The following is a 72,089-nucleotide window of genomic DNA, read 5'->3' on the forward strand; positions in this document are numbered from 1 at the left end:
CTCTTCTTCCTCCACCTCGTCCAGGAGAGGTCCCTGAGCAGACAATGGCTGAATGTCATCAAGGATTCCCTCCTCCTCTTCCTCCTCATCAACATTGGCTGCAGACGCCTGCTCCTTAAAATGCGTCAAAGTTTGCATGAGCAGACGCATAAGTGGGATGCTCATGCTTAGGATGGCGTCGTCTGCGCTTACCAGCCGTGTGCATTCCTCAAAACACTGAAGGACTTTACAGAGGTCTTTCAGCTTCGACCACTGCACACCTGTCAACTCCATGTCTGCTCTCAAAGTGCCTGGCCGTGTATCCTCCCACAAATGCATTATGGCCTGCCTCTGCTCGCACAGCCGCTCCACCATGTGCAGGGTGGAGTTCCACCTTGTTGCAATGTCGATAATGAGGTGGTGGTTGGGAAGGTGGAGCAATCGCTGCAGCTTCTGCATACGAACGGAGTGTACAGGCGACCGGCGGATGTGCGCGCACAGTCTTCGCACCTTCTGGAGCAGGGCTGTTAACTCCGGATAATTTTTGAGGAAGCACTGCACCACCAGGTTCAAGGTGTGAGCCAAGCAAGGTATGTGGCTGAGTTTTGAAAGGGCTATGGCTGCCACAAAATTACGGCCGTTATCACTAACTACCTTGCCTGCCTCAAGATGTACACTGCCCAGCCATGACTCAGTTTGTCGCTTCAAGTACTCGGCCAGCACCTCGGCGGTGTGTCTGTCGCCCAAACACATCATCTGCAACACAGCCTGCTGACGCTTTCCACTAGCTGCTCGATAGGGGGACACATCGTGTGCAACAGTGGCAGCTGCAGATGGAGTGCTTGTACGACTGTGCTCTGTGGACGAGCTTTCGCTTCTGGAGGAGGAGGAGGAGGGTCGAACGCCTACAGCCAACTGTTTCCTATACCGTGGGCTAGGCAGCACTGTCCCACCACCGCTGTCCCCTGTGGACCCTGCATCCACCACATTAACCCAGTGCGCAGTGATGGACACGTAACGGCCCTGGCCATGCCGACTGGACCATGCATCAGTTGTGAGGTGCACCTTTCCGCTCACTGACTGCTTGAGTGCATGGACAATGCGGTCTTTCACATGATGGTGGAGGGCTGGGATGGCTTTGCGAGAGAAGAAGTGGCGACTGGGTAGGTCATAGCGTGGTACTGCATAGGCCATGAGTTCGCGGAAAGCTGTGCTTTCCACCAACCGAAAGGGCATCATCTCAAACGAGATTAGTTTGGTAATGTGGGCGTTCAAACCCAGTGTACGCTGATGAGAGACTGAGTACTTTCTTGACCTACTCATAGTGTCTGGGAGGGTGAGCTGGACTTGAGAGCTGCATATGGTGGAAGTAGCGGTGGACAGGGCGGGCTGAGAGAGGGTTGATGATGGTGATGGAGTTGGTGTTCTTTCTGATGGCCTAGAATCAGTCTTTCGTTGATATAACAGTGGGATTCCCTGACTGCTGTGGCCTTGCAACGACACCTCAACATTTGCTGCTGTGCTAACCGGTGGGCTTACAGTGGGGGAAACAATGTAGCGTTGCTGACTACCTTCGTTGTGATCAGTTGCACATGTGGCACTTGAGGTTTGGTGTTGTGTCCACGCTTGCAAGTGCATGCTGGTTAAATGTCTAAGCATGCAACTGGTATTCAAATTTTTCAGATTTTTCCCTCGGCTAAAGGTCTTTGCGCACTTCTTACAGATAACCTTGGCCTGATCATGAGGATTTTGTTCAAAAAAGTGCCACACTGCACTCTTCCTACTTTGGCAGACATTTTGCGGCCTAGCACGCTGTGATCTTTTGACCCTCTGGACAAGCTGTCCAGCAACTCTTTTGATGTTTGGAACCTGTCTTTGGAGTGCTCCGGGCCTGCCAGATAACAGCTGTTGCGATGTCGATGTCTGCTGTGGATGCTCCTCATCTGAGCTATTGGAAGCAGCACCCTCTTCCCCCAATGGATGCCAATCTGGGTCAACAACTGGGTCATCCATCACCTCCTCTTCTATGTCATGTGCACCTTCCTCTGTGTCACCGTGTATGGTGGTATAGTGTGCGGGAAGGGGCACCTGAGTCTCATCAGGGTCAGAATCTGGCTCTGTACACTGCGAAGACAATGTAGTGCTCTGAGTGAATGTACCAGCAGAATCATCCATCAGCGGCTGTGCATCAGTGCACTCCATGTCAGATTCATCTTGGCCTGGGTAATTCACCATTTGACTTGATAATCCAGGCATGGTATGTGAAAACAGCTCCATGGAGTAATCAGTAGTATGGCCTGCGTCATCCTTCAATCTTGGTTGGGGTGAAGGACACAAGGAAAGGTGTGGTTCATGAACATGAGCCTCCAATGATGACTCAGTGCTTTTACTTTTTACAACTGAAGAAGAGGAGGCGATAGAGCTGGAGGCTGAGTCAGCAATGTAAGACAAAACTTTTTCCTGATGCTCTGGCTTTAAAAGCGGTTTGCCAACTCCTAGAAAACTAAGCGTTCGAGGCCTTATGTAGCCAGACGATGACGCAGGCTCAACACCTCCTGCATTCGGTCCTATTTTGCTCTTGCCACTACCATCAGATCCACCACCAACACCATCATTACCAGCTGCCAACCCCCGCCCAATTCCACGGCCTCTTCCACCAGCCTTCCTCATTTTTGGTAGAAATGTAGACAAAATCCAACAAACTATATAGTAATGTAAAACACGGTACAAGGTGTCTATAGGACAGGGGAGATTTTGAATTTCTGCAGACACTTGTGGACACTGGACACTTTTGGATTGTGTGAGGCCCACTGATATCTGAGCGCTATGTCACAGGCTCGATGGCACAGCTGTGACCAAAGTGACTAGAGGATAAGGGAGATTTTGAATCTCTGCACACACTTTTGGACACTGGACACTTTTGGATTGTGTGAGGCCCAATGAATATCTGAGCGCTATGTGACAGGCTCGATGGCACAGCTGCTGTGACCAAAGTGACTAGAGGATAAGGGAGATTTTGAATCTCTGCACACACTTTTGGACACTGGACACTTTTGGATTGTGTGAGGCCCAATGAATATCTGAGCGCTATGTGACAGGCTCGATGGCACAGCTGTGACCAAAGTGACTAGAGGATAAGGGAGATTTTGAATCTCTGCACACACTTTTGGACACTGGACACTTTTGGATTGTGTGAGGCCCAATGAATATCTGAGCGCTATGTGACAGGCTCGATGGCACAGCTATGACCAAAGTGACTAGAGGATAAGGGAGATTTTGAATCTCTGCACACACTTTTGGACACTGGACACTTTTGGATTGTGTGAGGCCCACTGATATCTGAGCGCTATGTCACAGGCTCGATGGCACAGCTGTGACCAAAGTGACTAGAGGATAAGGGAGATTTTGAATCTCTGCACACACTTTTAGACACTGGACACTTTTGGATTGTGTGAGGCCCAATGAATATCTGAGCGCTATGTGACAGGCTCGATGGCACAGCTGTGACCAAAGTGACTAGAGGATAAGGGAGATTTTGAATCTCTGCACACACTTTTGGACACTGGACACTTTTGGATTGTGTGAGGCCCTCTGATATCTGAGCGCTATGTCACAGGCTCGATGGCACAGCTGTGACCAAAGTGACTAGAGGATAAGGGAGATTTTGAATCTCTGCACACACTTTTAGACACTGGACACTTTTGGATTGTGTGAGGCCCAATGAATATCTGAGCGCTATGTGACAGGCTCGATGGCACAGCTGTGACCAAAGTGACTAGAGGATAAGGGAGATTTTGAATCTCTGCACACACTTTTGGACTCTGGACACTTTTGGATTGTGTGAGGCCCACTGATATCTGAGCGCTATGTGACAGGCTCGATGGCACAGCTGTGACCAAAGTGACTAGAGGATAAGGGAGATTTTGAATCTCTGCACACACTTTTAGACACTGGACACTTTTGGATTGTGTGAGGCCCAATGAATATCTGAGCGCTATGTGACAGGCTCGATGGCACAGCTGCTGTGACCAAAGTGACTAGAGGATAAGGGAGATTTTGAATCTCTGCACACACTTTTAGACACTGGACACTTTTGGATTGTGTGAGGCCCAATGAATATCTGAGCGCTATGTGACAGGCTCGATGGCACAGCTGTGACCATAGTGACTAGAGGATAAGGGAAATTTTGAATCTCTGCACACACTTTTGGACACTGGACACTTTTGGATTGTGTGAGGCCCTCTGATATCTGAGCGCTATGGCACAGGCTCGATGGCACAGCTGTGACCAAAGTGACTAGAGGATAAGGGAGATTTTGAATCTCTGCACACACTTTTAGACACTGGACACTTTTGGATTGTGTGAGGCCCAATGAATATTTGAGCGCTATGTGACAGGCTCGATGGCACAGCTGCTGTGACCAAAGTGACTAGAGGATAAGGGAGATTTTGAATCTCTGCACACACTTTTGGACACTGGACACTTTTGGATTGTGTGAGGCCCAATGAATATCTGAGCGCTATGTGACAGGCTCGATGGCACAGCTGTGACAAAAGTGACTAGAGGATAAGGGAGATTTTGAATCTCTGCACACACTTTTGGACACTGGACACTTTTGGATTGTGTGAGGCCCAATGAATATCTGAGCGCTATGTGACAGGCTCGATGGCACAGCTGTGACAAAAGTGACTAGAGGATAAGGGAGATTGGATTGCTTTTAAAAAAGCAGTTTGCGGAGCAGTGGGTAAACAGCAATGCCAGCCTGTTAGGAAGCCTTAAAAGGCAGCCCAACAACCAACACCACTGATACACCACAATATAGCCTCCCCTTGCACTGCACACACAGTGACTGATGTGTTGTGCAGGCCAAATTGCTAGCAGCAGAAGCAGTTTTTTTTTCTTCTCAGCAGGACAAAAAAAAAATTGGGATTGCTTTTAAAAAAGCAGTTTGCGGAGCAGTGGGTAAACAGCAATGCAGGATTGTCAGGAAGCCTTAGAAGGCAGCCCAACAACCAACACCACTGATACACCACTATATAGCCTCCCCTTGCACTGCACACACAGTGACTGGTGTGTTGTGCAGGCCAAATCGCTAGCAGCAGAAGCAGTTTTTTTGTCTTCTTCCCTGCCTAACGCTCTCCCTACAGAATCAGCAGCAACCTCTCCCTATACTGAGATCGGCAGAAGTAAGATGGCGGTCGGCGTGCACGCCCTTTTATACCCCCTGTGACGCCCACCAAAGCAAGCCAATCACTTGCATGCCCTTCTGAAAGATGGTGGTGACCCCTGCCTATGTCATCACGTTGCCCACAGTGTCCGTGGATCCTGATTGGCTGAAAAAGAGCGCAAAACAAACTTTTGAAACGCGACTTTGGTGCGTAAGTCGCCGACCTCGTGGCTGACCTCATCCTAGGGTCGGGTTTCGTTTCATGAAACCCGACTTTGCCAAAAGTCGGCGACTTTTGAAATTTTTCGACCCGTTTCGCTCAACTCTAATTACGAGTACACCCCGAGGATCCTTGGGAGGTAACAATACGAACCTTACAGGCCCACGAAGTCTCGACACAAGAGAAGGGTCGAAATATTTTGGAGCAGATGCGGGCCGAGCTTTCTGGACTAACTGCGGCCCAACTTTCACAAGTAAAAGCATTGCTGGGACAGTACCACGAAGTATTTGCTAGCCATGAGGACGACTTTGGGTGTACCACCGCCATCACTCATGAGATTCCCACAGCAGGAGCGGCCCCTATCCGAGAACGATATCGACAGATCCCGCCACAACTCTATCAAGAGGTGAAAACTTTGCTGGCTCAGATGCTGCAAAAAGGAGTGATACGGGAAAGTCAAAGCCCTTGGGCGGCCCCCATCGTGTTGGTCCGGAAGAAAGATGGTACACTACGATTCTGTGTGGATTATCGTAAATTGAATGCTTGCACTATTAAAGACTCATACCCACTGCCCCGCATAGAAGAATCTCTGTCTACATTGGGCAAAGCAACATATTTTTCGACCCTGGACTTGGCCAGTGGGTACTGGCAGGTGCCCATGTCAGAAGAGGACAGAGCTAAGATGGCGTTCTTAATGCCCATGGGACTGTTTGAGTTTAATCATATGCCATTCGGGCTGGCCAACGCCCCCGGGACCTTTCAGCGATTGATGGAGCGATGTTTAGGAGATCTCAATTTTGAGGCCACGTTGATCTACCTGGACGACATCATTGTCTATGCCGCCTCCTTCGAGGACCACCTGAAGCGGTTGGGACAGGTACTCAGCCGGCTGCAAAAGTACGGGTTGAAGGTGAAGCCTCAGAAATGCCACCTATTTCGCTCTCAGATTGAGTATCTGGGTCATGTCGTTTCGGCAGAGGGTGTGAGTCCGTCCCGGGAGAAGGTTGCTGCTATCCAGGAATGGCCTACCCCCGAGACGGTGAAAGACGTGCGGGCTTTTCTGGGGTTAGCCGGATATTACCGTCGTTTCGTAAAGAATTTTGCATGTCGAGCTCGGGCCCTGCATGACCTGCTGAAGGGGGCTTCCGCTGGGGCCAATGGGCGAAAAATCCAGTGGCAACACCCTCAGGAAGAGGCCTTCCGAGATCTCAAGGCTGCACTCTCGGATGCCCCAGTGTTGGCTTATGCGGATTTCTCTCAGCCGTTCATCCTGCACACTGACGGGAGTCTTCACGGGCTAGGGGCTGTGTTGTCACAGGTTCAGGATGGCAGGGAGAGTGTGATCGCTTATGGAAGCCGTTCACTCCATGACTCCGAGCGTAACCCTGACAATTACAGCTCTTTTAAGCTCGAGCTCATCGCAGTGGTGTGGGCTATGACGGAGAGATTTGCAGAGTACCTAGCGGGCTCCGAGGTGGTAGTGCGAACTGACAACAACCCACTGGCTCATTTGGAAAACGCCAAGTTGGGGGCTTAGGAGCAGCGATGGGTGGCCCGAATGGCGAAGTACAATTACAAGATTATTTACAAAAGAGGGGCCGAGAATGTTCATGCAGATGCTCTCTCCAGGATTCGACATACAACTCCCGGACAGAATCGAGATGAAGAATTAGAAGGAGAGGAAATACTGTTCGCTCTTACCGCTGCCGTGCTCACCAATGTTGATGCAAAAGTATCTTCCCCAGAGGCCCACAGGGGCATCCTGGAACAATCTTGGGATAAGTGGATACAACAGCAACAAGAAAATGAAGAATTTGGACTTCTCCGGACATGGGTCGCCGCTGGTCAATTACCCACTGATACTCATCGACAAACTTTGACCCAAGACCTGTCGCTGATGCTGCGACAATGGGAGAGACTGATTATCCGAAAGGGACTACTGTACCGTAAAATCACTTTGCAAACAACCTCAGCGACTGTTTGGCAGGTGGTTACACCCGGAGCTCAACTACACGAGCTGGCTCAAGAGGCTCACGAAAAAGGGCCCACTTTGGAGTCAAAAAGACTTTGCAATGGTTACAACAGAAAGTTTATCACCCACGCTTGTCGGCTGTTGTGGAAGAAGTTTGCCGTACCTGTCGCTTATGTGAATTGGCCAAACCGCCTGCTCAGAGGGCCGCAACACAGATGATTGTGACTTCAGCACCCTTTGAGCTCCTGACGGTGGATTATCTGCACATTGGTCCCGCATTCCAGGGATACGAACACTGCCTCGTCATGGTGGATCATTTCACCAAGTTCGCTGTGGTCACCCCTACTCGAGACCAGACCGCGGAGTCAGCCGCCTCCGCAATTTGCAGAAACTTTATACAAGTGTACGGCTGTCCTCAACTTATACATTCCGACCAGGGAGCATGTTTTTTGGGGAAAGATATGGAGGAACTACATCATCTTTATGGGATTGATAAATCCCGGACCACACCATATCACCCGCAAGGGAATGGGGCTTGTGAGCGATTTAATCGGACATTGATTCAAATGCTACGCACTCTGGAGAGTGACAAGAAAGCTCGTTGGCCTGAATATGTTTCTGAATTAGTATGGGTTTATAATAATCGGGTACATCGAGTTACGGGCTATACTCCTTATTTCCTGCTGTTCGGACGAGAGGGTAAAGGGATCACGGAGGTAGAGTTGGACCCCGAAGAGCCTCGGCCCTGGACCGGAGTGTCGTCTTGGGTCCGAAATCATCGCCACAGGCTGCAAACTCTTCACCGAATTGTACATACCAAACTTCAAGACTGGGAACACCCAGGGAAGAATACAACCTCCCCTCCCCATCTCCAAAGCGGGGACCGTGTGCTTGTACTAGATCAATGCCCCCAGAATAAACTGGAGTCACGTTGGGAAGAGAGTCCTTATCGGGTACTATGCCGTATCCATACGGCCCGAGCAGGATGAAACACTGCCCACCCGCATTGTGCATCGTAATATGTTACGCCCATGTATTTCCACCGACCCGAAGCAGCTGGAACCTGTCCCGAAGACATCCGAACCGGAGTCCATATGCTGGGACTCGGAAGATGAGGATTTCCCTCCAGTTCCCAAGGGCCCTCCACCCAATAATGAGCCAGTTGACACAATTAACCCACCAGCACCATGCAACCCACCGACGTCCACCACCCCAGAAGATTCCACTCCAGTCGAACTTAGACGCTCCGAGCGGTCAACAGCCGGCAAACCCCCCGAACGGTATGAACAAGATCAGTTCGTATGGCAACGAATAATAACACCTTTACAGGCCAATCTTAATAGACTAACTCCCTCGCCCGAGGACTGGCGAGCTTACAGGGTGGGTGAATGTGGGGAGGAGGACCAACATATAGTGTTTGGGCCGGAACCAAGGGGACCGCCATCAGAGTTATTGAAGGAAGCACAACAGGGGAATTACAAAGGGAGACATGCGACTGAGGTTGTCAGGGCAACAGGGGGAGGGGCTAGGGTAAAAGGAGCAGGGGACGCGCTGAAGTGGCAGTTGGGGAAGAGAGGGAGTGAAGGCAGGACGCAGGGTGACTTGCAGGGGCACCGAGAGGAGCCTGCGAGGAGAAAGCTGCCGATTTACCGACAAGAGAGACGTGAGAGACTGTGCTCAGAGACTGCTCCCCGCTCCCGTTCTGAGAGAATAATCCCCGCTAACCCCCGCCTTAGAGAGAGAGGAACTATACCTCAGGTTGTGGCCGTGAGTACCGGTAACCAGGCCACAGAGACCTGGGCCCTTCCCCCCAGCCTTCCCCCATCATGCCGACCCGGCCATCATCGGCCTCAAGATACACCACCTTGTCACAGGTGGGGAAAAAGGCTTGCTACCCTGGCTTAGGAAGAGACTCCTTGGTAAAGGACGGCTACAGGCCTTCTGGGGAACTGCATCATCACCGCGCGCCACCTCCATCATTTTCTTCAGGGCCTGTTGAGCCCCAACGGCATTGCTTTCTTCAGGGCCTGTTGCGCCCCAGCGGCAGAGTTTTCTTCAGGGTCTGTTGCGCCCCAGCGGCAGCACTTTCTTCAGGGCCTGTTGTGCCCCAACGGCATTGCTTTCTTCAGGGCCTGTTGCGCCCCAGCGGCAGTGTTTTCTTCAGGGCCTGTTGTGCCCAGCGGCAGCGTTCTCTTCAAGGCCTATTGCGCCCCAGCGGCAGCGTTTCCTTCAGGGCCTGTTGTGCAGCGTTACCTTCAGGGCCTGTTGTGCCCCAATGTCCCCGTTTCCTTTAGGGCCTGTTGCGCCCCAATGTCCACGTTTTCTTCAGGGCTTGTTGCGCCCCAACGGTATTATTTTCTTCAGGGCCTGTTGCCCCCCCACCGACATCACTTTCCTCAGGACAGCCGCCTCAGCGACCTCAACGCGGCCACGCTACCGAACCCAGCAGTCCCTGGAAGGCTAAGTGAAACTATATTTGGTTAAGATTGTTGAGTCCCTGCGTGGACTGTTGTTGTTGTACTTTATTCTTGTTTTGTTCAGCCTAGCCCATCGGCTAGAGTTATATAAAAGTGATTTCAAAAACCACCTTTCGTCTAGTGTCTCGTCACTGCATCCTGTGAACCTGTCCGACCCTACAAGCGTATAAAAAATCGTTCAGCGCTTCATCCATAAAAGTGGGATGATTTTTTTCTCACTTGTCATCCGTATACAATCCGTTTTTTATAGCTGCGGTTATTAACCATTTATAGTTTCATGTATTACAGAATTGTAGCATATCTGTAAAACTTGGATGCTACGCTATTGCTCTGTATGGCATCTGATTTTTTTGCGCACACATATACTTGAATGGGTAAGATTCATACAATTTATGGAAGAAATTAGTGCATGCTGGGATTTTTTTTTCTTACAGGAATTCGGTCAGTAAAAAAAGTTGCTCATCTCTCACTGCCTCATTGAATAACATTGGTCCGAGTGTTGATTCATGAATAGGACTGAAAATACAGTAATGTGAACGAGCGTTTACACAGGAGTAGTGCAGTAAATTTAAACATTGTACATTTATTTTGGATACATTTTGCAAAATGTATCAGCAGATTTGCACAAAAGAAACACATAGAAAAGACGTTACCGCTGTAGCTGCTTCTCCTGTCCAACGGTAGCCTGGATTTTCTTTGAAATTTTTGTTTCAAATTAAAATGCAATTTTTTTTATAACACAAGTCAATTTTCAATTTACCTCTCAATTATGAAGCCCTCCTTCCATTAAAATCTTTATCCCATTAATATATTGCAGTCATCATATGATGTAACACTGTGTACTTACTGTACAATTGCTCATTTTGCCCTTCTGCCCAGCTAATTCTTCTGTTTTCCATTAGGTCTATGACTTCACCTCATGAAAAACTGGCTAGTTGAATCCTTCTAAGCTCTATGTAGATGTAGTGAGATGGACCGGGCTGGTGGTATCTCTCTCATGTCAGGGCCAGAACTGTTGGGACTGTCACCATTGTTGCTGGGAGAAAGACTTTCTGACTGGAAGAGACCTTTGTACCTGACTGTAGGGGGTGGGGCTGATATAAAGGGACGGGGCACGCCAGAACGGGGCTTTTGGCGTGAAGATGGCGTGTGTTACAGGAGAAGACAGACTCCCTCTCTGCAGACCAACACCAACGAGCAGGTCCTCTTTGCGCTCTTTCATACCCCATGCATACAGACTGTGTACCTCTGGAGACCATCACTCCTGTTGTCGCCACCGTTACTAAGACAAACCGTTGTTTACCTCTGACTTCTGCCGGCCCGCGACACACTACTCACAAAACATTGCACGCTGAAGCAGGTAGTGTGACCGCGTCCTCCATTTTGGGAATTCATTCAAACGCAGTGCCGCAGACACCCACTCGAGCAGTACCTTGTTCCAGGACCACGAGACTACGCGTGGGAAAGCCAGGATATGTCGCCTGACTCGCCTCCATTAAAAGACAGTGCTTCACCTTTCTCCGGAACCAGTTTGGAAACTTCAGGCATCACCTACAGCAACATTGTGGGATTTTCCAGCCTCCTCCGTCTGGGAACCACAGACTGATAAGTTAACCTGTTATTTAAACTTCTACTATTGCTCTATTACTGTATACGCCTTGTTCACCTACAGTATATTCTGATGTCAGCAATAGAGAAAATAATAAAACATAACGTTTAATGAAATATTATTTAAAAAGCTACTCTGAGGCTGTGTGCCCACGATGCGATTTTTAAGCGTTTTTGCCCGATTTTTGGCGCGAAAATGCTGCGAAAACGTTTAAAAATCTTGCACAGAACGCACCCCATGCATTCCTATGGCATTCCGCACATGCTGTGCTAATGCTGCGCTTTTTTCCGTGGCGGAATCGCATCACGGAAAAAATTGCAGCATGCTCATTCTTTTGTGCGGAATCGCAAAGAACTGCCGTGATTCCGCACCCATAGGAATGCATGAGAATCGCTTACTTCCCGCATGTGGCTATGCCCACCATGCGGGAAGTTAAGCGTCTCATGTGCCGTTGGTACCCACGGGGTGGAGGAGAGGAGACTGTCATCCAGGCCCTGGGTACCATACCCCTGTAAAAAAAAGAATAAAAAAAAAAAAAAATTGGGGTATATTTACATTCCGACGTCCCGCGCTGCATTCCTGGGCCTCAGCGTTCCCAGTAATGCCTTGCGGCAAGGTCCTGTGATGAAGTAGTCTCGCGTGACTCTAGCGGTCTTGTGAGATCGCTATAGCAACGCGAGACTAACGTCATCACAGGACCTAGCCGCAAGGCATTACTGGGAACGCTGAGGCCCGGGAATGCAGCGCGGGACGTCGGAAGGTAAATATACCCCGATTTTTTTTTTTTTATCATTTTTAACATTCTATCTTTTACTATTGATGCCGCATAGGCGGCCTCAATAGTAAAAAGTTGGTCACACTTGTCAAACACTATGTTTGACGAGTGTGACCAACCTGTCAAGCACTTTCCAAGCGATGCTTCAAATCGCTTAGAAAGTGCTTGAATATCGCACGCGAAAATCGCGGCAAAATCGTGATCATAATCGCGGTAAAATCGTGGTGAAATCGCGCGGAAAAAACGCGCGATTTCTGGGAAGGAGTCCGGTTTTTGGTGTGCGTTTTAACACGCAACATGGGCACATAGCCTGAGGGGCATGTCACAATTAAGTTTTATGGATTCCTATGCTTTATGCCATTGATCCTTGCAAAAAGTCCAGAGTGGCCATATTAGCTATACACTGGTTACACATAGTCTCGCAGTGGATGCAATTTGTGTATTGTTTCAGGGTGAAGATCTGACCCATATTAATACTACAGAGACATATGTGAGGGGTGATGAGCGATGTAAAGAGGCGATTCCTACATATGACTACCCAGGTGAGTAGTGACCACTAAATGCAGAGAATAGTCGAAACAACAAGGCACTCAAAAATGGTAAATCTCTGTTTGGTGCTCAAGTAGGGTATCCAGCCCTTATATAACAAAGGTAATGAACTTGGCACTCAAATTTTGTTGAAAAGGAATCAATTTTATTGGCATCCAAAAAAATATCTCTAAACGTTTTCGGTCCAGTAAAGCAGTGGTCCCCAACCTTTTTTGCACCAGGGACCGGTTTCAAGCAAGACCATTCTTCCATGGCCCGGCAGGGCGGGGATGGAGGTGTGGCAGGGGTGGGGCTTTGGTCATAAGGGGGCGGGGCTATGGACACGGTTGTAGTGTAGCAGTGCATACTTATAATTAAATAACATTTATAATGTGACTCAACTCACCATAGGTTTTGAATAAGTGCTCCATCACCCCCTTCTCCCCATCATTGCCTTCACCCCATCACTCCCTTCTCCCCATCATTGCCTTCACCCCATCACTCCCTTCTCCCCATCATTGCCTTCACCCCATCACTCCCTTCTCCCCATCATTGCCTTCACCCCATCACTCCCCTCTCCCCATCATTGCCTTCACCCCATCACTCCCCTCTCCCCATCATTGCCTTCACCCCATCACTCCCTTCTCCCCATCATTGCCTTCACCCCATCACTCCCCTCTCCCCATCATTGCCTTCACCCCATCACTCCCTTCTCCCCATCATTGCCTTCACCCCATCACTGCTGTCTCCCCATCATTGCCTTCACCCCATCACTGCTGTCTCCCCATCATTGCCTTCACCCCATCACTGCTGTCTCCCCATCATTGCCTTCACCCCATCACTCCCTTCTCCCCATCATTGCCTTCACCCCATCACTCCCCTCTCCCCATCATTGCCTTCACCCCATCACTCCCTTCTCCCCATCATTGCCTTCACCCCATCACTCCCCTCTCCCCATCATTGCCTTCACCCCATCACTGCTGTCTCCCAATCATTGCCTTCACCCCATCACTCCCTTCTCCCCATCATTGCCTTCACCCCATCACTCCTTTCTCCCCATCATTGCCTTCACCCCATCACTCCCTTCTCCCCATCATTGCCTTCACCCCATCACTCCCCTCTGCCCATCATTGCCTTCACCCCATCACTCCCCTCTCCCCATCATTGCCTTCACCCCATCACTCCCTTCTCCCCATCATTGCCTTCACCCCATCACTCCCCTCTCCCCATCATTGCCTTCACCCCATCACTCCCTTCTCCCCATCATTGCCTTCACCCCATCACTCCCCTCTCCCCATCATTGCCCTCACCCCATCACTGCTGTCTCCCCATCATTGCCTTCACCCCATCACTCCCTTCTCCCGATCATTGCCTTCACCCCATCACTGCTGTCTCCCCATCATTGCCTTCACCCCATCACTGCTGTCTCCCCATCATTGCCTTCACCCCATCACTCCCCTCTCCCCATCATTGCCTTCACCCCATCACTGCCTTCTCCCCATCACTGCCTTCTCCCCATCATTGCCTTCACCCCATCACTGCTGTCTCCCCATCATTGCCTTCACCCCATCACTCCCTTCTCCCCATCATTGCCTTCACCCCATCACTGCTGTCTCCCCATCATTGCCTTCACCCCATCACTCCCCTCTCCCCATCATTGCCTTCACCCCATCACTGCCTTCTCCCCATCACTGCCTTCTCCCCATCATTGCCTTCACCCCATCACTGCTGTCTCCCCATCATTGCCTTCACCCCATCACTGCCTTCTCCCCATCATTGCCTTCACCCCATCACTGCCATCTCTTCATCATTGCCTTCACCCCATCACTTCTGTCTCCCCATCATTGCCTTCACCCCATCATTGCCTTCACCCCATCATTGCCTTCACCCCATCACTCCCCTCTCCCCATCACTGCCGTCTCTCCATCACTCCCCTCATGGCCTTCTCCTCATGTCCCCATCTCCTCCAGGGCCAGGCTACACAAACACAGACCAACGCACGCACGCACGCACACGCACACACATACACACACACACACACAACACACACGCACACACACACACAGACATACATACACACACACATTATACATACACACACAGACACCACCTCTCTCCTCTCACCTGCCCGCCGCCCGCGCTTCCTCGCTCTGACACAGCAGTGGCCACGCTCTCCTCTCTGTGTCAGTCAGAGACAGGAAGCGCGGGCGGCGGGCAGGAAGCTGGACGGGTCCTTGCAGCTCCGCTCCTGCTATTCCCTCTTGCAGGCAGCGGAGCTGCTTGGATCGCTCCCTGGCTGCCGCTAAGAATTGCTGCGCGCCGCCCCATCCCCCGCTATGCCACTGACCGCCCCTGGCTCCCCTTGTGTCCGCGGACCGGCAAGGGCACTGCAGCGGCCCGGTGCTGGGCCGCGGACCGGCGGTTGGGGACCCCTGCAGTAAAGGACCTTCATCAGAGAATTATTAGATAGCTGTTGAAAAATATATGAAAAAGAGAAAATCAGAAAATATAATCAATTTCACATGATGCACATTGAAAAAATGAAAATTAAAAAATGATTCAGTCAATGTGGCGCATCTTTGTGAGTAGGTCGCAGGAGAGAGTTCCATAAAAACCACGTGTTCAGAAATTTTCTGTGAGTGATATCTATGTACAACTCGGTGTCAAGGAAAAAACCACAATAAAACTGCTTATATTCATGTTCATTCTCATAAAACCATTCAAGATGGTGAAAGGATAGAAGTGCTCCAAGAGAAATAGGTGCGAATTGTGGCTAGTTCAGAGAGTGATATCTATTGTCTATGTAGACAACACATGCACATGTGAAAGCACATGTGACAGCACATGTGAAAAAGACTTGGGTATACTAATAGATCACAGACTGAATATGAGTCAACAGTGTGATGCAGCAGCAAAAAAGGCAAATGCAATTCTAGGATGTATTAACAGAAGCATACAGTCTAGATCACGTGAAGTCATTATTTCCTTCTACTCCTCTTTGGTCAGACCTCATCTGGAATATTGTGTCCAGTTTTGGGCACCACATTTTAAAAAAGACATCAACAAGCTGGAGCAAGTTCAGAAAAGAGCGACCAGAATGGTGACCGGTCTGCAAACCCTGTCTTATGAGGAAAGGTTGCAGGATTTGGGAATGTTTAGTTTGCAAAAGAGAAGACTGAGAGGAGACTTAATAGCGGTCTACAAATATCTAAAGGGCTGTCACATTGTAGAAGGATCAACTTTATTCTCATTTGCACAAGGAAAGACTAGAAGCAATGGGATGAAACTGAATGGGAGGAGACACAGATTAGATATTAGAAAAAACTTTTTGACAGTTAGAGTGATCAATGAGTGGAACAGGCTGCCACGAGAAGTGGTGAGTTCTCCTTCAATGGAAGTCTTCAAACAGAGGCTGGACAGACATCTGTCTGGGATGATTTAGCGAATCCTGCTTTGAGCAGGGGGTTGGACCAGATGGCCCAGGAGGTCCCTTCCAACTCTACGATTCTATGATTATTTTCTCTATTGCTGACATCTGTTTGAAGTGAGAGATTTTGTGGGTTGTGTTACCCAATATTTTGTTCGTTATCTCTTCGCCTATATTCGCTTAACCCCTCTCTCCCTGTGTGGAGTATTCACTGTTATAATAACTCTTTATAAAAAAAAACGTTAACTCTTGCTCTTCCTCCTGCTCGTCACTGCATCCCGCGTTCCTGCTCGTACCCTAGATAGTAACAGGAGGTCAATTTTTCCTGCAGTCATAAGTCATTGCAAAAGTCTATGGAGGGGGGAGGATGGGGCTGTTGGGTCAGGAGATGAAGACTGGAATGATAAATGCAGGGACAAGAGACTTCCTGTTTTTACATACAGCAAAGAGAAGAATTAGCTGGGTAGAAGGACAAAATGAGAAATTGTCAGTACACAGTGCTATATAATATGATGATTGCAATATATTAAGAGGATACAAACTTTAATGGGAGGCTTTCTTTAAAAATTCAAAGGGGTTTTTAATTCTGTTTACTGTTTGATGCCTTTATTACCGGCCACCCTGCAGTTTATTAACGGTGGTTACTTTTCTAGGTAAGGTGCACAGTGCTTGCAAACTGTTTGCTTTAGAGCTTACAAGTGTTAGGGTCATATGAACGTAGATTCTCTTAAGTGAGAGAATTGGCTCCATTATACTAATGACACTTGGCTTAAACTGTGACTAAGCTGTCAGTTTATTGTAATCTGATTATCTTACATTAAATAATCGTAGCACAGGTACAGAGAACTTCATTTCTCCATCTTCTCCATTGTCTGTGTCTGTGTAAATCGGATTGCACTCGGATGACATCTGACTGCAGTCCAATGTCTTGGCGTAGTCGGTAGGATGCAGTCCAACAGCACGGAGGCAGCAGAGCAAGCAGTTGGGGTTGGATCTAGGTCCAGTATCTCTCTGGGGGCCATGTTGAATAATTTACCAAAGTTTACGGGAAGTAATACCACGTTATGGAGCTGGACTGAGCGCATTAGGGGAATGATGAGGATGCACACCAAGACCCCTGCGTTGGAAGCCGAGGTGGCTATCAAGGCATTAGATGGAAATGCCAGAGACTCAGTTATGCTGCAGCCCCCCCAGAGAGCGAGACAGCTTTAATAAGGTGCTCCAAATTTTAGAAGAGACTCATGCAGATCCCATGGACGTAGGGGAACTGAGGACGAGTCTCTTTAGTTGTATGCAGAAGGAAGGGGAGACTGTTACTCAGTACATGAACGTCCTGCAGGAGTTGCATACTGCGATTGTCAAGAAAGACGGCATAGGTCCTACAGACATAATGCTGTGAGACCTGTTGGTGACGGGCTTGGGACGCGCTGTTGCTGGATACAACTCTCAATCATTCAGAAGCCCACCAAACTACTGAAGAAAGATTTGAAACAATCCCTTTAGAGAAAATCTCTACTAGCAAAATGAAAATAATTTTTTGTTTTACTATAGAAAACGAAATATAGAATAAAAGACAACATTTACTCAGCATAATTGGCGGCTGCATCAATCCTATACATTTATTATGCTAATTATCTTCAAATGTTGTGGATTTAAAGAGGATTTCATTTGTTTGCCATGCTACAGATTTGACATTTTTAATTTGTCAATTTATGTTGCATGTTAATTAAGCCTTGAACAGATGAAATCCACAGTGGATATCTCCAGCATAAATTGGCGCATTGTAGATCTGTCAAATTTGCAGCATCGGACAATGTACATTGCTGGTTTTCTCTCCAGCACATGAATGAAAGTTTGTTCAGAAAATCATGTTATTATTACAAAGCTGGAATAAAACAAACTTTATGGTAACATTCAAATCAAGCACATGGAGCAAGTTATGTAAAAAGGAATAAAGGGACAAGAAACACATCTGGAATTCGGGCTTGATATCAATGTTCCAAGTGCTGAGAATGCTGTCGTATTATATAGGAACCCTACGGCACAGAGATGTAACCTACGCCACACTATACTGTGTATGGTTCACTGATGAAGCCTTAGAATAGTACAACTGAATGGCACGAAGCTGAGAACAAAGGTGGTAAAACAACGCCAGTCTACAAGTAAAAACATTTTGCGTTGAAGGTAATCTCACCCGCTGGATTTCACCTTAACTGAACGTAAAAGATCAATATTTAAAAATAAATTTAGGAAAATATCAGCTAAGCAAATAGTACTAATAGGAGAACGATAAGGTAATGAATTTAATGTCGGAATAGCAAACATATCACGTCTCTGTTAAAAGGAAAAATTGGTGAGCTGCCACCTTGCTCCTGCACGCTGCCACCTTGCTCCTGTAAGCTTCTGCGACACGGTAGAACACTGGGTGAGGTCAGCTGCATCAGGAGAACATTGTTCTGTACTCTTTATTACTATGTAGCAGGGACGGACTGGAGCTAAAATTCAGCCCTGGCATTTGAAAACACACAGGCCCATGCCGGCTTCGTCCCCTTCCTCAGACTGGAGTTTCCATTACTTAAACTACGCTGCCTGCAAGAAATCAAAATGTGCTACTACCTATATTTCCAATAACATCGCTATGTAAGATTATAATAATATTGCAATTTAACAGACAAATAACACCAGCATATATAGCAGTGGTAATACTGCCATGCTGGTTCCCAGAAAAAACATCATCTTTATTCAAAAACTCTTCATGGTTAAAAAACAATACGTGAGGGGGAAGCCCCCAACGCCTGACATGTTTCGGACCTGAAGCGGTCCTTCCTCTATAGCTAGTTTCACACTAGCGTATGGAGTAATAACGCATAAAGTGCATATGTGCATGCTAATTTCATGTGCATATTAAACAAATAAAGATATTTATGTCATGATCCAGGACGGGTTTATGTCTTTGGCCTGTCCTGGTCAGACAGGGGTTAATTGTTTCTGCCTCTCTCTGGCAGAGGGCGGTTATTTAGTTGCCACTCGACCTAGGTCCGGAGTCAGTTATACTCCTGCCCTCGGCTGAGTTAGTTGACCTCTTGCGTACGTGTGCCTGATAACTTGTTGCTTGCTTGGTTTTGATACGGTTCCGTCCCTGTTACGAGTTCTGCCTGTCCCTCCTGTACTGCGCTACCTTTTCTGTGTATGACTCTCTGCCTGTGACTTGACTATTCTCTGCTCGTCCCTCTGGTACCGCACCGCCCTCTCCGTTTTTGACCTCTGCTTGTCTGACCTGCGTTTCCCTCTCCTCTACTACAGTATCCCTGCAGTTAGTATATTACATCATGTGCAGAAGTAGGACGCTAAGCCCCTCCCCCTGCATTCACATGATCGTAGGTCCTTGTACTCCTTACTACTTTCAGTGTCACAGGTCCTGTCTGCTTGTACTTTCACTGCAGTATCGGACCCCGGGCCCTCCCGTAGTGTGGGTAAGTCACTCTGCTCAGCCGTGGCAGTTTGCCGATGCTGACAGGATCCTGACATTATAACTGACCGTTACCTTTTTTTTTTTCTTTCCTGTGTGTGTGTGATGGATCCTATGCACGCTCTTTCTGAGCAGGTAAAGCATCTGACTCAGATGTCTCAGAAACTCATTGGGGAACAACGAGTCCTGGCTCAGTCTCAGCAGCTGATTGCTGACACTGTGCAGGGGGTTTTATCATAGGGGGCTCAAGATGTTACAGTAGTTTCCCCTGAGTCCCCGGTTAAATTACCGGATACCTTTTCTGGAGATAAAAAGGAATTTAAAGTTTTCAAGGAGGGCTGTAAGCTTTTTTTCTCATTAAGACCGCACCCTTCTGGGGCTGAAAGTCAGAGAGTGGGGGTCATTGTGTCTCTGTTAAGGGAATCCCCCCAGGCTTGGGCTTTCTCCCTTCCGACCACTGCCCCTGAGCGTATGACTGTGGATGCATTTTTTGAGGCCCTGGGGCATATTTATGATGAGCCTGATCGGGTGCGTATGGCTGAGGACATGGTGATGAGTGTATGTCAGGGGAAGCATTCAGCCGAGTGGTTTTGCTCAGAATTCAGACGCTGGGCTGCTGAGGTCTTCTGGGATGATGCTGCCCTCCGGAGCTTGTTCCGTAGAGGCTTGTCTGAACATCTGAAACATGCCTTGGCACTCCACCCTCCGCCTGATTCTCTGGAGGATGCTATGACACAGGCCGTCCGAATGGATCGCAGGCTATGGGCGAGAGGAGTGATGCAGATTGAGACCCCGTTATTCTCCCAAGGAAGGGGAGCCAGTCCTACATTGGAGACCATGGAGTTGGGAACCATCGACCTCAAAGAGAAAGAAAGGAGATGACGGCGCATTGGAAAACTGTGTTTTTACTGCGGTGATTCTGGACATTGGAAAAAGGACTGCCCCTCCTGCCCACCGACTAACAAGCAGCTGAGTCTGGGTGATCATCTTGGAGGTCACTCAGACTCTCAGGTACCCCTTTCTTCATTTTCTAAGATACTGTTAAAGGTGGAACTTGGTGTTAAGAACTGTTTTTTCCCTACTTCAGCTTTTGTGGACTGTGGGTCATCCTTGAACCTGATTGACTCCAAGCTGGTGGCCAGCTGTAGATCAGGGACAGCTAGGTTGGAGGCTCCTATAAAAATAATGGCCATTGATTCTACACCTCTCACCAAGGACGGTCTCCATTTTGTTTCTGAGGAATTCACCCTCAGGGTGGGGGACATTCACCAGGAGCGTATGTCATGTTTTGTTTTGGATAACCTCTCTGCTGGCCTGGTGTTAGGGTTTCCCTGGTTGCAACGGCATAATCCGATTATTGACTGGGGTTCCTGGGATATTGTTAAATGGGGACCTAATTGTTCTGAAAGATGTCTTGCTACTGTGTCTGTGTCGTCCGTTGGTCTGGAAGGTATTCCGGAGTACCTGAAGGACTATACGGATGTTTTCTCCGAAAAAGAGGCTGAAGTTTTACCACCACACCACCCATTTGATTGTGCCATTGACCTGGTTCCAGGTGCTAAATTGCCCAAGGCCCGCTTGTATAACATTTCGGGTCCCGAGCGGGCTGCTGTGAAAGAATACATTTCTGAGAGTCTTCGTAAAGGACACATTCATCCTTCTGTCTCTCCCGTGGCAGCGGGGTTCTTTTTCATAAAGAAAAAAGACCGTGGTTTGCGTCCATGCTTTGATTTTCGAGAGTTAAACAAGATAACTGTGAGAAATACTTACCCCCTCCCACTTATTCCTGATTTGTACAACTAGTTGTCTGGGGCTAAGTGGTTTTCAAAATTAGATCTACGGGGAGCATATAACCTTATCCGGGTCCGGGAGGGAGATGAGTGGAAGACTGCTTTTCTCACTACTGAAGGGTTGTTTGAGAATTTGGTCATGTCTTCCAAAATTTCATCAATCATGTGATCTCTGATTTTATTGGACGTTTTATGGCTGTGTATTTGGATGACATACTTATCTACTCACCTGATAAACAGGCTCACATTGGTCATATTCAGGCAGTTCTCCAAAGGCTCCAGGAGAACTGTCTCTTTGCTAAGCTAGAGAAATGTTTATTTTTTGTTCAGGAACTGTCTTTTCTGGGATTCACTGTGTCTGTTGAGGGGTATCGCATGGATCCAAATAAGGTGCATGCCATTGTCGATTGGGTTCAACCTTGTGATTTGAAGGCTCTGCAGCGTTTCCTAGGATTCGCTAATTATTATCGCTAGTCTATAAGGGGGTTCTCACTCAAAAGGGGGCCGATATCAAGAATTGGTCAGCCTCAGCGATAGCGGCGCTTCAGTTTTTAAAAAAAGTTTCATGTCTGCTCCGGTTCTTATTCAACCGGACCCGTCTGAACCATTTATTGTTGAGGTGGACGCCTCAGAGGTGGGGGTGGGGGCGGTGTTGTCCCAAGGACCCGCCACTTTGACTAATTTGAGACCCTCTGCTTTTTTCTCTAAGAAATTCTCCCCTGCGGAGAGAAACTATGATGTTGGGAATCGAGAACTTCTGGCCGTGAAGTTGGCCTTTGAAGAATGGAGACATTTTTTGGAGGGGGCTGTCCATCCTATAACCGTAATTACGGACCACAAGAACCTAGCTTACATTGAGTCAGCTAAAAGGTTGACTCCTAGACAGGCTAGATGGTCATTTTTTTTTCCCGATTCCAGCTCTCCATCACTTTTCGGCCAGGATCCAAAAATGTCAGAGCTGATGCCTTGTCACGCAGTCTGGATCCGGTGTCCCCCCCGAACCTCCATCCTCCATTCTTCAGCCTGGGGTGGTGGTGGCAGGTATTTCTAATGTGTTGGAGCAGGAGATTCGGGAAGCTCAGTCTCTTGCCCCTCCGGCGAAGCCGGTGGATAAACTTTTTGTACCAGCTCAGTTTCGTCTCAAGGTCCTTCCGGAGTTCCACGACTCAGTTCTGGGTGGACATCCAGGGATCTCGGCTACCCAAAAGGCCATCGCTAGGATATTCTGGTGGTCTTCTTTAGCCTCTGATGTTGGGAAATTTTGTCTGCTTGTGGTGTATGTGCCCGTGCGAAAACCCCTCATAATCAGTCGGCCGGAGAATTGGTGCCACTGCCAATTCATGATAGACCATGGACCCATTTGTCCATGGATTTCATCACCAATATTCCCCCTTCCAAGGGTAATACCGTCATTTGGGTAGTGGTGGACAGGTTTAGTAAGCAGGCACATTTTGTACCCTTGGCAGCTCTACCTAATGCGGAAACGTTGTCCAGATTGTTTGTTGAGCATGTGGTACGGTTGCATGGGGTACCCTTGAATGTGGTGTCTGATAGGGGGTACAATTTGTTTCCAGATTTTGGAGGGCATTTTGTAAGAGGTTGGGTATTGGTCTGCCTTCTTCATCCGCTTATCATCCAGAAACTAATGGGCAGACTGAGCGGACCAATCAGTCTCTGGAGAAAATTCTGCGTTGCCTGACCTCAGCCCGACAGGATGATTGGTGTACTGCGTTACCTTTTGCCGAGTTTGCGTTTAACAACCGCAGTAACCAGTCTACGGGTACATCTCCCTTTTTCTGCAACTATGGGTTTCATCCACATTTTGGAGAGTTCTCCCGTTTGGACTCTGGGTGTCCTGGGGCGGATGAAACTATCCAGCAGTTAGGGGAGGTATGGCGGGAGGTCCAGAGTAACAATACGAAGGCTCAGGCTAAATATAACTTTTTGCAGACAAAAAACGGTCTGTGGGGCCGGTGTTCCAGGTTGGGGATAAGGTATAGTGTCTACCAAGAATATAAGGCTCAAGGTCCCCTCTTGGACCTAAATTTATTGGTCCCTATGAAATTACTGAATCGGTTAACCTGGTGGCTTTTCGGTTGCGTCTCCCACCGTCCCTACGGATACCCAATGTGTTCCATAGGGCCCTTTTCAAACCTGTGGGGTCCTATGGGGAGGGATCATTGTCTTCCCCGCCACCGGTTTTGGTAGACAGGCAGTCTGAGTCCGAGGTGGAACGAATTGTTGACTCTAGGTTGGTCCGTCGTGCTCTTCAATATCTTGTGCATTGGAAAGGCTACGGTCCTGAGGACCAGTCGTGGGTTCCTGCTCGATCGGTTCATGCGGATCGGTTGGTCTGGGCCTTTCATGCCAAGTATCCTGAGAGACCCGGGGGTCCAGTGGCCCCCCCGTTGAGAGGGGGGTACTGTCATGATCCAGGATGGGGTTTTGTCTTTGGCCCATCCTGGTCAGACAGGGGTTAATTGTTTCTGCCTCTCTCTGGCAGAAAGGCGGCTATTTAGTGGCTACTCGACCTAGGTCCGGTGTCAGTTATACTCCTGCCCTCGGTTGAGTTAGTTGACCTCTTGCGTACGTGTGCCTTGTGCCTGATAACTTGTTGCTTGCTTGGTTTTGATCCGGTTCCGTCCCTGTTACGAGTTCTGCCTGTTCCTCTTGTACTGCGCTACCTTCTCTGTGTATGACCCTCTGCCTGTGACTTGACTATTCTCTGCTCGTCCCTCTGGTACCGCGCCGCCCTCTCCGTTTATGACCTCTGCTTGTCTGACCTGCGTTTCTCTCTCCTCTACTACAGTATCCCTGCAGTTAGTATATTACATCATCTGCAGAAGTAGAACGCTAAGCCCCGCCCCCTGCAGTCACATGATCGTAGGTCCTTGTACTCCTTACTACTTTCAGTGTCGCAGGTCCTGTGTGCTTTAACTTTCACTGCAGTATCGGACCCCGGGCCCTCCTGTAGAGTGGGTAAGTCACCCCGCTCAGCCGTGGCAGTTTGCCGACGCTGACAGGATCCTGACAATTTTTATACATCGCTTAATGTGAACTAGTAAGGTTAACTAGAGATCTACAAACATTAAATTCTAAAAACCTTTTAGAACAGTGACATGCTTTTTTTGTCCCGAGTCTCCCCCTGTACAACTCCCCTATACACAGTATAATGACCCTATAGGAACCACCCACACAGTATACTGACTGCTTTGTAGCCCACAAACTGTTTAATGTCTCCAACACTGTATGATGGCCCCATAGACAGCCTCCATATAGTATAATGCACCACACAGTTCTCAATATAGTATAATGCACTCCCCATATGCCTCCATATAGTATAATGAACGCCTCATAGGCCTCTATGGTATAATGCATTCCCCATGGGCATACTCTATAGACAGACTCTGTTTAGTACAATGCATCTCCCATAGGCAGACTTTATAGTATAATGTACTCTCCATAGGCAGACTCTATAATATAATGTACCCCTCCATAGGCAGACTCCATAGTATAATGCACCCCCCATAGGCAGACTCTATAGTATACTGCATTCCCCATAGTAAGCCTCTATAGTCTAATGCACCCCCTACAGGCAGACTCTATAGTATAAAGCACCCCCCATAGGCAGACTCTATAGTATAATGCACCCCCTACAGGCAGACTCTACAGTATAATGCACCCCCATAGGCAGACTTCATAGTATAATACACCACCCCATAGGCAGTCTCTATAGTATAATGCACCCCCCCACAGGCAGACTCTATAATATAATGCACCCCCATAGGCAGACTCCATAGTATACTGCATCCCCCATAGGTAGACTCTATAGTATAATGCACCCCCTACAGGCAGACTCTATAGTATAATGCACCACCCACAGGCAGACTATATATTATAACGCACCCCCCATAGGCAGTCTCTATAGAATAATGCACCCCCCGCACAGGCAGACTCTATAGTATAATGCACCCCCATAGGGAGACTCTATACTATAATGCACCCCCCACAGGCAGACTCTATAGTATAATGTACCTCCCCATAGGCAGACTCTATATGAAGCACCCCCATAAAAACACTAAATAAATACTTACCTCTCCTCCTGGTTCCTCCATTTCTCTGAGGGCCCACACATCTCCATACGTCGGTCACCGAGTAGTGACATCATTGCATCCCCTGTCAGTGTCTGTATCAGTGACATCAGATGCTGACAGGAGCATGAAGGGAGAGGGATCGTAATGCCGTGCTGTGCATGCAGATACAGTTACAGTAGTGTAGCTCTGGTTGGACCCCCTAAGAGCACGAGACCCGAGGCGACTGCCCTCTCTGCCCCCCGGTAGCTATGCTACTGGCTGGGAGGCATTTTGTGTAAAAGACTCATTCTCCCCTAGGAGTCACCAAGCAACATGTAGAATCATTAGAGAGTAAGGTGTACTCCTAGTTAGTTGTGAGGTCCCCTGGTCCTGTTGCGCAAATGTCCTGAATTTGTATCCCTGGTCGTGGTGTGGCCAGTCCTGTATCCATAGTCCCTTGGTCGCGATGTGGCCATTCCTGTACCTGTATTTCCTTGGTCCCAGTGTGGCCAGTCCTGTATCCATTTTTCCCTGGTCCAAGAGTGACCAGTTCCTGAACCTTGTCCCCTGGTCCTGGAGTGGCCAGTGCCAAAAACTAGTCCCCTGGTTCATGAGCAGCTAGTGCCTGAACACTATCCAAGGGTTCGTGTACAGCCAAACCCTGATCCAGTGTCCTAGACCGGCATGTCTGAACCGAGTCCCCATCCGTGTCAGTAACCATTCTGTAGAGGTGTCAGAACTTACTTGTCTGAATAGAGACCTATCCCTATTCAGTGTCACCGTACCTAACCACTGGGGTCAGTAGCTTCAGTACCGGGTTTTGCCCAGAATGCCTCCATCATCAGGATTTACAGTGAACACCAGGTAGCCACTTAGCTATGCCCCTTCCTAGGTAGATCCGGCCCTTTAGCACAGTAGGTTCACAAGTCCATGTGCGCCACGGTAGGGCATTACAGTTTGCTTGGCCATGGAAACAACAGTTTGCTTGGCTATGACCCTTTCTTGTACGTGGCAGCAACAATCCGTTGAGTGGCGCAAGTAACACTGCCACCTTTGATGAATTTCTGAATACAGATCAACGTAAAAAACATGAATCGGTCAATGAGTGCATGGAAAAAATCAGCAGCAAGACTAAACTTCTAAAATTTGTAAGGCAATAATCCCTGTCTAGAGGCCTGTCAAACGCTATTCCTACTACCATACCTCACCGTTGACGAATTTCAGATAAGAGCGGTATTATTATAACAGAATAGAATCTATTTGAATTAACCCTGAAAAAAGAGATTACCTTAGTTTAATGTAGCAGCATCAAGGACTGTTATTTTATCCACCCTGCTGGGGAATATAGTAGAGCATTTCACATCTACTCAACCTGATATAGAGAATACCAGGACCTTCTGTACTTACTGTGCAAAGTCTCCTGTCCCGGCTGTGAAATACTGTATGCAGTGTGAGAATTTCCTATGTGACGACCACCTGACAGCCCACCAAAAAGCACTGGATCTTATACTAATAGAACCCATCTGCTCTTTTAGCTTAAAAAAATGTTCAACTAGAAGGTGGATCCACAGAAAAGCATTTTTTCCCATTACCCATTTCAAGAGATGCAGTGGAGAGCCTCAGAAGACATTTTTTTCCCATAATTAAGGAGTGGGTATCCTAGACTGATAATGCCCTTGCACAGTGCATAGGCTGAACAACGTTTACCCTGGGGGGGTATACATATATATATAAGAATGTTCGAGGTAGGCCTCTAAAATTGTCCATGCGGGCATCATAAACATCCTTAAAAAAATTATAATAAGGGTAGCATGATGACCCTGTTGATATGGTGATGGAGGAGAAGGAGGAGAATGACACAAAAAATATGAAAGCCTGAAGCATATACCCATGTTTGGATAGAAAGGGGTGTATGGAAATAGACCAGAAAAAAAAAAAAACACTGGATTTGAATTTCTACTTAGCTACTGTCATCTGGTGGTGTACAGAAGTCTGGGTCAATCCAACCCTTATTCATTTTAATAAGAGTCAGCCAGTCAGCATTTTCAGTTGACTGGCAGATGTATTCATTGGTAATAACGTGAATTTATTGCTAATAATACCCTTGGCGGCACTAAAATCCCTCTCTGACAAAACGCTAGCAGCAGGGCAGGCCAGGACCTTCAAGGCATAGAGAGACAGTACATGCCACGTGTCTAGCTTGGAGCCCCCAAAAAAAATTGTAAGGCACAGAGGAATCACGGAGGACGCTGGTACGGTCAACAAGGTACTGCTTCAGCATCTTCCAAAACATTTCCCTTCTTGTCAAAGTACCCTGTGCATCAGGGTCTTGGCTCTCCAATGGTCTGAGAAAACTGTTGCAGACCTTTGAGAGTTTTCCCCTGCTTCTGCTGCATCTGGTGTGTGTCTCTCTCATCTCCACTCCTTGGTTGTTCAAGAAACCTTGACTTCTGCTGCCAGTGTTTTTAGATGGGAATTTTTTAAATAATTCTTCAACTAGGGCTTTCTCATACAGTAACATTTTATTATACCGCTCCACCACGGGAAGAAGAGATCTAAAGTTCTCGTTGCAGCGTGGGTCTAGAAAGGTGACCAACCAGTAATTAGTGTTAGCCACGAGGGTCACGGGAAAGGCAGAAAAACATAAACTCAGCCATATGTGTCAGAATGCCAACAGCCAAGACTTCCCTGTCCTCAACAAGAGGGCAGCTGTTCCTGTTGTCTTCCTCGTTCTCCCTTTCCTCCTTTTCTTCAGGCTATCTGAATAGATGGGGTTGAAGGTGGTGTGGCTACTACTGTCTGTAATACAGGCAACCAGCTCCTCTTCCTCCTCCACATTATGGACCAAGAGAAAATGAGATGAGGCTGGGCTGTGTAGCATCATGCAGTATTGTTTCCTGCTCCATCTCAACTTGCTCCGCCTGCAAAGCCTCCTCTTTAATTGTGAGCAGTGAGCGTTTCAGTAAACAGGGAAGCAGCATGGTGATGTTGATTATGGTAGAATCCTCAAAGTTTTGGAGAACCCCACAGATGTCAGACATCCATGCCCACTCATCAGCTCTTATGGGTGGAACCTGACTGGAATAATGATGCCCATGCTGTGGCTGATATTCAACTACTGCCCTCTGCTGCTCAAAAAACCTTGCCAACATAAGTAACATTGCGCTCCAATGCATGGTGACATTGCACACTATTTGGTGAGCTGGAAGTTGCAAACGCTGCCGCAGCATTGCAGAGTCGGAGGCAGCTGTAGCCGACTTGTGGAAATGGGCACACATGCGGCGTACTTTCACAAGTAGCTCAGGCTGATCTGAGTAGGTTTTGAGAAACCGCTGAACCACTAAGTTAAGCATGTGGGCCAGGCATGATATGTGTTCGAGGCTTCCAAGCTTCAGAGCTGCCACGAGGTTATGGCCATTGTCACACACGACCATCCTGGTTGTCGGTTCATGGGCGAGAGCCATATGTCATTCTAGTCTGTTAAACCTTTCAACAACTCCAAATCTAGCATGATAAATGCCGTACAAAATTTTACTGCCCCACAAAATTACAGTATTAGAATGAAGGCAAAATTTGCCCAATTCAGATAGCTGTATAAGACTGCAATATAAATATAGCAGTCAAAATAGGTAGCGGTCACTGGGGAGCGCTGGGAGAGCGGACTGGCCAATTATGTTTAGCAGAAGGAAGTCCACCGCAGCTCCAGCTGTCTACCGCCAACAGAGGATAGGTGCAGTAGTGAAGTGAAAAAGACGGTCACAGGAGCGCTAGGAACAACAGGACATGGATATTGTTTCATAAGACCACAGCGCATTTTGACAGTAGCCCCGTTTGCATCAGGTGGTCTTATGAAACAATATCCGTGTCCTGTTGTTCCTAGCGCTCCTGTGACCATCTTTTTCACTTCACTACTGCAATATACTGTAAATATAGCAGTGCTATTGAGATCCATCTAAGTCTGGATGCATGCTTTTGATGCACAACTGCCACAGTAAAACTGATATCTAATAGACAATTTGTAGAATTAAGAGCAAAAAGAATATTATTAGCCCTGAGAAGGAGTTTTGGTATCAGTTGCAGACTGAAGCTTAAAGGACATGCAATTCAACCTATCCTTTCGTACACAGTCCCTTCAGCACAATCTCTCCCTAAGGTTAGGTTCACATTAGCGTCTGAGTCTGCAGAGTATCAGCCGCATGCGCAAAAGCATGCAAACCGCGTGTTTACGCAGCATTTTTTATGTGCATCATCTTACGCACGACGGAAAAAAAATGCTGTGTGTGCATGCATTTGTATGTGTTTTTCATGCGTTTGCATTGTTTATGCGCAGGCGTTCGATACGACACCAGACAAAAATGGGATTTCTATATGTATTTTGAATAACGCATGTCCTTGCATACCAATGTGTTCCCATAGACTGTGATGCATTTTTTTGGCGCACTCATCCGCATGCCTGCACATATTTGACAGATTTTTGATGCCTCAAAAAATGCAACATGTTGCATTCACCGGACACCGCAAAATGACGCATGCGTACGCAAAAGTGCACACCATGTTAAATATATGCACGTATGATGCATGCGGATCTATGCAGATAATAATAATCTTTATATAGCGCTAACATATTCCGCAGCGCTTTACAGTTTGCACACATTTTCATCACTGTCCCCTATCAGTATATCTTTGGAGTGTGGGAGGAAACCAGAGTGCCCAGAGGAAACCCACACAAACACAGGGAGAACATACAAACTCCTTGCAGATGTTGTCCTTGGTGGGATTTGCAAGGCTGCAGCGCTAACCACTGAGCCACCGTGCTGCCCAAACTCTGAGCACACAAACGCTAATGAGAAACCAGCCTAAATGATGCTAACAGCAGTATTAATTATAATTAGCCCTAAGAAGGACTGTTGTTGTACTTAAAAGAAGTATAATTGTGGTTGAATCGCTGGCTAATAAGCAGCTATAATTCTATCCCCAATTCACCAGCACCTCTTTCTACGCTGCCAGTTTCTGGGATAGGGCTCATACTCACTTGCGAGAAACTCGCACGATTCTCGTGCGAGTCTCTTGCATGAAAACCTGGCATTCCCGCCGGCACTCGGAACGGAGCATGAGGCTACATTTCTATGCATCCGCACGCTCCAGTCCCAGTGCCGGCGGCAGTGCTGGGCTTTCATGTGAGAGACTCGCACGAGAATCGTGCAAGTCTCTTGCAAGTGAGTATGAGCCCACATAGTGTGCCAAGCATGGGGTCACGGGTCTTATATATAGCTAATTACGCTATGCGGCCAGCTAATCACAGTAATTCCACAACAAAGATAGTAACATAGTAACATAGTAACATAGTAATTAAGGTTGAAGGGAGACTTTAAGTCCATCTAGTTCAACCCATATCCTATCCTAACTTGCCCTAACATGTTGATCCAGAGGAAGGCAAAAAAAACCCATGTGGCAACAGTAAGCTTCACATTGGGGAAAAAAATTCCTTCCCGACTCCACATACGGCAATCAGACTAGCTCCCTGGATCAACGCAATATTAAGGAGACTAGTGTATATACCCTGTAATATTATACTTTTCAAGAAAGGCATCCAGTCCCTTCTTAAATTTTAGTAGTGAATCACTCATTACAACATCATATGGCAGAGAGTTCCATAGTCTCACTGCTCTTACAGTAAAGAATCCGCGTCTGTGAGTATGCTTAAACCTTCTTTCCTCCAGAGGCCCCGTCACAGGTCTAAGAGTAAAAAGATCATTAGAAAGGTCTTTGTATTGTCCCCACATATATTTATACATTGTAATAAGATCACCCCTAAGCCTTCGATTCTCCAAACTAAATAACCCCAAGTGTAATAACCTGTCTTGGTATTACAGACCCCCTAGTTCCCTAATAACCTTGGTCGCTCTTCTCTGCACCCGCTCCAGTTCAGCTATGTCTTTCTTATACACCGGAGACCAGAACTGTACACAGTATTCTAAGTGTGGTCGCACTAGTGACTTATATAGAGGTAAAATTATGTTCTCCTCATGAGCATCTATGCCTCTTTTAATGCATCCCATTATTTTATTTGCCTTTGCAGCAGCTGCTTGACTCTGGCCACTAAATGTGAGTTTGTCGTCCACCCATACACCCAGGTCTTTTTCAGTGACTGTTTTGCCCAGTGTTTTACAATTAAGCACATAATTATACAACTTGTTCCTTCTACCCAAGTGCATGACCTTACATTTATCCCCATTAAAGCTCATTTGCCATTTATCAGCCCAAGCTTCTAGTTTACATAAATCCTCCTGTAATATAAAATTGTCCTCCTCTGTATTAATTACCCTGCAGAGTTTAGTGTCATCTGCAAATATTGAAATTCTACTCTCTATGCCCCCTACAAGGTCATTAATAAATATGTTAAAAAGAAGCGGGCCCAAACCTGACCCCTGTGGTACCCCACTGCTAACCGTGACCCAGTCCGAGTGTGCTCCATTAATAACCACCCTTTGTTTCCTATCCCTGAGCCAGCTCTTAACCCACCTACACATATTTTCCCCTATCCCCATTGTTCTCATTTTATGTATCAACCTTTTGTGTGGCACCGTATCAAAAGCTTTTGAAAAGTCCATGTACACCACGTCCATTGCATTCCCTTGGTCCAGTCCGGAACTTACCTCTTCATAAAAGCTTATCAGATTAGTCTGACAGGAACGGTCTCTTGTAAACCCATGTTGATATTGGGTCATAAGGTTATTCTTCTCCAGATACTCCAGTATAGTATCTCTTAGAAAACCCTCCAGGATTTTACCCACAGTTGAGGTTAAACTTACTGGCCTGTAATTTCCAAGTTCAGTTTTTGTCCCCTTTTTGAATATTGGCACCACATTTGCTATACGCCAGTCCTGTGGTACAGACCCTGTTATTATGGAATCTTTAAAGATTAAAAATAGTGGTCTATCAATGACTGTGCTTAATTCCTGCAGTACTCGGGGGTGTATCCCATCCGGGCCCGGGGATTTGTCAATTTTAGTGATTTGTAGACGCCGCCGTACTTCCTGCTGGGTTAAGATGGCATATAACTTGAAAAAGGATAAAGATTGCACCATGATTTACCAATAATGTTTACTCTATAACATTACTGCCATAGAAAATGGGAAAAAAGAAAAACAGCACTCATATAATGTATATCTGAAATATTCATCTGCAAAATTGCTATGAAAAATACAGTAAAAAAAGAAGGTACTTAGCGCATAAACTGGCTAATGTGAGCCCAACTGCCATGTCAAGTCATCCTTCAAAAGTTAGGTCCCTGTCCTGATATTTCGCCTCTCCTGGGCAAAAAAGCCTACAATTTATGGGGCATTAATGGACTAGCTAACTGCTTAAAATCACCTCTGACTGATGGGAGTGGGTGTGCACATGTCCAAAAAGGCTTTGATGCAACCAAGATGGCTACGGCATTACAGTGATTGGCAGGAAATCCCTACATGTTAAATTGACTGTCTAAAAAGCGCCAAACATGCAGGGTGGGGACTCGAGCTCCTGCTTGTACATTCAAAAATTCTGCTTGGTTTAACTGTCCAAGCAATGTGGATGTGATTTCATAAAAACTGCGCCCATTGTGCGCCCAAGGACGCTGCTGCACTGTGCGGTTTTGTAGGGTCGGTGGGCCGGGCTGGGGGGTGGTCCCTCTGAATACCACGCAGTGACGTACAGACACAAGCTGGAGGCAAGTTTCGGGTGCAACAGGTCCAAGTTTATTCTCTCTCTCGCCGTCCACCAGACGGCCTCTCAGCACACCGCACTTCTCTTCACAGTTCTCCGGTTACAGAACACATTTAACACCGTACTTTCTCCGGGGACGTATATGTACGTACCTTCCCCTTTTACACTCTGCGACGCTTCTGACAGCTCCGTCACTGTGGCCGCCGTAGGCCTGTACACCAACAGTAATTTTACTGGTCAAACGTCGTTCCAAATACGGTGTCCTACAGTCGGACCCTCGTCTATACTGCGGTACTTGATGTCAGGACCACCCCTCTGACTTCCTTTCTCCTCAGTCCCCCTGGTTAGGTTTTCCTCACAGTGCAGCAACTGTCACAGTCTCCTCGTCACTTGAGCTCCCCCTGGGGACTGGAACTTTCTGGAACCCTCCTGTCAAATTTATAACTTTCCCGGTTCCCTATAACTCTGCCCCCCATGACCAATGGTTTCTTAGCCCTAAGCTGATGTCAAGTCCTATGCTCACACTCCTCCCTGCCCTCTAATGTCAGTTCAAGGTACTGCACATCACCTACACTTTCCTAGCTGTTTTCCCTTTTTAAATCTGACCAGTCAGTCCATCAGGTCACCTTCCCTACAGTTTGGTGCATTTTTTTCTCTCTTGTCTTCTAAGTGCAGCCAAATAAACGCATGTAAAAACTGCAGTTACTTTTATTAAGTGCAGAACCAAAGCTTTTCTGTACTATAAAAAATACATTAAGAACACAGCTTCACATCTGCAACAGAAACACATCAAATAAGGGGGAGAAGATTGTATTATGTAGTTTAATGCGGATCCTGCAGAAAACAAAAAACACAGTATTTCTGCCACTTGTGAACACGATCTTACAGACACGAAAAAGCCAGATGTCATATAGTGAAGCTACATGAAGATGAGGAAGTTCTGGCTGCTATTACTGTCAATGAAGGAACAAAAAATAAATCCACAGGTCACAACTAGAGTTGAGCAGGACACAGAGATGACGTTGCACCAGCCCTGGGTGATCAAAAGCCGAGCTGGTGACACTGGAAAGTAAGAGATTCGCGGCCTCCTGTCAAGCTGCCATGCAGCACTGGCCATGTACCCTGAACCAGAGATCCATGGCCACTAAACTCGCATTTTTGCTATTCCCCAGAAAAAAGCCTGGCATGGATGTTTCAAAATAGTCACTGCAGTGAGTTCATTAAGAGAGGCAATTTCTACCATGGGGTCACTTTTGGGGTATTTCTGCTGTTCTTGCACATTAGGTGCTCTGCAAATGTGCAATAAATTGTGGGGCGTTGTTTCACCGATTAACTCTTGTGTACCTGACAAATTTTCAGCTAATACAAACTACTAAAATGTTATATTTCCACATGTCAATGTTATAAAATTCTGTGCAGCACCTATGGGTTCAAAATACTCACTACACCCTTAAATGAATTCCTTAGGCTGGCTTCACACTAGCGTTTGATCGCGCAGCGCATTGTGCGCTATTGGGCGCACGCGCAATGTTCCCCTATCTTTAACATGGTGATCGCAGGATCTTTGGAATGTACTCGCTCATCAGCGTTTAGATTGCACTGCGCATTTTACAGGTGTGTGCCCAGACGCGCCGAACGCTACATGTTGCATTTTTTGTTCCACCTACATACTTTAAAAAATTGCGCGTGCACGTGTGCGCTCGATGTGCACCCAAAAATAGCATTACAGTCTATGTGATCGCTGATGAGCGCTTGGCACCGCACACGTCAGTGCCTTGTGCGCGCACGCGCTTTGAGTAAACAATGTCTAGACACTTGTCTAAAACTCCCCCTAAACAAGCAACATTGTTTGGGAGGAGTGTAGATAAAAGAAGGTGTCTTCAGGGTCAGACAATTACTCTACAGACAGCCTTGCAGAGAGCAGACAAAAGCCCAGAAGAGCCTTCCAAGTGTGGATTCAAGCTTCAGGAGCCAAAATGTGAGTATTCTTCAACATAACGTCTGTGTGTCCTGTACAATTTTATAATGCACTAATGTATTTTTTGTTTAAATTTCAGCATGTCTTCTTCTAGATCGGTCTATTCGCCATCTCGGCAAGAACTGGCCCAAGCTGATCGTGAGGTGAGGATGTTGCTGCCTTTGGGTAAGTATAGCTGCCTCTAGAAATGTGTTTTAATTTTTGATTTCTTTACAAACATCGGACACGGGCAGTGAAGATGGAGTGCGGGAGTGGTCTGAGCGGGAGCGGTCTGAGCTGGAGCAGTCTGAGCCGGAGGATTCAGAGCGGGAGCAGCGTAGTCAAGTCGTGGCGAGGAGACGCAATGTGAGTATATAATGTGCCTTTTTTTCGTCTTTATTTTCATCTTTTATCTTGCTTCTTCTCGGTTTCTTTTTCAATCTCCAAAATTACAAACATTCTAATATATTTCTTTTTTTCTAGGTTCCACAACGGGATGACGAAGTCTACATCGACAACGAGCACCTGATCCGCCTCGTTGAGGAGCTTATCCCGTTGTAGGACAGCTGTGACCAGCAGTACAAAGACACAGTGGTGACCCGGCAGCTCTGGAATGAGGTGGCAGCAGCGATGATGAATGGCTGGGACAGTGCCTCTGCAGCTTCCAAAAGGGCGTTCAGTAAGTATAAAGATGCTCTGTGATACTGCATTGATTTTTTTTTGTCCTGATGGTGCTGTTGTTTTTTTGGCAAGATATATTCTTGCATTAAAAACACCAATGCCATGTGGCACACTGTGATTGATTTTGGTCTTCAACTGCTGCATTGATTTATGGTCCTGATGGTGCTGGTGTTTTTTTGGCAAGATATATCCTTGCATTAAAAACACCAATGCCATGTGGCACACTGTGATTGATTTTGGTCTTCAACTGCTGCATTGATTTTTGGTCCTGATGGTGCTGGTGTTTTTTTGGCAAGATATATTCTTGCATTAAAAACACCAATGCCATGTGGCACACTGTGATTGATTTTGGTCTTCGACTGCTGCATTGATTTTTGGTCCTGATGGTGCTGGTGTTTTTTGGCAAGATATATTCTTGCATTAAAAACACCAATCCATGTGGCACACTGTGATTGATTTTGGTCTTCAACTGCTGCATTGATTTATGGTCCTCATGGTGCTGGTGTTTTTATGGCAAGATATATTGTAGTGAAAAGTTCAATCTGTTGTGTGTGCTGATATGTAAGTTGCCTTAAGTGCATTTTATAATTTTATTTTTTATTTTTTTTCCCAACAGTGAACAAAATCCGCACACGTTGGCGCTCAATGAAGGACCGCTTCAACATTGATGTTCGTGTTGAAGTTTTTTGTTTTGTTTTGTTATTACTATGTGCTTTTCAATTCAACAGGTGATGCTTCTTGTAAATACATGATACTAATGTTTTCCCTTTCTTTCCACAGCACTTGGAGCAGCACCCTGCAACCTGTCCCGGGGGCGGTTCTTCATCGATCGACCTCGGACCCGTCCCAGCCATCCGACAGCCAGGAAGCATCTTGCAGGTCAGCAACACAGACAGCTGGTGACCAGGAAGCTGGTCCATCAGGTGTTCCCCTGTCCCAGGTCTCTGTCACTGGTTATGCGGGCACTACCCGTCAGCGGCAGAGGACCTCGGACAGGCCTGTCATGCCCGAGTTCATGCACTTGTGCGAGGCCTTTCAGATCAGCCTCAAGGCGCTGTCCACCAGAATGGAAAGCGTTTTTTCCCTGATGGAACGTGATTTTAACCACATAGAATACCGCTTCCACTCTGTCGACCAGCGCCTTGACCGTCTGGAGGCTGACCTCAACAGACCGGCGCACCATTTTTTCAGTAAAATTGAACAGGGCATGGCGGAACACCTTAGTCTTGAACAACAGCTGAGTGTGTTACAGGCCTGCAACACTGCTTACTTGCAGGCTATGCAGCAGAATCGGTATGTTCAGCAGTCAGTGGAGTCATTTCCAACGGTTCCACCGCTGACTCGCTTTACCACACTACCGACTTCTGCTGCATACCACTGCACGGCCACCTGCATTCCCAGCGAAGCCGGACACCACTACACCACCCCAAGTCTGAGTGCTGCTGGACACTCCTCCGCCACCACCACTTTGTCAAGCGCTGCTCCTGTATGGAGCACCACCACCGCCAAAGCACCACGAGCTTGGAGACAAACCACCACAGAACCTGTTTGGGCCACTGACACTACCAGTCAACACCAAAGGAGCACCGCCAGCACTCCTCAGGAACAGAGCACCGCCAGCACTCCTCAGGAACAGAGCACCGCCAGCACTCTTCAGCAACAGAGCACCGCCAGCACTCCTCAGCAACAGAGCACCGCCAGCACTCCTCAGCAACAGAGCACCGCCAGCACTCCTCAGCAACAGAGCACCACCAGCACTCCTCAGCAACAGAGCACCGCCAGCACTCCTAAACAACAGAGCACTGCCAGCACTCATCAGCAAAAAAGCACCGCCAGCACTCATCAGCAAAAGAGTACCGCCAGCACTCCTCATCTAAGGAGCACTGGCAGCACTCCGCATCAAAGGAGCACCACCACCACTCCTCATCAAAGGAGCACCACCAACACTCCTCATCGAAAGATAACCGCCACCAATTCTCCTCCTCAGAGTCCCCAAAGAACTTTGGCTGAGATCCCAGACAGGCAGCCTCCTGCTTGGAGCACCGACCCAACTTTCTCTCTTTCTAGGAGCACCGCCACTGCCACTTGGAGCAGCACCGACACCGCCACCACAGAGCAACAAAGTGGGTATCCGCATTCCCTTTTTTACAGGGCAACGCCACAGTCCACCGTCACCAGGCGGTCAACAAAAGTCAGGCGTTCACAGGCTGCCAGTCGGTCCGGGCAGGATATTCCTACGCCAAAGAAAAAGAAAAAAAACTTTGTTCGTCCATCCACACTCTCCTCCTAATGTCTCTCAACATGCCTCCTCGTCCATTCCAGAGCTCCCTTCCCCCAGAACTTTCATCGCCCCTTCTCCTAGAACCCCTTCCTCAACCTCCAGTCGTTCCTCGTCTCCCCACACACCCAAAGTATCCCAAACTTCCCCCAAACGTCATTCCTAGTAAAATATTTTTTTTTATTTTTGTTACAAAATAAATGTGCACTTGTGCTTTCACAAAATCTGGATTGGTTACTGTGTCTATCGCCAACTACACACACTGCGCCGTACACACACTTCGCCGTACACTTAGCGATTTTGCCACCAGATATCTCCATTACTGACATGTTTCCTGTGTCAGTCTTGGAGCTATGTTTTGTCAACGCAACAAATCTACATGACTTGTCTTTTCCACAGCAATCTTTACATTCTTGTAATATTGCACGGTTCCCCAACTCCAGTCCTCATGGGCCACCAACAGATCATGTTGTATGGAATCCTCGTTTTATTTCATTACAACCTGATCTGTTGGTGGACCTTGAGGAGTGGAGTTGGGGAACCCTGGTGGATCCAGTCTGTGCAATATACAAGAATGTAGAGACTGCTGTGGAAAAGACAAATCATATAGATTGGTTTAAAAAAAAACAAAACAATCTACATGACTTGTCTTTTCCACAGCAATCTCTACATTCTTGTAATATTGCACGGTTCCCCAACTCCAGTCCTCATGGGTCACCAACAGATCATGTTGTATGGAATTCTCTTTTTATTTCATTACAACCTGATCTGTTGGTGGACCTTGAGGAGTGGAGTTGGGGAACCCTGGTGGATCCAGTCTGTGCATTATACAAGAATGTAGAGACTGCTGTGGAAAAGACAAATCATATAGATTGGTTTAAAAAAACCCAACTAATCTACATGACTTGTCTTTTCCACAGCAATTTCTACACTCTTGTAATATTGCACAGTTCCCCAACTCCAGTCCTCATGGGCCACCAACAGATCATGCTGTATGGAATTCTCTTTTTATTTCATTACAACATGATCTGTTGGTGGACCTTGAGGACTGAAATTGGGGAACCTTGCTGTATCGAGTCTGTGCAATATTACACGAATGTAGAGAGTTACCTACTCAGGAGTATTAGTGAATTCATGATGCACAAAACACAGCATCATAAATTCACTGATACACCTGGCTACTTGCTAATGGTATTGGGAGTGTAAAAACTGAGAATGCACTCATTACAGGTATCAAAACAGTTTTTTTTTATTAACATACCAATAACATGCAATAAATTTTTTTTGCAACATTTGCTCTTGCCATTCCACCCATCCTACATCTGAGTTGAAGTAGGCAGCAAATTGGTCCCTCATTTGGCCAACTTCAACGGATGACCAGAGAGGGTGCTGTGTAAATTCTGGCAAAGGATTAGGAGCAACATCATCAAGATCAAAGTTCAGGTGCTCTCGAGAAATTACAAAATTATGTAGAACAACACAGGCCTTCACCACCTCATCCACTGTTTCCAGTTTAAGATTAATAGCTGTGCCAAGAATGTGCCATCTCGATACAAGTATAACAAAAGCACACTCTACTGTTCTCCTGGCCCTGGTCAGCCAGTAATTACAAATTCTTTTTTGTAGGTCTAAGTCCCGGCTGGAGTAGGGTTTGAGGAGGTTTTGGCACATCTGGAACGCTTCATCACCAACCATTACAAAGGGCTGTGGCGGACCTTCGGTGTTGGGAAGAGGACGTGGCATGGGGAAATTGAAGTTGTTGTCATACAACCTCCTGCACATGTCTGATGTCTTAAAAGCCTGGGAGTCATTCCCACGGCCAAATGCACCAATGTCCACTGGAATAAACTTACAGTCTGCATCCGCAATGGCCATCAGTACAGTAGAAAAGTACTTTTTGTAGTTATAGAACTCAGAGACAGTTCTTTTGGGCTTGCTAATCTGGATGTGTTTCCCATCCACCGCTCCTAAACAGTTTGGGAAATTGCATACAGTCCAGAATCTTTCGGCGATTTCCAACCACTTTGCTACAGTGGACATGGGCATGAATTCGGGACAAAGAACGTTCCAGAGAGCCCGGAAGGTGTCTGCTGCAATTCCAGACAACGTGGAGATTCCAATCCGGTACTGGAAGTGCAGTGACGAGAGGGTCTCTCCAGTAGCCAGGAATCTGTAACACAAAGAAAACAATAATTAATATTTGTGTATACGTAATTTTTTTACACACGTTTAATTAAAAAAACAAAAAAAAAAATTCTGCAGCCTTTGGTTTATGAAAACTACGTACCTTAATGTGACCAGGAGCCGTTCCTCAGGACTAATCGCACGCCGGAGCTGCGTGTACTGTCTCCGGATGACTTGTTTGACCAAGCAAATAGTTAAAGGTTTCTTTGGTCATCCGGGTATAATCCGTACATTTCTCTGGGTTTGCCTGGAGCTCGCTGTAGAGGGTGTGGTACGATCCACGGCTCTCCCGGAGTTCTATAATGGGATGTATCCACATACGCCGCTGCTGCCGTCTTCACTGCCTCTCTCTCTCCCTCTGTTCATGGCAAGCAACTGCATAAGCCTGAGCCATCCTCATGTCCAGATCCAAGTCAAAGTAAAAGCTCTTCCAGCGCAGATCCATGTTTCTCAAGTCAAATGCAAGCAAATGTGAAGAATTCAGCTGTAAAAAGGGGCTATATAAAGAATTTCCATAAGACACGCCCACTGCTTTCCAATTGCTTGAGTGTGTTGCAAGAATTTTCCAAGGATTTTTTCTCTAGTTTATTGCGCATAAAAAATGCAAAATGCTTACAAACGCATAAAAACGCTGCGATTTTTGGTCGTTATTCGTACAATAATGCTACAAAAAAACACAGCGTTTACAAGCGTTTGCATGGGCTTTTCACATGCGTTTCATGTGTGTTCCAACCGCAGCGCAAAAAAACGCTAGTGTGAAACTAGCCTTAGGCAGTGGAATTTACAATATGGGGCACCTAGGGGTTTCTGCAGTTCTGGCACCTCAGGGACTCGGGTAATGGATCCCACAATCTATTCAAGTGAAATCTGCGTTTTAAAAGCCAAGTTGCACTTCTTCCCTTCTGATCCATTACATGTGCTCAAACAGTAGTGTGCAATCACACAAGGGGAATTGCCACATTAGGGAGAAATTGCATAGCAAATTATGGGGTCAAATTTCTCCCTTTACCCCTTGCGTAAATTATAAATGTGGTGCTAAACCAGTATTTTAGCGGAAACAATTACATTTTTGTGTTCTCACATCTAAATGTTATATAGTTTAGTGAATCATCTGTAGGTTAAAAATGCTCAGTACACCCCTAGATAAATTCCTTGAGACGTTTAGTTTCCAAAATAGAGCTACTTGTGGAGGATTTCTGCTGTTTTCACATGTCAGGGGCTCTCCAAATGCGACATGGTATTCACAATCTACTTCAGACACATAGCGCTCTTTCCTTTTCTAGCCCTGCCATGTGCCCAAACAGATGTTTTTGACCACATATGATTTATTATCGCATTTGGGAAAAATTGCGTAACAAATTATGAGGTCTGTTTACTCCTTTATTCATTATGAAAATTACAAATTTGGGGCCAAAACAACTTTTTTGTGAAAAAAATGATAATTTTCAATATGACGACCTAATGTTCTATGTAGCACCTGTGGGATCAAAATAGGGTCACTTGTGTGGGGGGGTTTCCACTGCTTAGACACATCAGGGGCTATTTGAGCGCCATATGACGTACACAGACCATTTCATTAGTCTGCTTTCCAAAACATCACTTCTTCCTCTCCAAGCTCTGTTGTGCGCCCAAACAGTAGTTTTCCCTCACATATGGAGTATCAGCACACTCGGAAGAAATTGCACAACAAATTGTATGCTGCATTTTCTCCTGTTAACCTTCTAAAAATAAAAAAAATTGGGTTTAAAAGAACATTTTTATGGAAAATTTTGATTTTTTATTTTCACAGCTCTACTTTATAAACTTTTGTGATGCACCTGGGGTTTAAGTTTCTCATCACACATCTAGATAAATTCCTTGAGCAGTCTAGTATCTAAAATGGGGTCACTTTTTGGGGATTCCACTGTTTAGGCACATCAGGGGCTCTCCAAAGGTGACATAAGTCCTCTTTCGATTCCAGCCATTTTTCTGTTCAAAAAATTAAATGGTTCTACTTCCCTTCTGAGCCCTGCCATGTCCACAAAAAGTAGTTTTCCCCCACATATGGGGTATCGGTGAACAAAGAAGAAATTGCACAACAAATTTTAAGGTTAATTTTTTTCCTGTTACCCTTATGAAAATAAAAAAAAATTGGTGCTAAAGTAAAATTTTTATGAAAAAAAAGTTAAGTGTTCATTTTTTCCTTCCATATTGCTTTAGTTCCTGTGAAGCACCTGAAAGGTTAATAAACTTCTTGAATGTGTTTTTGAGGTCTTTGAGGGCACAGTTTTGAGAATGGTGAAACCTTTGTGTATTTCCTGTCATATAGGCCTCTCAAAGTCACTTCAAATGTGATATGGGCCATAAAAAAAAGTTTTGTAAATTTTGCCGTAAAAGATGAGAAATTTCTGATAAACTTTTAACCCTTCTAAATTCCTAACAAAAAAAAAATATGTTTGGAAAATTGTTCAGATGTAAAGTAGACACGTGGGAAATGTTATTTATTATCTATTTTGCATAACATCATTTTCTGGTTTAAGGGCATAAGAATTAAAAGATTGAAAATTGAATCACTGGGATCCGTTGAAGCGTTCCATAGTTATTACCACATAAAGTGACACTGGTCAGATTTAAAAAATTTGGTCTTATCATGAAGGTCAAAATTGGCTTGGTCACTAAGGGGTTAAAACTACAATGTTAAAGTCGTATTGTAACGTGAAGCACAAAATGTTTACAACATGCGGGTGAGGAACACATACAGGTACTATGTGGTGATTTTCCATACATGGCAGGAATGTTCCTTTAAAGCTTCAATCAGACGTTAGTCTTTTTAATGTATGCGAAAAACAGTTTCATCAGTGATCTTCAACATTGTTTTGTCATTTCATGATGATGCTTTGATGAGAGTTTCATCAGTTTTTTTCACTGATGAGAAAAAAAAGCTTTTCCACCGTCTCGTATCTATCAGGGAGTAAAAAACAAAAAGCACACAGATGGCGTCCGTATGCTGTCAGATTTTTCACTGAGGAACTGTTCACACTTTTAGCAATTGGTCAGTATTTTACCTCAGTATTTGTAAAGCTACATTCACACTTTCAGTATTCGGTCAGTATTTTACCTCAGAATCTGTAAGCCAAAACCAGGAGATGGTGATAAATCCAGAAGTGGTGACGTGTATCTTTTATACTTTTCCACTGACTGTTCCACTCCTGGTTTTGGCTTACAAATACTGAGGTAAAATACTGACCAAATACTGAACGTGTGAACATGACCTAACCCATAGACTTGCATTGCCGATTTTGATCCGACACTCAGATCAATATTGGACGTGTCTCTGCAATTTTGCACGGAACACCACTCGGTCCAAGGAAAAAATCTGACATGTGAACAGCCCAATAGACTACCATATGTAAACTCATGAAAAAACCCGAAAGCACTCAAATCTGAAACACTGTCATGTGAATGAGTCCAAAGAGATCACAATATACATTTCTAGGTGCGCAAAGTGCTATGCATGTCTATTCTACAAAACAACTTGGATATGTCAGAAATATAAATAATCTTTATTTTTAGATAGCGCTAACATATTCCGCAGTGATTTACAGTTTGCACACATTTTCATCACTGTCCCCGATGGGGCTCACAATCTATATTCCCTATCAGTATGTCTTTGAAGTGTGGGAGGAAACCCATACAAACACGGGGAGAACATACAAACTCCTCGCAGATGTTGTCCTTGGTGGCAGTCAAACCCAGGACTCCAGCGCTGCAAGGCTAACCACTGAGCCACCGTGCTGCCCAGTGACATGTAACATTGTGCTGCACATTCAGACATCACTGTCACATGATATTGCATTTAATTCATAGGTAAAGGTTAATAATGTATAGGGTCAAACATCTACCTATACTGTACATGTGCTACAGCACCAGATCTGGACAAATTAATGGAGTGGTGACAGTTCTAAAAAATCTGAAAATCATTACAAATGTATTGATCTCCCATTTCATTTGGTTGATTTATTACCTGTTGTAAACAACAAGTTAGATAGGAAAAGTGAGAGTGATAAAGAAGTACTGTAATGTTAACCTTGTTCGGCAGAAGTGGCAAAAGTCCAGGGTAAGTAATGACCTTGGCCATCACGGTTCTCAACTGCTAGTTAAACCTCTCTGATCAACACATAAGAGAGTAAAAGGTTTCACATGGAGTGCTGTTGTAAGGGGAGGGCAGGATTGTAGTCGTGACCAGCGACACTGAAGCATCTGTGTCCCAACCTTCCCTCACAGAAAACTGTATTTCTCTTAGCGTAGCTGTATCTCCAGGTTAAGGTCCCCTCGGGCACTTCCCAGGCGGTGACGGTCCCTCTTCCAGGCGACCCCCAGTAATGGAGACACAGTCCAGGATAACTTGAACATTCTCTTTACTCAATACTTCACATGTTACATCCACAGTTGGGACTTCATTGGATTCACTTGTTTCCTCAACTCTCCCTGCTTTGTTGACGCTTCTGTGCAGTACACGCTCGGACTGGACCATCTTAGACTGCTCCCCAGTTCCTTCCTGGCCTAACCTCACCATGATGACAATTCCTTCTGCCCGTTTCGCCCCAGACTTGAAATCATCATGCTGGTAAAGCATCTGGCCCATCTGTACCGTTCCTGTCAAAGCTCCAACTTCCTTCAACTCCTCACTCCAGCCAACTCCTGCCCTAACAGCATCCGCCCAGGCGATGAGTCACCACATCTTTCTTTCCCTGTTCTGGCCCACTGCTATGATGCACAGTGGCCGTGGATAACATGGGCTGCAGCGATTTAACGTTACATGGCTTCCAAGCTGTCCGGGCCTATAGCCCATGTGGACACTTCAGGCACCCTGGCCCCATCTCACCTAACTTCCTAGAAACTTCTGTCTTACCACCCAGCACCCCCTCCTACACTTAACCCCCTATTACCATGCTATAAACTATACATACAGTGCACACTAGTATGTCCCCATCTAGTGACCCACAAAAGAACTACACCTACCCTTATCTATAAGAACTATAGTACTAAGGTGCCTTCCTCTAATGTCCCAAAAGGATGCACTTTACTTGCCCTAAACTGTACAAGAGCATTAGTAAACATTATTACATTATATACAGTGAAGAGCATGACAACATGTTATTATATTACATTAAAGGGAATCTGTCACCTCATTTTTGGACTATGAGATGCGGCTACCACCATCAGGGGCTTATCTACAGCATTCTGTAATGCTGTAGATAAGCCACCAATGTAACCTGAAAGATAAGAAAAACGAGTTAGATTATACTCACCTGGGGGTCCGGTCCGGTCCGATGGGTGTCGCGGTCCAGTCCGGCACCTCCCATCTTCTAGCGATGACATCCTCTTCCTCACTTCTGCTGGGCTACTGCGCAGGCCTACTATATCTGCCCTGTTGAAGGCAGAGCAGAGTACTGCAGTGCGCAGGCATTGGGAAAGGTCAGAGAGGTCCGGTGCCTGCTTACTGCAGTACTTTACTCTGCCCTCAACAGGGCAGAAAAAGTACGCATGTGCAGGAGCCACGGCAGAAGTAAGAAGGAGGACGTGCACTGCTGTATGGGGCCCAGTGAGCAGCACTAGAGGGGGGTCTGGGTCCCACCTCTTAGGCGTTGGCTCACTGGGCCCCATTGTGCACTAAAGTGCTGTGATCTGCGGCACACCTTGGCAATGGGGGCCTGGGAGATTTCTCGGAGCTCCACAGCCATTTAACCTGTATGGCTGCACAGCTCCAGCTTCCTCTGCCTTCTCTGGACTTCTGGTCAGGTGATGGCATACGCACCGACATGTGTGAGGACGTCAGAAGCAGAACTGTGCCTGCAGTGGATTGTCAGTGAGTTAAGTATTAAAAACTTTTTTCTTTATCAAATTAATTAAATAAGTGAGGGGGGTGGTAGACTGCAAATGATGAAGTGGGAGGAGGGGGACTGCAAATGATGAAGTGGGGGGAGGGGAACTGCAAATGATGAAGTGGGGGGAGGGGGACGGCAAATGATGAAGTGGGGGAGGGAGACTGCAGATGGTGACCTGTGTCTGATGGAAACTGCAAATGATGAAGCGTGTTTGAGGTGGACTGCAAATGATGAAGTGGGGGGAGGCTGACTGCAAATGATGAAGTGTCCTATATTCCTTTCCATCCTGCAGTTCTGTGGCGTCACATAAGCTCCACCCCCTTCCAACCACGCTTCATCCTCAGCATCCGGTCCGGTTGGAGCACGTAAGGTGCTGGCATCCTTCTGCAACCTAGCAACTGAGCTTCCTGAGGCACCGCTTCACGTGGTAAGCCACTCAGCTCTCTGTGCCCTGCGCGCAGACACATTGGGACCTCCCTGGAAACCCAGGACACCTCACAGACTCTGCTATTGTGCTGCATCACCAATGGTAGCACAAGTAAGTGCCATCTAATAATCTAGTAAAGCCTGGTAACTTTACATTAGATCACCTATATATACTATATATGCTATATTTAAGCCTATAACCATTATTTCAGCAGCACCATTGCGCCATTCCATTTTATCCTTGGATTGTGCCACCAATGCTAACTTACGTAAGTGTCCAGCACTGACGCTCAATATCTAGTTATCTTATTACTAGTATATTAATACATGTATATACCATTTTCAGCAATTTCACCAGCTGACAACCACATTTGATCATCTACTGGCTGCATTGACTATTACAAGTAAGTAGTAGTCCAATATCACTTTATCGACTGCTGAGTTTGTGGAATCCTTTCAGTTCAGTATAGCGCAGGTGATTACTTTTTATTCAGAATACCTTAAATGATGAAGTGTGTTTGAAGGGGACTGCAAATGATGAAGTGGGGAGGGGGACAGCAAATGATGAAGTGAGGGGAATGGGACTGCAAATGATGAAGTCAGGGAGGGGGACTCCAAAAAATGAAGAGAGAGGGGATGGGGGCTGAAAATGATGAAGTGTGTCTGAGGGGGACTGAAAATGATGAATTGTGTCTCAGGGGGAATGCAAATGATGAAGTGGGGGGAGGGGTCCTGCAAATGATGAAGTGAGGGGTGAATGGTGGACTGCAAATGATGAAATGAGGGGAGGGGACTGCAAAAGATGAAGTAAGGGAAGAACAGGGAACTGCAAATTACAGTTGTGGCCAAAAGTATTGACACCACTGCAATTCTGTCAGGTAATACTCAGTTTCTTCCTAAAAATGATTGCAAACACAAATTCTTTGGTATTATTATCTTCATTTAATTTGTCTTAAATGAAAAAACACAAAAGAGAATGAAGCAAAAAGCAAAACACTGATCATTTCACACAAAACTCCCAAAATGGGCCAGACAAAAGTATTGGCACCCTCAGCCTAATACTTGGTTGCCCAATCTTTAGCCAAAATAACTGCGACCAACCGCTTCCGGTAGCCATCAATGAGTTTCTTACAATGCTCTGCTGGAATTTTAGACCATTCTTCTTTGGCAAACTGCTCCAGGTCCCTGATATTTGAAGGGTGCCTTCTCCAAACTGCCATTTTTAGATCTCTCCACAGGTGTTCTATGGGATTCAGGTTTGGACTCATTGCTGGCCACCTTAGAAGTCTCCAGTGCTTTCTCTCAAACCATTTTCTAGTGCTTTTTGAAGTGTGTTTTAGGTCATTGTCCTGCTGGAAGACCCATGACCTCTGAGGGAGACCCAGCTTTCTCACACTGGGCCCTACATTATGCTGCAAAATTTGTTGGTAGTCTTTTGACTTCATAAAGCCATGCACATGGTCAAGCAGTCCAGTGCCAGAGGCAGCAAAGCAACCCCAAAACATCAAGGAACCTCCGCCATGTTTGACTGTAGGGACTGTGTTTTTTTCTTTGAATGTCTCTTTTTTTCACCTGTAAACTCTATGTTGATGCCTTTGTCCAAAATGCTCTACTTTTGTCTCATCTGACCAGAGAACATTCTTCCAAAACGTTTTAGGCTTTTTCAGGTAAGTTTTGGCAAAGTCCAGCCTGGCTTTTTTATGTCTCGGGATAAGAAGTGGGGTCTTCCTGGGTCTCCTACCATACAGTCCCTTTTCATTCAGATGCCGACAGATAGTACGGGTTGACACTGTTGTACCCTCGGACTGCAGGGCAGCTTCAGCTTGTTTGGATGTTAGTCAAGGTTCTTTATCCAGCATCCGCACAATCTTGCGTTGAAATCTCTTGTCAATTTTTTTTTTCCGTCCACATCTAGGGAGGATAGCCACAGTGCCATGGGTTTTAAACTTCTTGATGATACTGCGCACGGTAGACACAGGATCATTCAGGTCTTTGGAGATGGACTTGTAGCCTTGAGATTGCTCATGCTTCCTCACAATTTGGTTTCTCAAGTCCTCAGACAGTTCTTTGGTCTTCTTTCTTTTCTCCATGCTCAATGTGGTACACACAAGGACACAGGAGAGAGGTTGAGTCAACTTTAATCCATGTCAACTGGCTGCAAGTGTGATTTAGTTATTGCCAACACCTGTTAGGTGCCACAGGTAAGTTACAGGTGCTGTTAATTACACAAATTAGAGAAGCATCACATGATTTTTCGAACAGTGCCAATACTTTTGTCCACCCTCTTTTTTATGCTTGGTGTGGAATTATATCCAATTTGGCTTTAGGACAATTCTTTTGTGTTTTTTCATTTAAGACAAATTAAATGAAGATAATAATACCAAAGAATTTGGTTTTGCAATCATTTTCAGGAAGAAACTGAGTATTATCTGACAGAATTGCAGGGGTGTCAATACTTTTGGCCACAACTGTATGACGTGGGGAACTGCAAATGATCAAGTGAGGTGGAATGGGGACTGCAAATGATGACGTGGGGGAGGCAACTTCAAATGATGTGATGGGAGTATGGGCGACTGCAAATGATGAAGTGACGGGGAGGATGTCAGCAAATAATGAAGTGAGGGGGATGGCAAATGATGAAGTGAGGGGGGGACTACGAATGATGAAGTGAGAGGTGTATAGGGGACTGCAAATGAGGAAGTGAGGTGGGATGGGGGACTGCAAATGATGAAATGAGGTGGGATGGGAGAATGCAGATGATGAAGTGAAGGGGAGGAGGTCAGCAAATAAGGGGATGGGTGAATGCAATTGATGTAGTGAGGGGGGACAAATGACTGCAAATGATGAAGTGTAAGGTTGTGGGACTGCAAATGATGAAGTGAGGTGGAATGGGGACTGAAAATGATAACATGGGGGAGGGGACTGCAAATGATGATGTGAGGGTAGATATGAGACTGCAAATGATGAAGTGAGAGGAGAGGAGGTCAGCAAATGATGAAGTGAGGGTGATGGCAAATGGTGAAGTGACGGGGAGGAGAAATGCAAATAATGAAGTGATTGGGGATGGGGGACTGCAGATGATGAAGTGAGGGGGGACTGCAAAATAAATGAGAGGGAAGGATGAATGCATTTGATGAAGTGAGGTTGGATGAGGGACTGCAAATGATGAAGTGAGAGGAGAGGAAGACAACAAATGATGACATGAGGGGGGATGGAAAATGATGAAGTGAGGGGGAATGGGGAACTGCAAATGATGAAGTGAGGGAGGAGGTCAACAAATGATGAATTAAGAAGGATGGCAAATGGTGAAGTGAGTGGGGGAAGGAGGACAGCAAATGATGAAGTGAGGGGGATGGGGGACTGCAAATAATGAAGTGGGGGAGGGGGACTGCAAATGATGACGTGGGGGGAAGGGGGACTGCAAATGATGAAGTGAGGGGGGAACTGCAAATGAAGTGAGGGGGAAGGGGACTGCAAATGATGATGTGGGGAAAGCGGACTGTGAATGATGAAGTTAGGGGGACTGCAAATAGTAAAGTGAGGGGGGAGGGGGACTGTGAATGAAAAAGTGAAAGAGAATGGGGGGATGCAAAAGATGAAATGGAGGGAGGGGAACTGCAAATGATGAAGTGAGAGAACAGGGGACTGCAAATGATGAAATGGGGAGGTGGGCTGAAAATGACGTGAGGGGGAGGGGGACTGTAAATGATGTAATGATGTAATAAGGGAAGAACGGGGGACTGCAAATGATGAAGTGTGGGGGATGGGGGACTGCAAATGATGATTTGGGGGGAGGGGACTGCAAATTATGACGGGGAAGCGTGTGTCCATATACCACTAACAAGTATTATCTCTCTCCTAGCCCTTATTGCCTGAATTTTCTGCCACTTGGCATGTCATTTTACATGATACTGACGCTAACACAAATACTGCTAATGCTCTTTTTGATCTGGGTATAAGGATACTTATTTTTTTAACTCCTGTATGTGACACAGATGATCTTGTTTACATTTGGACTGTGGATATATTCTTTTTGGAAGCCGTTAATCTGCTCCTTGTTTGCAATGATATATCCAGTATACCCTCAGTCCTGCAATAGTTGAGCCACCCAGGATTCATTAGTTTATATATATGGTATATTGTTGTGGCATCGTATCCCTTAATGTGGCTACTTTTTGCATTACTGTCCCCATTTTGACTATATTTTAACTTCACTCCTACTGTTTTAATTTGTATTAATACAAATTTTGATTTTAATGGCATATAGCTTCCACTTTTTTCTTCTATTTGATGCATGAATTGAAGGGGGGTTGGGGAGAGCTAATGATAACTTGAAGGTGGGGGGTGATGAGAGCAAATGATGACCTGGAGGGAGAGTAAATAATGATGAATTTTGAGGGTGGGGGAGTAAATGATGTATTGAATGTGGGGGAGAGCAGTTGATAATGAGTAGAGCATGGGCGTGGGCGAGATAGAAGACATGACAATGAATTGCAGCAGAAGAGGCATGTAAATATAATGAATCGGAGGAACAGGAGGTACAAAGCGGGAGGCATTAAGGTTGCAGCCACTGGTAATGTATTGGGGAAAGAGTATAGGTGCTAATTAATTTATATATTTAGTAGGTGGGGAAAGTGGTTATGTATAGTTGGTGGGGGCACAGTTGTGGATTTTAATTTATATTTGGTAATAACTAATTATATATTAATGTTGGGTGCACGTCTGTATTCAGCTGCGTAGTGTAGAAGAAAGGGAAAAAATGGGAAATGTGCTCTGGAATTGGTGCTCTAGGTAACTATGTGTTATTTTATGCAGAGACAAGTCCTGGCTGAAAGAAATTATGGTGGTCTGCGCTGCATGAAAAAGAAAAGCAAAGATGAAGGACTTTATCTATAGACATCACTGGTGAGTCAGTGTGTTACCTGTACACTGACACTATTCAGTGTATACTATGTAGAGAGCTCCTGTGCATAATGTCACTGGTGATCACTGTATTACCTTTACACTAACATTATATACAGAGCTCCTGTGTAAAATGACACCGGTGATCACTATATTACTTGTACACTGACACTATATACAGAGCGCCTGCGTATAATGTTATCTGTAATCACTGTATTATCTGTACACTATACACTATATACAGAGCTCCTATATATAATGTCACTAGTGATCACTGTATTACCAGTACACTGACACTATATACAGAGCTCCTGTGTACAATGTCACCGGTGATCACTGTATTACCTGTACACTGACACTATATACAGAGCTCCTGTGTATAATGTCTCTGGTGATCACCGTATTACCTGTACACTGACACTATTTACAGAGCTCCTGTGTACAATGTTACTGGTGATCACTGAATTACCTGTACATTGACAATAAATACAGAGACTCTGTATTAGTAGTATTATTATTTGTTTTTATTAGTGATCAGTATTGTAGTATTTGGTCAATATGTGGTGGTAAAATGTGGTCTAGTCATGGTTTGGTGGCATTTTTTCCTTGTATGTGGTATTATTCAATCACTATGTGGTAGTAATATGTGGTCTGGTCATGGTGTGATGGTATAATAAATAATAAATAAATATTTCTTCCTTGTATGTGGTATTATTCTGTCACTATGTGATGGTATTATGTGATCTGGCAATGGTGTGGCTGTAGTTCTCCCTTGTATGTGGTATTATTCAGTCACTATTTTGTGGTAATATGTTGTCTGCTCATGGTGTGATGGTATTTGTCCCTTGTATGTGGTATTAATGGTCATTTTAGAAAAATATGCGTGATTCATTCCCTTAAAGAAAAATAAATAATAAATATACCTAAAAGAGTATTGTATATTTTAAGATTTTTTTTAATAGGTTAGAGTAGAATAGGGCCCTACCAAAAGAGTCTGCCTTGTTGTGGTAGTAGCTTAAAACATTTTTTGGCCCAAACAATAGCTGCTGGCTATGTAGGTGATATGGTGTTTGATGGGAGCTGTTAATAACTGATTGGTGAGGATGTGGTACAGAAATTGAGTTTTTCCAAGAGTGGGCAGTGGAATTGTGCAAGGTTCGAGGGGTGGAGACGGAGCTGGGGTGGAGCCTAGGCAAAGTCTCAAGGGGGCCCGAAACTTTTGCCAGTATAGGGCTCTGAAATTCCTAGTGACAGACCTGTCTCTCACACAAGAGAATTGGGCCTATTATGTTAATGACACTAGGCTCAAATTCTTATCCGAGTTTAATCAGGGTGTCAGCTACTGGGATCACATTCTCTCATATGAGAAAATTGGAGCACAGGATGTGGAAAAGATGGAGAATGTAATTTCTTCATCTTCTTCATTGTCTGAGCATGCAGAAATCGGACCCTACTCAGATGATATCTGAGTACAGTTCAATGTTTTTTCTCGCACCCATAGACTTGATTGGATACGTGTCATCCAATTAGCAGATCCACTCGCAGCATGAGAAAAAAAAACGTAAATCTGCCCTGCCTCATATTATAACATTGACATTGCTGTCAGATAAAACATCGCATAGCACTGGTCCAAGTGATACGCTTGTGTGAGTTAGACCTAATAGGTATTATATGTATATATATAATATGCTTTATCTTTTTAGATAGTTTATATGGGCAAAAACACTAATATATGAGATACACACGTGGTCATAATTGTTGGTACCCCTCGTTTAATGACAGAAAAACCCACAATGAAAAAACTCACAGAAATAACTTGAATCTGACAAAAGTAATAATAATTAAAAAAAATCTTTGAGAATGAACAAATGAAAGTCAGACATTGCTTTTCAACCATGCTTCCACAGAATTTTTTTTAAAAATAAAACTCATGAAATAGGCCTGGATAGAAATGATGGTACCCCTGAAAATAATGTGACAAAAGGTACATGTTAAATCAAGGTGTGTCCACTACTTAGCATCACAGATGTCTACAATTTTGGAATCAGTGAGTGGGCCTGTATATAGGGCTACAGATACTGTGCTGTTTGGTGATATGGTGTGTATCACACTCAATATGGACCAGAGGAAGCGAAGGAAAGAGTTGTCTCAGGAGATTAGAAAGAAAATTATAGAAAAACATGTTAAAGGTAAAAATTATAAGACCATCTCCAAGCAGCTTGATGTTCCTGTGACTACAGTTGCACATATTATTCAGAAATTTAAGATCCATGGGACTGTAGCCAACCTCCCTGGACGTGGCCGCAGGAGGAAAATTGATGACAAATCAAGAGACGGATAATACGAATGGTAATTCAAGGAGCACATCCATCATTGTATGAGTCAAAGTGGACTTCATGGGAGACGACCAAGGAGGACACCATTGTTGAAAAAAAATCATAAAAAAGCCAGACTACAATTTGCCAAACTACATGTTGGCAAGCCACAAAGCTTCTGGAAGATTGTCCTAAGGACAGATGAGACAAGAATGGAACTTTTTGTTCACAGACGGAAAAATGAAGCATATCAAGAAAAGAACACTCTCCCTACTGTGAAACATGGAGGAGGCTCTGTTATGTTCTGGGGCTGCTTTGCTGCTTCTGGCACAGGCTGTCTAGAATCTGTGCAGAGTACAATTAAATCTCAAGACTATCAAGTGATTCTAGAGAGAAATGTGCTGCCAATTGTCATAAAGCTTGGTGTCAGTTGAAGATCATGGGTCTTGCAACAGGATAATGACCCAAAACACACTGTTAAAAACACCCAAGAATGGCTAAGAGGAAAATATTGGATTATTCTGAAGTGGCCTTCTATGAGCCCTGACCTAAATCCTATTGAGCATCTTTGGAAAGAGCTGAAACATACCGTCTGGAAAAGGCAACCTTCAAACATGAGACAACTGGAGCAGTTTGCTCTTGAGAAGTGGGCCAAAATACCTGTCGAGAGGTGCAGAAGTCTCATTGACAGTTACAGGAATCATTTGATTGCAGTGATTGCCTCAAAAGGTTGTGCAACAAAATATTAAGTTAAGGGTACCATCATTTTTGTCCAGTCATATTTCATGAGTTTTATTTATTTTTTTAAATTCTGTGGAAGTATGGTTGAAAAGCAAAGTCTGACTTTCATTTGCTCATTTTCATAGGTTTTTGATTTATTATTACTTTTGTCAGATTCAAGTTATTTTTGTGACCATTGTGGGTTTTTCTGCCATTAAACGAGGGGTACTAACAATCTTGAACCCGTGTGTATACATGAGAATAGTCCATTTAAGTAAATCAGTCTAAGCATAGCACTGTACAAAGAAAGTGACAGCATCATCTATTCCCAGGCATGTAATAGGATATATTTATGTATCCGAATGCAAGGAACTAACAGAAATTACAATGGAAGAGGAAAAATAGAGAAGTATTTGTTCTTCTCTTGTCTCTTTAGAAATACTAGAAAATAAGAAAAAAGTAAAAAGAAAAAACACATACAGGTACAATACACATATTGAAGTGGATGGAAATGATCTCTTGCAGGTGTGCCTTTTAAGAACAAATTTCCCAGGATATATTGTTTACAACACGAAGAACCAATCGCAGTTTCTCGCTAAGTCCCATAAAATGTCACTAAGTCCCGTACCTGAAACAAAATTAATGGATACATCATGAGCTTTTCAATACGTTTTCATTAGTAGATCTTAAAGAAATATCAATATAGCCAAGTGGTGATGATACCTTAAATGGATTGGCTATAAAGGAATCTGTTTAATGATTATGTAATTAAAAAGCTCATCTGTTTAAGCCCTTCCTGCCATCCGACGTACTATCCCGTCCACGGTACCCGGGCCAGTATGACCGGGGACGGGATAGTACGTTGGCGCGATCAACGGCGCCCACGTGGTGAGCGCCGCTGATCGCGGCCGGGTGTCAGCTGATTATCACAGCTGACACCCGGAACAATGTGTCAGGGGCGGTCACGGACCGCCCCCGACACGTTAACCCCTTGCACACCGCGATCAAACACGATCGCGGTGTACCGGGGGTTAAAGGGAAGCATCGGCAGGGAGGGGGCTCCCTCCGTGCTTCCCTGAGCCCCCCACGGCAGCGCAATGTGCAGCGCTGCTGCGGGGGACTCCCTTCCTCCAGGCCCCCGAATCCAAGTTGGCGACGGGGGCCTTCGGGGGCCTGCGGAAGCTGGCTTCCTCAGTGCCTGCAAAGCGCAGGCATGAGGAAGCCTTCTGCAGTGCCTGTGTCAGATCGCTGATCTGTCACAGTGATCTGTGATGTGACAGATCAGCGATCTGTCACAGGACAGTGATGTCCCACCTGGGACTATTTAATAAAGTAAAAAAAAAAATAAAAAAAAGTGTAAAAATAATTTTTAAAAAATCGCCAAATAAATTAGAAAAAAAAAAAAAATATTCCCCCAATAAATCCATTTTTTGGAAATAATAAAAAAAACAAACAATAAAAGTACACATATTAGGTATCGCCGCGTCCGTAACGACCCGCCCTATAAAACTGTCCCATTAATTAACCCTTTTAGCGAACCCCTTAAAAAATAAAAATAAAAAACGAAGCAAAAAATAATGATTTATTATCATACCACCAAACAAAAAGTGTAATAACGCGCGATCAAAAAGACGCATATAAATAGCCATGGTACCGCTGAAAACGTCATCTTGTCCCGCAAAAAACGAGCCGCCACACAGCATCATCAGCGAAAAAATAAAAAGTTATTGCTCGCTGAATAAAGCGATGCAAAAATAATTATTTTTTATATAAAATAGTTTTCATTGCATAAAACCGACAAAAACATAAAAAACGACCTAAATGAGGTATCGCTGTAACCGTACTGACCCGAAGAATAAAACCGCTTTATCAATTTTACCGCATGCGGAACGGTGTAAACGCACCCCCCCCAAAAGAAATTCATGAAACGCTGGTTTTTGTTCATTCTGCGTCCCAAAAATCGGAATAAAAAGCGATCAAAAAATTTCACGTGCCCGAAAATGGTACCAATAAAAACGTCAACTTGTCCCGCAAAAAATAAGACCTCACATGACTCGGTGGGTCAAAATACGGAAAAATTATAGCTCTCAATATGTGGTGATGCAAAAACTATTTTTATAATAAAAAGCGTCTTTTAGCGTGCGACAGCCGCCAAACATAAAAACCGCCATAAATAGTAAATCAAACCCCCCGTTATCACCCCCTTAGTTAGGGAAAAATAATAAAATTAAAAAAATGTATTTATTTCCATTTTTCCATTAGGGTTAGGGTTAGGGCTAGGGATGTGTTGGGGTAGGGTTAGGGTTAGGGTTAGGGTAGGGTTAGGGTTAGGGCTAGGGCTAGGGTTAGGGTTAGGGCTAGGGTTATGGTTAGGGCTAGGGTTAGGGCTAGGGTTAGGGTTAGGGGCGTGTTGGGGTTCGGGTTGGAGTTAGAATTGGGGGTTTCCACTGTTTGGGCACATCAGGGGCTCTCCAAATGCAACATGGCGTCTGATCTCAATTCCAGCCAATTCTGAGTTGAAAAAGTCAAATGGTGCTCCTTCCCTTCCAAGCTCTGCTATGCGCCCAAACAGTGTTTTACCCCCACATGTAGGGTATCAGCCTACTCAGGACAAATTGCAAAACAAATTTTGGGGTCCAATTTCTCCTGTTACCCTTAGGAAAATAAAAAATTGGGGGCAAAAATATCATTTTTGTGGAAAAAAATGATTTTTTTATTTTCACGCCCGAGTGTTATAAACTTCTGTGAAGCACTTGGGGGTTCAAAGTGCTCACCACACATCTAGATAAGTTCCGTGGGGGGTCTAGTGTTCAAAATGGGGTCACTTGTGGGGAGTTTCAATAGTTTAGGTACATCAGGGGCTCTCCAAACGTACATGACACCCGCAGACCATTCCATCAAAGTCTGCATTCCAAAACGTCACTGCTTCCCTTCCGAGCCCCGACGTGTGTCCATACAGTAGTTTTCTCCCACATATGGGGTGTCAGCATACTCAGGACAAATTGTACAACAACTTTTGGGGTCCAATTTCTCCTGTTACCCTTGAGAAAATGAAAAAATTGGGGACTAATTGATCATGTTTGTGGAAAAAATACGATTTTTTTATTTTCATGCCCTGGCATTATAAACTTCTGTGAAGCCCTTGGGGGTTCAAAGTGCTCACCTCACATCTAGATACGTTCCTTAGTGGGTCTAGTTTTCAAAATGGGGTCATTTGTGGAGGGTTTCCACTGTTTAGGTACATTAGGGGCTCTCCAAAGGCAACATGACACCCGCAGACCATTCCATCAAAGTCTGCATTCCAAAACGTCACTACTTCCCTTCCGAGCCCCGACGTGTGCCCATACAGTAGTTTTCTCCCACATATGGGGTATCAGCATACTCAGGACAAATTGGACAACAACTTTTGGGGTCCAATTTCTCCTGGTACCCTTGGGAAAATAAAAAAATGGTGACTAAAAGATCATGTTTGTGGAAAAAATACGAATTTTTTATTTTCACGCCCGGGCATTGTAAACTTCTGTGAAGCACTGGGGGGTTCAAAGTGCTCACCACACATCTAGATAAGTTCCTTGGGGGGTCTAGTATACAAAATGGTGTCATTTGTGGGGGGTTTCCACTGTTTAGGTACATTAGGGGCTCTCCAAAGGCAACATGACACCCGCAGACCATTCCATCAAAGTCTGCATTCCAAAACGTCACTACTTCCCTTCCGAGCCCCGACGTGTGCCCATACAGTAGTTTTCTCCCACATATGGGGTATCAGCATACTGAGGACAAATTGGACAACAACTTTTGGGGTCCAATTTCTCCTGGTACCCTTGGGAAAATAAAAAAATGGTGACTAAAAGATCATGTTTGTGGAAAAAATACGAATTTTTTTATTTTCACGCCCGGGCGTTGTAAACTTCTGTGAAGCACTGGGGGGTTCAAAGTGCTCACCACACATCTAGATAAGTTCCTTGGGGGGTCTAGTATACAAAATGGTGTTATTTGTGGGGGGTTTCCACTGTTTAGGTACATTAGGGGCTCTCCAAAGGCAACATGACACGCGCAGACCATTCCATCAAAGTCTGCATTCCAAAACGTCACTACTTCCCTTCCGAGCCCCGACATGTGCCCATACAGTAGTTTTCTCCCACATATGGGGTATCAGCATACTCAGGACAAATTGGACAACAACTTTTGGGGTCCAATTTCTCCTGTTACCCTTGGGAAAATAAAAAAATGGTGATTAAAAGATCATGTTTGTGGAAAAAATACGAATTTTTTATTTTCACGCGCGGGTGTTATAAACTTCTGTGAAGCACTGGGGGGGTCAAAGTGCTCACCACACATCTAGATAAGTTCCTTAGGGGGTCTAGTTTCCAAAATGGTGTCATTTGTGGGGGGTTCCACTGTTTTGGTACATCAGGAGTTTTCCAAACGTGACATGGTGTCCGATCTCAATTCCAGCCCAAAACGTCAAATGGCGCTGCTTCCCTTCCGAGCTCTGCCATGCGCCCAAATAGTGGTTTACCCCCACATGTGGGGTATCAGCGTACTCAGGACAAATTGCACAATAACTTTTAGGGTCCTGTTACCCTTGGAAAAATAAGAATTGAGGGTGAAAAGATCATTTTTGTGGAAAAAATATGATTTTTTAATTGTATGGCTTTATGTTATAAACTTCTGTGAAGCCCATGGGGGTTCAAAGTTCTCACCACACATCTAGATAAGTTCCTTAGGGGGTCTAGTTTCCAAAATGGTGTCATTTGTGGGGGGTTTCCACTGTTTTGGTACATCAGGGGTTTTCCAAACACGACATCGTGTCCGATCTCAATTCCAGCCAAAAACGTCAAATGGCGCTGCTTCCCTTCCGAGCTCTGCCATGCGCCCAAATAGTGGTTTACCCCCACATGTGGGGTATCAGCGTACTCAGGACAAATTGCACAATAACTTTTAGGGTCCTGTTACCCTTGGGAAAATAAAAATTGGGGTGAAAAGATCATTTTTGTGGAAAAAATATGATTTTTTAATTGTACCGCTGTACGTTATAAACTTCTGTAAAGCCCTTGTGGGTTCAAAGTTCTCACCACATATCTAGATAAGTTCCTTGGGGGGTCTAGTTTCCAAAATGGGGTCACTTGTAGGGGGTTTCCTCTGTTTAGGTACATCAGGGACTCTCCAAACGTGACATGGCGTCCAATCTGAATTCCAGCCAATTTTGCATTGAAAAAGTCAAACGGCGCTCCTTCCATTCTGAGCTCTGCCATGCGCCGAAACAGTCGTTCCCCCCACATATCAGGTATCTGCGTACTCAGGACAAATTGCACAATAACTTTTGCAGTTCAATTTCTCCTGTTACCCTTGGTAAAATAAAAAAAATTGAACCTGAAGTATTTTTTTTATGAAAAAAAGTTAGATGTTCATTTTTTTTTAAATATTCAAAAAAATTCCTGTGACGCACCTAAAGGGTTAATAAACTTCTTGAATGTGGTTTTGAGCACCTTAAGGGGTGCAGTTTTTAGAATGGTGTCACTTTTGGGTATTTTCTATCATATAGACCCCTCAAAGTGGCTTCAAATGTGATGTGGTCCTAAAAATAAAATGGTGTTGTAAAAATGAGAAATCGCTGGTCAACTTTTAACCCTTATAACTTCCTAACAAAAAAAACTTTTGGTTCCAAAATTGTGCTGATGTAAAGTAAACATGTGGGAAATGTTAGTTATCAAGTTTTTTGTGTGCCGTATCTATGTGATTTAAGGGCATAAAAATTCAAAGTTGGAAAAACGCAAAATTTTCAAAATTTTCGCCAAATTTCCGTTTTTCTCACAAATAAACGCAAGTTATTTGAATGAAATTTTACCACTATCATGAAGTACAATATGTCACGAGAAAACAATGTCAGAATCACCGGGATCCATGGAAACGTTCCAGAGTTATGACCTCATAAAGGTACAGTGGTCAGAATTGTAAAAATTGGCCCGGTCATGAATGTGCAAACCACCCTTGGGGGTGAAGGGGTTAAAGGGAACCTGTCAGCTGTTTGTCCGCTATAAGATGCCGCCACTGCCTTTCAGGCCTTATCTACAGCATTCTATAAAATAGTATAATAGGGACTGACAGGTCTTCCACTACGTCCAGTCCAGCAGATGGACAACCAACCAGGAGTGTTCACATTTCCAAATATTATTGGCAGACAATACCAAAGTGGTATTAATTTCACCATAGTAGAAATAGTATAATAGGAACGGACAGGTCTTCCACTACATCCAATCCAGCAGATGGACACCCAACCAGGAGTATTCACATTTAAAAGAATGAAGGCCTTACACCACAGAAGTGACATACATTTCGCGAGAGTAAAAATAGTATACTAGGGACCGACAGATCTTCCACTACACTCAATACAGCAGATGGACACTCAATCATGAGTATTTACATTTCCAACAATTATTGGCAGACAATACCAAAGTGGTATCAATTTCACAAGAGTAGAAATAGTATAATAGGGATGGACAGGTTTTCCACTACATCCAATCCAGCAGATGGACACCCAGTTAGGAGGGTTACTGTTCACATTTCCAAAAATATTGGCAGACAATACCAAAATGGCAACAATTTCATAATAGGCACTGACAGGTCTTCCACTACGCCCAATCCAGCAGATGGACATCCAACTTGCAGTTTTCACATTTAAAAAAATGAGTGCCTGACACCACCGAAGTGGAATAAATGTTATGAGAATAGAAATAGTATAGAAATATGGGACCGACATATCTTCCACTACAGGCAACCGAGCACATGTAGACCAACCATGACTGTTCACATTTCCACAAATTTGTGTTAACATCAGCAGCAGCAACAGCAGCCACAGAAGCCACACTAAAGATATCACAGAGTGCAGCTATGTGACATTAATGCAGCGCACTCAAAAATGCAATATCATCTAGTCTGTACAGTCTGCGATTTGGGTGCAAAATTCCTTGGAGATCCATGACTTGTTCATCTTGATGAAAGTTAGGTGGTCTACACTTTCAGGGGACAGCCAAATGTGCTTATTCATCAGGATACCACCAGCAGCACTGAAGACACGTTCTGAGAGAACACTGGCTGCAGGTCACGATCTCCAAGGTGTGTGAGGAGAGCTCAGGCCACTCATCCAATTTGGAAAACCAAAATGTTAAAAGGTTCCAAATCCTCCCTGATGTTATTGATATTCCGTTCTAGATACTCCTGAACCATCCTCTCCATTCGTTCACCACATGTAAAACTTGGACTCTGTTGTGCTGGTGCATGAGCTGGTTTAAAAAAATGTCAAAAGACTCACAAAAATTGCTCCTTCCACTTCCACTACTGCTGCTGCTAATGTTTTGGTGTTGACGAATTCATGTAATGGAGGTTGGAAGTCTAGAGATGTGATGTGAAGTGTGTGCATCACTGCTCTCTTGGGGAAAGGCTCTCTTAAGGTTGTGTACAAGCTTGTTTCGATACTCCAGAATTTGTGGGTCTCTTCCAAGGTCTTGAAGCAACTAGCAAAATTTGTTTTTATAATGTGGATGTAACAGAGTGGCAACCCAGTAGTCAGCAGTATTCCTAATCATAACTGTACAGGGATCATGTTGCAGATAGTGAAGCAAGAAGGCACTCATATGTTGGGCTCTACCTTGAGGTCAAAGCCCATGCTCTGTTGATGACTGGGTAACAATGATGCTTGTTTCCTCCATCCCCTCCCACCAACCATGAACAACAGAGAGGGAAGGATTATCTTCTTCATCTGGCAGTTACTCGCCCATCACCTTATCCTCCTCCATTTGTTCCTCGGATCTAGCACCTTCTATAACAGTTTGTTATCACAGCCACCCTCAATTGCAGTAATACACCCTCCCTTTGCACCCACCTGTGTGATGATAGTCTAGAACTTAGAGATAATGTTATCCCTTCTGCTTCCTCCTCTGCTTCCACCTCTTGTTCTGGGACCACCACCTCCTCCCACGGGTTATTCAAAGTCTGCTCAAGCATATACATGACCAGAATAATGATGCTGATGATGGTGTCATCAGCGCTATCATCTTATTAGCCATTTCAAAACTGTGCAGAAGTGTGCAGAGGTCCTTAATCTGTGCCCACTCCGTAAACGTGATATGCACCACGTCCGTACTGTGTTGGCCCAAGGCTATACGACATGACATACTGCATCAGGGCTCATTGCTGCTGCCACAGTCGCTGCAACATGTGCAGAGTGGAATTCTATCGTGTCAATATATCGCATATCAAACTGTTAAAGGGAATCTGTCACCCTTTTTTTGGCCTTTCAGCTGCCGGCATAGACATAGGGGGCATATCTACAGCATTCTGTAATACTGTAGATAAGCCCCCAATGTAACCTGAAAGAGAAGAAAAACACGTTATATTATACACACCGAGGTGGGTGGTCCAGTCCGATGGGTGTTGCGGTCCGGTCCGACGCCTCCCTTCTTCATGCGATGACGTCCTATTCTCCCGTCCTGTAATGGCTCTGGCGCAAGCGCACTGCTCTGCCCTGTTGAGGGCAGAGCAGAGTCCTGCAGTGTGCAGGCGTCGGGAGAGGTCTGCGCCTGCGCACTGCACAATTCTGCTCTGCCCTCAACAGGGCAGGCAATGATGGGAGTGAGGGGGAGAAGGCAATGATGGGAGTGATGGGGTGATGGAGCAGGCAACGATGGGAGTGATGAGGAGAAGGCAATCATGGGAGTGATGGGGAGAAGGAAATGATGGGGGTGATGGGGAGAAGGCAATGATGGGGGTGATGGCGAGGACAATTATGGGGTGGTGGTGGGAAAAGAAATGATGATAGGGTGGTGGGGGAGAATGCAATGATGGTGATGGTGGAAAGGGCAATAATGGGGGTGGTGGAGGAGGAGGAAATAATGGAGGTGGTGGAATGGGCAATGATGGGAGTGGTGGGGGAGAAAGCAAAGATAGTGGTGGGGGAGAAGAAAATGATGAAGGTGGTGAAGAGGGCAATGATGGGGTGGGGGAGAGGACAATAATGGTATGCGAGGGGAGGAGGACAATGAGGGTTGTGGGGGATTGGAATAGGAGGAAGGGGGACTTATAATGGCCTTAGGAACAGGAGGAGGTGGAGGAAGACATTATTATTGCTTATTATGTCTAACACAGTCCCTTAGTATATAGTGTACTCACTATGTCTAACACAGTTTCTTAGTATATAGTGTACTCACTAATTCTGTATAACACCATCCTTAGTTACATAGTTTCCTCTTTTATTATGTATAACATGTCCCTTATTACGTACCATCCTCTCTAGTTATATATTGTGCCATCTCTTACTATATAGCTTCCTCTGCTGTTATGTATAGTGCTGTCTCTTACATAGTGTATTCCTGTTCATTTTGTTATTTACAGTGCCCTCTTTTATTACATAGTTACCTCTCTTTTTAGATATAAAATGACTGCTTATCGAGGAGTCGGTGACCAAACTACCAGTCCATCAGCTCCTCCATTAGAAAGAAAGCTTTCCCTTGCTTCATCAGCCATCATTGCACTATACAGCTAACAAGACAGGACGGTATGTAATACAAAACAGGGCTCTATATAATTCAATATGTAAGAGACAGTACTGTACATAACAAGAGAGGGCACTATGTAAGGGACAGACAGCAATATACATAATAAATGAGACTATGTAACATATATACATGTATGTGTGTGTGGCTATATAATATCAATATATATATATATATATATACACATGTAGCTTTTACACCATAAAAGGAAGGGAGCCCAGACACATTTCTTGCACAGGGGCCCCAAGCTGTCAGTGTCCACCCCTGGACTTTAGTAACACAAGAATTTTTTGTGGCCTCTGGATCAGGCTTTTATAACACACTAGATACTATAAACTATTTTAAAGTCAGGTCCCCTACTGTATGACATTTAGCAACAGAAAAACATTTTTGGTTCTGTGCATGAGATCTGCAGACATCTTAATTTCAATTCATCAAATTGACAATGTGTAATACGGCGAGCTGTCTAACTTTTTGCAACTGAAAAGTATACGTTTTTCTTAATGTGCGTCTGCAGACAGTTTCATATCACCACAGCACTAAAGGACAAGGTGGGATACAGCAGGCTGTTTCACATTTCGCTAGTAAAAACTATTATTTAGAATGATATACTTGCATGGAGCACAATAGAAGCATTGCACAACACACTTGTAGGACATGTGACCTGTTGGCTTTGTCATTGGACCTCAGTAATTGCCAAAAAAAATAGCTGGAAGGTAAATGTAACAGCCACACTGGACACTAGCTAGCTACACTATCTGACTGATATACAACCGCTTAGCTAACTAGCTAAAATCTTGCTGCTAACAGTGCCAGTGCCAGGCGCTAAAACAAGATGTCCGCTCTTTATATGGAGAGGGACATATGATTTCAGCAGCCAATGACACTAGCCATGGTGTCAGGACATTGTGGATGTTTCTTACAACCTGATTGGCTAGCCACAATGTGCACAGATAAAGTTGGGGGAAAAAAAAAGTTTACAAGAACATCGCACCTCTGAGCTCTGCAAACAACCTCCCCTCATCAAACACATGCAAAACACTCATGATACACCACCATTATCGTTGCAAAAGTGCTGAAAATGATTTTGTGGCAATGTAAATATTTTTCCACACTTTTTCCCGAATGCTACCGATTTTTACCAATTTTATTAACTTTTGTTCGTAATTCCGATCACGAATCTGAATGTGCCATATTCGTGGTGAATTTAAGTTTGGCGATCGTTTTCCAAACAAATTCGCTCATTACTAGTTATAACGTTAAAAATAGCTGAAAATGGAACCCAAAATTTGTTGTGCAATTTCTCCTGAGTTTACTAATATCACATATGTCTTAGGCTGGTTTCAGACTAGCGCATTTTACATGCAGCGCACAGCGCCGCTAAGCCCCGCCCCCTGCCTACCCCGTCCGATCATTTCCTCCTACTATCACACACGGCTGCATGCAATCTGCACACCCTATCTTTAGCATAGGGTGCGCAGACCGTGCGCTGGCCGTGCGCTAGTAGGATTTTTGCGTGCGCTGCGCACTTTTGAAGGTGCACCGGTGTGCGCCAAACGCACAATGTTGCATTTTGGTGCACTCGGCGCACCTTCAAAAGTGAAAGTGATAGTAGGAGAAAATGACCGGATAGGGCGGGCAAAGGGCGGGGCTTAGCGGCGCCGTGCGCTGCCTGTAAAATGCGCTAGTCTGAAACCAGCCTTAGAAAACTACTTTTGAGGCACAGTGCAAAGCTCAGAAGGGAAGAAGCACTGTATTACAGTGCAGATTTTGCTGCACTTGTTTGAGGGTGTCATGTTACATTGGCAGAGCCCCTGAGGAGCCAACAGAGCAGAACTCTCCATATGTGGCCCCATTTTATAAACTAAACCTATCAATGAATTCATCTACGGATGCAGTGATTATATTGATGTGAGGAGACTGCAGGCACGTAGGATGCAGTAACGGACTGTACATAGACCAAGGGTGAAAGGGGTTTATTATACAGTAGAAACTCCACACAGGGAAAAATGGAGGGATAATATTCCCTAATACAGCAAAATGCTAATGGGGATAACTTAAGGAACAGGGACAAGTGAAGCCGACAATACAATAAAATATAACTTGTCACTCAGGCGCCAGTCATGGTTGAACTTCTGTCTGTGACTGGTGCTGCCTAGATTGCATCGCTGTGGTGGTCTGTCACAATCCTGAGGTAAATGATGTAGTATCTTTTGACGTTGGCGGTGTCCTCCTGTGGTCCTGACGATGGTGGCGAATCCTCGGGATCCTGATACGGGTCTTGGGTCCAGCAGATGAGGTGATGAAGAGGGATACATCCTTATCCTCAGTGGTGAGTGTCCCAACACTATGGAGATTTGCAGCACTGCCCAAACACAGTTTACAATGGGCAGCCCGGTTCGCTGTGCGGAATTGACACACGCCTAATTCCCGTTAACAGACCTTGTCTCTCACAGTCAGTACTGTCAGCAGTGGCAGCGGTCTCAGCGAGGGCGGCTGCGGCAGCGTTGGCGGTGTCTGAGCAGTACTCAGTCGATGGTCTCCTGTCAAAGTGCTCTGCCATCCCTGGCTCTGCTCTGCTCTGCCAAGACGTCTCTCAGCTGATTTTACCTCACAGGCGTCCCGTGCGCCTGAAGTTCGCACCCAAAATGTCTGGTCACTAGCGAGCTGCAGCTCTGTCCGCTTAGCCACACCCCCTTTTCTCAAACACAGAGTACAGTCTGGAGTCTCAAACTTTCTACCCCGCAATATAGGTGACAGCCCTGACGGTTCTGGACCCTTCATCGAGGAGACATGCCTAGTTAGTTCCTTCCCTTTATATTCTCCCTCCCTTTGTGCTCGATATTCCACAGCTTAGAGTTCTTGAAGTATGCGCTGACATTCTTCTACTTTTGTTGTCAACTTGTTGCTAAACAAAACTATCCTGATCAAATCGGTGAGGGGGTTTTCCTGCTGTCGAACGTTCAGAATGTCGTAAACTGGAAATATTAGTTGGTTCTACTTGAGTAATAGAATCAGGCTGAATGAACAAAGGAGGGAGCGCACTCAGCCCTGGAGAAACAGCCCTTGTAGGAATTTCAGGAATCCCAGGGGTCTCAGGTTTCTGTTCTTCTTCTGGTTCTGCCCGTGGTGGTTCAGGGCATTCGTCATCTTCATCTTCACTAGTGAATGATAGAAGATTCTCAGGAGCATCATGCTCTTCTTTCTCTATTCGTGTAGGGTCTCTAGACACACAGGGGCGTAACATGTTTCGGTGCACAATACGAGTTGGAGCATCATTGGCCCCATTGGGCTGAATTTCATGGATAGGCCCTTCAGAACTGACTCGAAGCCATACACGATACAATGTATTCTCCCATCAATGATCTAACTTGTCTCGAGGACGTTTTTCTCTTACTAGTACCCGGTCTCTGACCTGTAGAGCTGTCCCATATAGAGGAGCCGTCTCTGGGTGTTCCAACTCTCGAAACCGGGTCTGCACCAGACGATGTAGAGTCTGCAATCGATGACGGTGTTCTTGGACCCAGGTGGATACCCCTGTCCATGGGTAGTCCTCCTCCGGGTCTAGCTCCAGTTTGGTGATCTCTTTTCCTGGCCTGCCAAAAAGTAGAGTATAGGGCGTGTATCCTGTGGTGCGATGTACCCGATTGTTGTACACCCACACTAGTTCTGCTACAAATTCCGGTCAACGAAACCATGTACGCCAGTTTCCAAGGTAAACAGCGGGTATCCAAGAGCCGCGGCTCCTGGATACCCGATGCTTACATTAGAAACCAGCGTCACTGATCGCTGGTCTCTCGCTGCCACATGCAGCGTGCTGGCCAGCGGGAGACCAGTGATCAAAAAATGGCCCAGGCCGATCGAGCACGATCAGCGATACCCGGCAGGGAGGCCGGTCGCTGATCCCCGTCACACAGAAATCTCGCTAGCGAGATCGCTGTGTGTGACGGGTCCTATAGATACAGTCAGGCTGCAGACAGTAAGTGATCTAATTCAATTATCAGACTTTTGGAAGGTAATTGAGACTCTAGACAATATGAGATATACACGGAATGATACAGGGAAACAAGAGAACACTATGGAAATCCGTAAAATATAAATAGACACAAAATGATACCCACAAAAGTACCGGGAGCATTAGTCAATCCGAACGGCATTTTGTTGAACTCGCACAGGCCGATAGGTAGTATAAAGGACGTCTTCGCTCGGTGTTCTGACATCGGCACTTGCCAGTACTCGCTAGCCAGGTCTAGAGTGGAGAAGTATCTTGTGTTCCCCAGAGCGGACAAGGATTCTTCAATACAGGGTAGTGGATATGAATCTCGCACCGCGCAGGCATTAAATTTGCGATAGTCCCCACTAGAGTTGAGCGAAACGGGACGAAAAAATTCAAAAGTCGACGACTTTTGGCAAAGTCGGGTTTCATGAAACGAAACCCGACCCTAGGATGAGGTCGGCCACGAGGTCGGCGACTTACGCGCCAAAGTCGCACTTCAAAAGTTTGTTTTGCGCTCTTTTTCAGCCAATCAGGATCCACGGACACTGTGGGCAACATGATGACCTAGGCACGGGTCACCACCATCTTTCAGAAGGGCATGCAAGTGATTGGCTTGCTTTGGTGGGCGTCACAGGGGGTATAAAAGGGCGTGCACGCCGACCGCCATCTTACTTCTGCCGATCTTAGTATAGGGAGAGGTTGCTGCTGATTCTGTAGGGAGAGCGTTAGGCAGGGAAGAAGACAAAAAAACTGCTTCTGCTGCTAGCGATTTGGCCTGCACAACACACAAGTCACTGTGTGTGCAGTGCAAGGGGAGGCTATATTGTGGTGTATCAGTGGTGTTGGTTGTTGGGCTGCCTTTTAAGGCTTCCTGACACGCTGGCATTGCTGTTTACCCACTGCTCCGCAAACTGCTTTTTTAAAAGCAATCCAATCTCCCTTATCCTCTAGTCACTTTTGTCACAGCTGTGCCATCGAGCCTGTCACATAGCGCTCAGATATCAGTGGGCCTCACACAATCCACAAGTGTCCAGTGTCCAAAAGTGTGCGCAGAGATTCAAAATCTCCATTATCCTCTCATCACTTTGGTCACAGGCAGCTGTGCCATCGAGCGTGTCACATAGCGCTCAGATATCAGTGGGCCTCACACAATCCACAAGTGTCCAGTGTCCAAAAGTGTGCGCAGAGATTCAAAATCTCCATTATCCTCTCATCACTTTGGTCACAGGCAGCTGTGCCATCGAGCGTGTCACATAGCGCTCAGATATCAGTGGGCCTCACACAATCCACAAGTGTCCAGTGTCCAAAAGTGTGCGCAGAGATTCAAAATCTCCATTATCCTCTCGTCACTTTGGTCACAGGCAGCTGTGCCATCGAGCGTGTCACATAGCGCTCAGATATCAGTGGGCCTCACACAATCCACAAGTGTCCAGTGTCCAAAAGTGCGTGCAGAGATTCAAAATCTCCATTATCCTCTCATCACTTTGGTCACAGGCAGCTGTGCCATCGAGCGTGTCACATAGCGCTCAGATATCAGTGGGCCTCACACAATCCACAAGTGTCCAGTGTCCAAAAGTGTGCGCAGAGATTCAAAATCTCCATTATCCTCTCGTCACTTTGGTCACAGGCAGCTGTGCCATCGAGCGTGTCACATAGCGCTCAGATATCAGTGGGCCTCACACAATCCACAAGTGTCCAGTGTCCAAAAGTGTGCGCAGAGATTCAAAATCTCCATTATCCTCTCGTCACTTTGGTCACAGGCAGCTGTGCCATCGAGCGTGTCACATAGCGCTCAGATATCAGTGGGCCTCACACAATCCACAAGTGTCCAGTGTCCAAAAGTGTGCGCAGAGATTCAAAATCTCCATTATCCTCTCGTCACTTTGGTCACAGGCAGCTGTGCCATCGAGCGTGTCACATAGCGCTCAGATATCAGTGGGCCTCACACAATCCACAAGTGTCCAGTGTCCAAAAGTGTGCGCAGAGATTCAAAATCTCCATTATCCTCTCGTCACTTTGGTCACAGGCAGCTGTGCCATCGAGCGTGTCACATAGCGCTCAGATATCAGTGGGCCTCACACGATCCACAAGTGTCCAGTGTCCAAAAGTGTGCGCAGAGATTCAAAATCTCCATTATCCTCTCGTCACTTTGGTCACAGGCAGCTGTGCCATCGAGCGTGTCACATAGCGCTCAGATATCAGTGGGCCTCACACGATCCACAAGTGTCCAGTGTCCAAAAGTGTGCGCAGAGATTCAAAATCTCCATTATCCTCTCGTCACTTTGGTCACAGGCAGCTGTGCCATCGAGCGTGTCACATAGCGCTCAGATATCAGTGGGCCTCACACAATCCACAGTGTCCAGTGTCCAAAAGTGTGCGCAGAGATTCAAAATCTCCATTATCCTCTCGTCACTTTGGTCACAGGCAGCTGTGCCATCGAGCCTGTCACATAGCGCTCAGATATCAGTGGGCCTCACACAATCCACAAGTGTCCAGTGTCCAAAAGTGTGCGCAGAGATTCAAAATCTCCATTATCCTCTCGTCACTTTGGTCACAGGCAGCTGTGCCATCGAGCGTGTCACATAGCGCTCAGATATCAGTGGGCCTCACACAATCCACAAGTGTCCAGTGTCCAAAAGTGTGCGCAGAGATTCAAAATCTCCATTATCCTCTCGTCACTTTGGTCACAGGCAGCTGTGCCATCGAGCGTGTCACATAGCGCTCAGATATCAGTGGGCCTCACACAATCCACAAGTGTCCAGTGTCCAAAAGTGTGCGCAGAGATTCAAAATCTCCATTATCCTCTCGTCACTTTGGTCACAGGCAGCTGTGCCATCGAGCCTGTCACATAGCGCTCAGATATCAGTGGGCCTCACACAATCCACAAGTGTCCAGTGTCCAAAAGTGTGCGCAGAGATTCAAAATCTCCATTATCCTCTCGTCACTTTGGTCACAGGCAGCTGTGCCATCGAGCCTGTCACATAGCGCTCAGATATCAGTGGGCCTCACACAATCCAAAAGTGTCCACTGTCCACAAGTGTGTGCAGAAATTCTAAATCTCCCCTGTCCTATAGACACCTTGTACCTTGTTTTACATTACTATATAGTTTGTTGGATTTTGTCTACATTTCTACCAAAAATGAGGAAGGCTGGTGGAAGAGGCCGTGGAATTGGGCGGGGGTTGGCAGCTGGTAATGATGGTGTTGGTGGTGGATCTGATGGTAGTGGCAAGAGCAAAATAGGACCGAATGCAGGAGGTGCTGACCCTGCGTCATCGTCTGGCTACATAAGGCCTCGAACGCTTAGTTTTCTAGGAGTTGGCAAACCGCTTTTAAAGGCAAAGCATCAGGAAAAAGTTTTGTCTTACATTGCTGACTCAGCCTCCAGCTCTATCGCCTCCTCTTCTTCAGTTGTAAAAAGTAAAAGCACTGAGTCGTCATTGGAGGCTCATGTTCATGAACCACACCTTTCCTTGTGTCCTTCACCCCAACCAAGATTGAAGGATGACGCAGGCCATACTACTGATTACTCCATGGAGCTGTTTTCACATACCATGCCTGGATTATCAAGTGAAATGGTGAATTACCCAGACCAAGATGAATCTGACATGGAGTGCACTGATGCACAGCCGCTGATGGATGATTCTGCTGGTACATTCACTCAGAGCACTACATTGTCCTCGCAGTGTACATAGCCAGATTTTGACCCTGATGAGACTCAGGTGCCCCTTCCCGCACACTATACCACCATACATGGTGACACAGAGAAAGGTGCACATGACATAGAAGAGGAGGTGATGGATGACCCAGTTGTTGACCCAGATTGGCATCCATTGGGGGAAGAGGGTGCTGCTTCCAATAGCTCAGATGAGGAGCATCCACAGCAGACATCGACATCGCAACAGCTGTTATCTGGCAGGCCCGGAGCACTCCAAAGACAGGTTCCAAACATCAAAAGAGTTGCTGGACAGCTTGTCCAGAGGGTCAAAAGATCACAGCGTGCTAGGCCGCAAAATGTC

Source organism: Dendrobates tinctorius, unplaced genomic scaffold (genome assembly GCF_039654945.1).
Source record: "Dendrobates tinctorius isolate UK_male_01 unplaced genomic scaffold, ASM3965494v1 ptg000011l, whole genome shotgun sequence".
Classification (NCBI taxonomy): Eukaryota; Metazoa; Chordata; class Amphibia; order Anura; family Dendrobatidae; genus Dendrobates; species Dendrobates tinctorius.